Source organism: Mytilus trossulus, chromosome 11 (genome assembly GCF_036588685.1).
Source record: "Mytilus trossulus isolate FHL-02 chromosome 11, PNRI_Mtr1.1.1.hap1, whole genome shotgun sequence".
NCBI classification, from domain to species: domain Eukaryota; kingdom Metazoa; phylum Mollusca; class Bivalvia; order Mytilida; family Mytilidae; genus Mytilus; species Mytilus trossulus.
Genome location: NC_086383.1, coordinates 747465 through 808412, shown reverse-complemented (window position 1 = coordinate 808412; position 60948 = coordinate 747465). Strand labels below are relative to the sequence as shown.

The 60948-nt window shown below is 32.2% G+C and overlaps 2 protein-coding genes across 2 annotated transcripts; one reads left to right on the top strand and one right to left on the bottom strand.

The window, feature by feature from the left end:
- Positions 1 to 11067: 11067 nt before the first annotated feature.
- On the bottom strand, positions 11068 to 16831 carry LOC134690609 (nematocyst expressed protein 6-like). The gene is made up of 9 exons (XM_063550576.1): positions 16653 to 16831; positions 15818 to 15884; positions 15321 to 15444; positions 14927 to 15105; positions 14186 to 14401; positions 13877 to 13906; positions 12817 to 12954; positions 11825 to 12069; positions 11068 to 11352 (listed from the first exon to the last, which is right to left on the bottom strand). Exons 1-9 carry the CDS (start codon positions 16698 to 16700, stop codon positions 11263 to 11265), a joined length of 1137 nt encoding a protein of 378 aa, XP_063406646.1. The 5' UTR covers positions 16701 to 16831; the 3' UTR covers positions 11068 to 11262.
- Positions 16832 to 22168: 5337 nt separating this feature from the next.
- Positions 22169 to 27678, top strand: LOC134690608 (astacin-like metalloendopeptidase). The gene is made up of 9 exons (XM_063550574.1): positions 22169 to 22307; positions 22866 to 22935; positions 24120 to 24255; positions 24404 to 24588; positions 25003 to 25218; positions 25892 to 25927; positions 26209 to 26346; positions 26783 to 27027; positions 27433 to 27678. The coding sequence occupies exons 1-9, from the start codon at positions 22242 to 22244 to the stop codon at positions 27520 to 27522; spliced, it is 1182 nt and encodes a 393-aa protein (XP_063406644.1). The 5' UTR covers positions 22169 to 22241; the 3' UTR covers positions 27523 to 27678.
- Positions 27679 to 60948: the final 33270 nt, after the last annotated feature.

The window sequence follows — 60948 nt, the reverse complement described above, 5'->3', positions numbered from 1 at the left end:
TAAATGCAACAGGGAGAGAGTGTGCATAATGAGGACATATAAAACCTTTCAATTAGTTTAATTGAGGTCTGGAGCTGGCGTATGACAGTAACTGCTAGCCTTGTGTATAGTAGTCCTTTGTTATTTTATTATCATTGTCATGTTGATTAGTTTCTTAGTTTGTTTCCTATACTGACATAGGACTTGTATTTCCTATTGAAGTGCGTGTTACTGTTCGTATTACTGTGTGTTTTTCATTCTTTATTGGCTAGAGGTATAGGGGAGGGTTGAGATCTCACGTAACATGTTCATCCCCGCCGCATTTGTGCGCCTGTCCCAATCCAGGAGCCTCTGTCCTTCTAAGTCTTGTATGATTTTGATTTTAGTTCATTGTTATGTTTCGGAGTTTAGTATTACGTCTATAATCGCTGAACCAGTACACTTTTTTGTCTAGGGGCCAGCTGAAATACGCCTAGCACAACTTTTATTGCGACGCTATATTTAAGTATTCCTTCCGTATCATTTCTTGGAACTGAAATACATCATAAAAGGCTATATATTATCATCATGCAATCGATAAACAAGAAAGGAAAACGTTTTAAGTTGTATGCCAGCCCACCGAAGCGCTTTTTCTGGATCTACCTTCATCAGGAACGTCAAAAAGGCGAATAATACTATATGGTTTACTGCGAGTTGGTCATTTTTCACTGATACTTCTAAAAGTTTGGCACTGGGAACACAAAATAGCTTTGAATTATTGATCTCAAACGCTAACCTTATATAAGAGATTTAAATCAACGTAGTTGATTCCGGTTTAAATAGGTTTAATTATATATTTTTTTATAGATGCACAACCTTAAAATTTCAGGATAATGTTATCCCATGTGATGTCTTATATGTTTCATAAAAAAAAAAACCGACTTCTTCTTTTCATTATTTATTTGATGTTATTAAGAATGATTTGATATATTTCATGCTATTTATTTATAACTACGAATAGTTCGTATCAGAGCCGTGTTTACATCAGTGATTACAGGTACCCCTCTTGTCGCCCCTTTATATTTTTGATATTTTAAGCAAACATTTAAAAAATTAAACTTTCAAAAAGTGAAATTATCAAAATTGCAAATTAGGTTTAGTATTTTAAAAGTTTGATCAAGTTTCTAAAATATCAAATTTATAAACGATATTTAGAATTTTGATATTTTAATAATTTGGTTAAAATTTCAAAATTTCAAAACTTTAACACAATTTGAAATTTTGATATTTTAAAACTTTGATCAAAATTCCAAAAATCTAAAATTTCAAAACTTTTTAAAACTTTGAATTGATAAGTGTTACACGGACCGAATTTACACGAATATGTATATCCTCTTCAACAGTGTTTGAAATCTCTATTCTGAATTTCATTTAAACTAAGCTAAATATGTTTTGTGGAAAATTGAATATAAATAAACATTATATGAAGACATCATTTAATTTTTAATTAAACAAATATAAGATCAGGCAAATATATCATGTATCATCATAATTTTAAATTTGAGGAACTTTCAAAACTTGAAATTTAATTTACAAGTTAAGATATATAATCTTGTTTTTATTATTATTATTTTTTATATAAAATAGTTTAAAATATGGTTTTATCATAAGAAGACTTTATTCAAATGGAATAAACATGGAACACTTTCACGGATTCATTTTTCATTGTGTTCATGGTTGCCTATCAATGACACAGGGACTCGGTTAAAAGATTAAAATTTTGTAAATCAATGTTTTTAATTTATTTTTTATTATTTCCTGTCTATTTGCATTACTATATTAACATATTTAAAGTTGCCATCACTATTTCTTTGTTTTCTGGCAATGTGCAGTTTACTATCCATATCCTTATACTGAAAAAACCTAAAGGGATCTAAGTCGCCATCTTGGATTGCCTTCCCTACTTTAGATAAAAAATAATTAAAAATATTAATAAATTACTATATACCTTACAACAGCCCTCATTTTCTTCCGAAATTATTCTTCTATCACATGCATATATTGATTTGTGGATTAACAGAACCCTTACGCAGCTTCAGTTGCATTTGTGTCAGAATATTCAAATTTCCCGGCGAAAGCAACGTATCATTCGGAAACTTCCGGGTTGATGCGTTTACTACAATGATAAATCCTTATAAACAGACGAGTGCTGTCCCCTAACGTCATACCTACGCCACACCAAGATATCCTTCATATAAATTAAATATCAAACAAAAATGGCTTTAAACAGTTAGTGCATGTATTGTTTCAATGTCAGATTATCCTCCTATCCTTCCGCCCAATGAAAATATCAAATGACTGTCCCAAACTATCGTGTTGTATTTCTGACATCGTCCTGATATTTTTCTAATCATAGATTTATGCAGTACAACACTTATATAATCAGAGGAGTATGTATGTATATGGAAAAGGGGCCCTCTGATTGAACTTCATACATACATGTATGATAAGTTGATATACTTTTTCAAAGTATTACTCCAAGTTGGTCTACCAACCAGCCCTCCCCCTTTTTTATATCCTGGTACTGTTAGTTAACCTGATAAATCCCATTGAACATGTCAATATTTTAAGTAACTTCTTCATTTTATTGATGTGTCTACGAAAAGTCAATGATTTCATATGTTACCCCGTTTGAAGAAAGGTTCTATTCGTTAACATGGTTAATTATTTGGGCTCAATATGTAATAATAAATCAGGGGACACCATCGTCTGCTTATAAGGATTTATCGTTGTGGTAAACGCACCAACCCGGAAGTTTCCGAATGATACGTTGCTTTCGCCGGGAAATTTGAATATTCTGACACAAATGCAACTGAAGCTGCGTAAGGGTTCTGTTAATCCACAAATCAATATATGCATGTGATAGAAGAATAATTTCGGAAGAAAATGAGGGCTGTTGTAAGGTATATAATAATTTATTAATATTTTTACTTATTTTTTATCTAAAGTAGGGAAGGCAATCCAAGATGGCGACTTAGATCCCTTTAGGTTTTTTCAGTATAAGGATATGGATAGTAAACTGCACATTGCCAGAAAACAAAGAAATAGTGATGGCAACTTTAAATATGTTAATATAGTAATGCAAATAGACAGGAAATAATAAAAAATAAATTAAAAACATTGATTTACAAAATTTTAATCTGCTAACCGAGTCCCTGTGATCAATGACACCGTTTTTAATGTATGTCTAAAAGATTATTATCCGAAAAAATAATTCACAATAGTATGTTGTTAACTAGGTTGGTCCCCTCCGTACAACATTCAGTATGCCTTCGGAATATACAAAAAGTAAGAATTTCAATAACGACCGGGAAACAGACTAGTTGTTAACCTTCTATGATTATTAAAGAATGACGGATGGTTTTTTTCTCAGTACGTCTAAACACTGCTAAGGAGTCCTTAGTGCACACAGGCCTTGACTATGCTACTTAGGACTAGAAGGAGTGTTGTTATATGTATTATTTTGATATATCATGTTAGAGAATGATATTTAATGCATAAATTTCAAATTTTACAAAAAAAAAATAATCGTAAATAAACGAAATATTCAACATTATTTAGACACGTGCCGGTTTTTCTTTAATATGCCGAAAATCAATGAACTGATTGACACGTGCCAAATAACATAGCAACTGATTAAACAATCACGATCTTTTTATTTTAAGTAATTTAAAACAATTGTATCGAAAATATTTATGCTTCAAATATTTATAATTAAATGTGTTGTTCTTATTTAAAATGATAAAAAAGGACAAATAATTTTGCTGTTCTTTTATTTCTTTCCCAACAAAATTGTTTGTCATAAGAGCACGACTTTGATGTGCGCTAACTTATAAGTAAGAGTGTGGTCAGCTTGTTAAAATGTTTATGTAAGATATACGAAGACAAAAGAAATATATATATTTATAAGTGTTTTGTTTTTATTTTAATTCCGACAAAGATGCGTGCATATACAAATGGTTTAAATAAAAACCGTAAATTCCGAAACAGCTATATATGTTAAGTTTCATGAAATGAATAAGCGGTTCTCAAGTTACAGTGCGACATGTGGACGCCCGGCGGACGGACGTACGCCGTACATTTGTATACTATAATACTTCCCCTCAAAATGTTGACGGGCGTATAAAAAAAACCGCAGTGCGCCCGTATGTCAGAAGGAAATCTGATTTGTATAATTTTTGTCGAGTCTTCGACTTTAGTTGAAAAAGCGTTATTGAATACCAAGAAAGAAAATAAATCCCGTGAAGACGAATTTCTTCCTTTGTTCGAGAACAATCTTATTGAAATAGAAATCTGTGATTTTTTTTTGATTTTTTTTTTAACAACAAATATAGTCTTTATTCTAAAGATATCTTGTTACAATTATACTTCACTGTCCAAGCGCCAGTGGAGTATTCCTGTGAAAAAACTTCTGAGTTGCCAGGAACATACCGATTAGACCGTTGGTTTTCCCGTTTGAATGGTTTTACACTAGTAATTTTGGGGGCGCACTACGTTTGCGCGCATTTGGGGATTAAAATATTTTACGTTTGCGCGCAGCTTTTGATTACATTTGCGCGCATTTATTTTACAGGTAATCTCAGGTAAAAATATAAATACAAATTATATTAAGTTATAAATAACTATTTTTTTTTTGTATTTTCATATTAATCAATTATTAATAATAAAAACAGTGTGTTTATCAGTCAAATTATATCATGACTGTTCAAATTGAATTCTAAAAGCAAGTAAAAACTCCGTTATAGCTTAAGGTCAAGTTACAATATATGAAAGGGCTTTGTAACGGATTTTCTTAAAAATTTGCATACACCTTTGACTTATTGAATTGTGTCTGAAAATCGAAACACAAATCTGCGGTTTTATCTCTTTTATCCCTGCCTTATGAGACTTATACTAAAGGAAGGGGTACTGATACTTGTAAATAATTGAACAAATTATAAGCATTATAACCTGTATTTTCCCTAAAAAATTACTAATTGAATACTTTCAAAATATGTGCCTTATGATAATATTAAGACTGGAAATGGAGAATGTGTCAAAGAGACAACATACTAAGACTAACGGAAGGGGTACTGATACTTATAAATAATTGAACAAATTAATAGACAAATAAGCATTATTACCTGTATTTTACCTGAGTTTACCTGCCAAAAAAATGCGCGCAAATGTAATGGAAAGCTGCGCGCAAACGTAATGATTTTTTCGCGCAAATGTAATGGTAATGCGCGCAAACGTAATGCACCGAATTTTGGGGCCCTTTATAGCTTGTTGTTCGGTGTGAGCCAAGGCTCCGTGTTGAAGGCCGTACTTTAACCTATAATGGTTTAATTTTTAAATTGTTACTTGGATGGAGAGTTGTCTCATTGGCACTCACACCACATCTTCCTATATCTATCAGAATATAATAAATAATATTACATAAACTATTACAATATTTTCAACTTATTATATTAAATCAATTTCTTCATTTATGAAAAATACATTTTGAGAAATTATTTTGCTTTCCTTCATAACCCTTCTTAATTCCTTTATAAACAATTCATACACATCTATATATTTCAATTTTTGCTCTGAAACATAGTATGACTTGAAAATGCAAAAACCTAAAACTGTCAAAAAATAGTTAAAACCATAATAACCTTTATCTGATATTTTGTATCCAAATACTAATTGTTTAACTGATATCTTATTTTTAAAATTGAGTTTTGCAAGAAGATGTTCCACTTTATCCCAAAAGTCTTTTAAAAAAGAACATGTTATAAAGAAATGAAAGTAATCTTCCTCTTCTGTTTGACAAAAATTACATTTACTATTAGTAGAAATTTTCCATTTAAATAGTAATTGCTTTGTGGGAATAATATAATTTAGCAGTTTCCATCTAAACATTTTCATCTTATTCTCTCTTAAAAATTTTAATATAAAATCGTTTACGAATGACATATTTGGCTTGCTATCTAGCTTTAAATTTTTTGTCCAAATATTGATACCAATCGGCTGTGTATACTTTTGATCTACTAGACTATTATATAACATTTTATTAAAGATATCTTGTGCTTGTATTTGTTTATTTCCCCATCTCAAATTATCCTTATTATAATACTAATTTTACTCTTTAAAGAGTTTTCTTTAATTAGAATTTGCTGCCATTCCTTTGGGATGGAAGATTTTAATATTGTAAACTCTGCAATCCAATTAGACTTATTGCTTAATTTTTCTAAAATAAAACCCTCTGATAACTTTCCCGCACGATCATTCAAGTATGTCGTTGATGTAAATCAAACCACTTGCTACCCAGTTTTGAAAGAACAAACTTTTGTTACAATGTTTAACGTATCTATTTCCCCAAATAATCTGTTTTCTTATAATTGAAAAATGATCTTAAAATTTTGTAAAACCTCCCCCTGTTTTCACCCAGCTTGAAATTACTTGCAAATAAAAGTCTGGTATATTTTCAAATTCTTTTAGTGATTTAATGTTATCTAAATGCATGTTAAAGACAAGATAATTTTATCTGTGATTTTAATATGTCCATAACTTCGATGAACCAAAGCAATTTAAATATCGACCTGTATTTAAATCAAATGGTTCTCTTTTTCTTCTTTTGGTATACAATAGTCCATCGATATCCCATGATAACATACTGTTGTCATGCGAGGACTAGTCTATTTACAAAACTTTTAACCCAAATAAAAACATTATGTATGTTTCATTCTTATATGTTCAATGTAAAAATGCCGGTATATAATTTTAAATTGCAACTATCTATAGTACCGTAACTTTCTATCCAGGCGTATAAAGAATGGTCGACAAGTGCGTATATTTTTTTTAATCAATATTTCTTGTGTGTTTCAAACTGTCCTTCACTTTTAACAACGATACGAGTACTTACATTTTCCCATATTTACCCTTGGAAAAAAATGTGTAACAGATTTTTATTTTATCAAATCTTTTTTTTTTTTTTTTTTTAATTATTTAGATTTTTATTTAGTAATATTGACTTGTATATTACTATCGGACACGCAAGAAGACAGAGATGTATATTATACACCCGACAGGAAATCGCTTGAATACATGGACGTGTCACCTCACAATACCTTTGGGAGTAATACCTTTAGCCAGGCAGGTGATCAGACAAGGGAAGGTCCGAATTTATTGAAATAAGTTTATTACATAAAAGAATTATGAACAAATTAGATTTTTGAAAACAATTTTCACGGAACACTTATTTATAGATATAGGAAGATGTGGTGTGAGTGCCAATAAGTTAACTCTCCATCCAAATAACAATTTAAAAAGTAAACCATTATAGGTTAAAGTACGGCCTTCGACACGGAGCCTTGGCTCACACCGAACAACAAGCAATAAAGGGCCCCAAAATTACAAGTGTAAAACCATTCAAACGGGAAAACCAACAAAGATCATTTGTAACTTTAAACTATGACTTTTTAACCAATTCCCATATAAACAGTTAAAAACGACATGCAGATCTTGGTTACTTAAAAAACATTTTCCGTATCAAATTAGTAAGTCGGATAATACAACCGTTCGATTGACAAGATATCCACTCGCAATTACGACTACATTAGGTTACTGTTTTGGTCTTTAGTTGTTCATAGACATATCGTGGCTAAAAACGGAAAAGATAGTCAAAGACGGTCAAATTGGCGGCACGCAGAGAATTGATACTCTAATTTCAAAATTGATGGTGATCTCTTGTCTAGCAGAATAAAATTTAATATCAATGAATTTGAGCATTTTTATACAGAATGAACATAGTATCAATTATTTTTTTTGCGGAGTTTCCCTTTAAGCTAATGGTTAAATCTCGAAAAAATGCATCTTTTCCCGATATTTCACAGTTTGACGTCGCGCAAAATAACATGTACGGCAACAATTTTAAATGTGTCAAAAAGAAAGAATTCTTCAATTATTAAGTAAGAAAATTTCTGTCAAAAATTATAATATAGGAAATTTTTATTAAGGTCATATAATATGTGATAAGACTGATATTAAAATACTAATTCAATGTCATGCAATAAGGTTTTTAGAAGAAAGAGTTTAATGTCTGCTTTTTTTATTTTAATTCTGCGAATTGTTTTTGTCTGTAAAAACACAAAACAGAGAGATAAAGAAAATCACAACTAATTGAATAAAATGGAGGATTGAAATGGAGAATGTGTCAAAGAGACAACAATCCGACCAAAGAGCAGAAAATGGTGCGTCTAAACACGACTAAGGACTCTTAAGTGCACTAATGAGTTATAATATGGTACTGAGGACCACTAAAAGGGTTGCTGTACAATGTAAACACATTTCTTATCTGGATAGATATTGTTATTTAATGCATATATATTCAAATTTAATCAATAAAAGATCACAAAGGATAATAGAACAATGACTGAGCCGGTTTTCGTTAATTTTTCCGAAAATCACTGAACTATAAGACACGTGTCAAATTACATATAACTGATAACACTATTACCTTAAAATATGAAAAAAATAATTATTTGGATAAGAAAATTACCCTGACATTTAGACATATTTACCATAAAATATATTTTAAATTTTTAAAATATCATTTAATATGCATCGGTTTATGATTAAATGAAAAAATATAGAAAATTGTTAAGCTGTTTTTTATTTCAGGAAGGAAAATTATGTTTGCATCGAAATAATTAGCCCCTCCCCTATAAATGATCATTAACCCCAAGTGGGGGCTTAAATTTGGACACCGATCGCGAGGCCTGACTGCCACAAACAACAGATTACGAACAGCAAACAGTGGAGATACACCAATTGATATGTATGAAATACAACGACGGACACAAAATATTGCACTGAAAAATTTCAACTACCATTAAGATCGATTTTTCAAATCTCCTTATCAAATTAGTCCTGCATTTTAAAAAAAACATGGGATATCTATTACCGTTTGGTTTCAAATTTGAATTGAAAATTGCATTTTCCCAAAGAGTTTTAGGTAAAACCCCGAGAATTTCACCACCTAGAAATTCGAAGTGTTAGGATGTTTGGAAATATGTATGAATTTTCTTACATACTTGAAATTGTATATGGAATAAATACAAATTCAATAAGTTTACTGTACAAACAAACCACAGACACCAATTGTGTCAGTTATATTGTTTAATTCATTTTACTGAGAGAAACATTTGATTAATTGATTATTCAGTGGTTGTTTAAACGTCCAGTGGCAAAAGTTTCATGCATATTCAGGACGAAAAGTCGTTTCAGAAGTATATAATGTAGTATTTGGTATAACAAATGTTTAAATTTTCTATTTATTTGGTAAATGTCATTTTCTTAGCTAGTTCTAATTAATTTGTACGAATAAAATTTTCGGACAAAAAAATATCTTTTGCTCTAAATTAACATTTACGATTCTGAAAACAATGGATAATATAAGGAACATTGTAACTTACATAACAAAAAAGAGATTATGATTGTTTAATCAGTTGTTTCGTCAACTTCGCTCGTGCCAGTCGGATCACTGATTTTCGGCAATATCAAGGAAAAACCGACACGTTTTAAATAATCTTCAACTACTCATTTATTGGTGAAATTAACCTGATACATGGCCTGTTGATAAGTATATATGTACAGAACTACAAAAACTTGCAGTGCATGTTAACATAAAAGAATCAAATAATTTCTGCTATGCTTGTAGTGAATACGAAAACAGCTTACTATTTTTTTTATATATACGTATAAACCGTCAAAGTGAAAAATTATATAACATAAAAATACATAGATCATTCATTTATTGAAATCAATTATATAAAACATGTAGTTGAAATAATTTCTAGAACCAGTCAATGTCTATAGACATAATGCGTCGGACATTGTATGCATAAAAATAAAATTTAGATTTTTAACTGTATGAAATAAAATTAGTTTAGGGTTTCGCGGAACACAATGTCTCGCCTTCGTTTGCCGTAAACTTGAACTCTATGGCTGAACTTTAATCAAGACACTATATTTTGATTGTTAGGAGCTTCTGTCTAAGTTCAGAAATATTTCTGGTGCCTATAAAATAGCCGACTTTAATTTAGTTATTTGAATCTGAGCTGGCAAAATAGAATATTATCTATTATCCTGGTATCGGCAAAACAGCCACAAGTATTGCCTTTAATTATAATGCATATCAATTTTAAATACTATTCTAAATATCATAGCTTTGAGAATCGTGTAAAAAGCGTTCGTTATTCATTCCTCAATGAATCATTCAAAGTGCGTGTATCGTGCGTGCGTGTATCGTGCGTGTATCGTGCGTGTATCGTGTATTTATCATTCATCGTGCATCGTGCGTGTATCGTGCGTTCATCATTCATCATTCATTTTGCGTTAATCCTTCGTGTAACGCTCAACGCTCATCGTGCGTGTATCGTGTATCGTGCGTGTACCGTGCGTGTATCGTGCATTCACCGTGCGTGTATCGTGCGTGTGGTCAGTTTGAATTTTAGAAGGTCTGCATGTAACTCTTAAAGTGGTCAACTGACCATTTTGGTCATGTAGACGTTTTTAATCTGACTTTGCTGAACATTATTGCTGTTTACAGTTTATCTCTATCTATAATAATATTCAAGATAATAACATAAAACAGCCAAATGTCCTTAAAATTACCAATTCAGGAGCAGCAAACTAACTACGGAATGTCGGATTCATCTGAAAATTTCAGGGCAGATAGATCTTGACCTTATAAACAATTTTGCCCCCATGTCAAATTTGCTCTTAATGCTTTGTTTTTTGAGTTATTAGCCAAAAACTGCATTTTACCCCTATGTTCTATTTTTAGCCATGGCGGCCATCTTGGTTGGTTGGCCGGGTCACCGGACACATTTGTTTAAACTAGATACCCCATTGATGATTGTGGCCAAGTTTGGTTAAATTTGGCCCAGTAGTTTCAGAGGAGAAGATTTTTGTAACAGTTAACGCAGGACGACGACAGACGACGGACGCCAAGTGATGAGAAAAGCTCACTTTACCCTTTGGGCCAGGTGAGCTAAAAAACTTGAAAACATAAAATAAAACTACAAAATACACAACGTTTTAATGTAAAAACTAATCGTACATTTATAATAACAGATTATTCCCTCGCAAACTGTACAAATGTACACACATCATACAATGTTAGTGTATTTTATCCAGTCTGTTGATCATGAATTTGGAACTAACAGGAAGTTACTGATGAAAGCGACATCTATGTACACAAATAACGACAACTGTTTATACAATACATTTTCCGTTGTATATATAAATATCATCAATAGCTATATCACCGGTGTCTGATCGGCCAACAATAGCTTCGAGAACCAACTGAAAAATAAACAGGAATATGCATTATTTTGTTTATATCATTCGTTGAAATAAAATTCTATGTGTAAAAGTTTGTTCTCTCCTTTAAAACATCGCTATGATGTTGACGTTTTATGTGGTATGTGTTTTGCTCATTGTTGAATGCGGCACGGTTACCTATAGTTTCATAAAAAAAAGTTAAATCACAAACTTACTGTACTGCGAGGAAAATTCAACCAAGTGACACATTGTGCTAAATAATATGAAAACATTCCGGAGAAAAGTACGAGTCTTTGTTCATTGTTGAAGCCGAACGGTGACCAATAATTATTAATTTCTGTGTTATTTTGGTATATTATGGAGAGTTGTCTCATTGGCAATCATACCACATCTTCTTTTTTAAAATTTTTAAGTTGTAAAAAATTAAACATCAGTCTAATCCGTTTGTTTACCTGATGTACAATTACACACATGTAAACTAAACAATACTTACTACTGTTGGTTGAGTAAATGTGAAAGCTTTTGTGTATCTGTGCCATTCGTTTCCTTGGTTGCCTTCCATTTCTTCTAACAAAACATCGTTTCCATTGTTACGGGCCATTATTCTAAGTTTACGTACATTATCACCAAACATATGGTAATAAAATCGTACACAGTATTCGCCTGCAGCAATTGTTTGGCTCAGTAATCGGGCATTTTCCATATTATTAGTTCTTGCTTCAGCTAACAGATAGTATCCTATAAATAGAAATAAAACCATTAGAGTGATATCAGAACTGATTGGATTGTTGATTGTGTTTGCTAAACGTCCAGTCACAAATATGTCGCATATCTTTAGGACGGAAAATGATAAAATTATAAAGGTTTGATCTCGATTTATTCGAAGGCAAGAAAATCGAATTACAAATAAAAAAATGAGGGTCTCGTGAATGAGAGCAGACTTTTATGTTACAACTGACTACATTCAGGTACCTTAAACGGGAATTAAGGTTCGTTAACGTACAGAAAGACCGTTATTTTCTCTTCTTAAAAAATCGAACTTAAGTTCCAAATTCATACAGGATTTGTCTACTAAATTACACCTCCGATAAGGAAGTTTATCTGGATGATAGACCCCCTCCCTCAGGATGATAGACCCCTGCCTCTGGATGATAGACCCCCTCCCGCTCATCTGTTTGAAAATAAAACATTTAATCAAAGACCGAATAAGATACTGTTTTAACATGTTTTGTTATTCTTACTGTTTTCATGAAATCAAAAGTTCAATGTAGGATAAAAAAAAACTTAATTCACATAGTTGTTTCACTGACCCCCACCCCCTCTTACCTTTAAAAATTAATTTACCAATAAGGATATATGTAAAGATTTATTTTAGATACACAAAACTTGTTGAATTTTAACCCACCCCCAAACCATTTGATTTAAGTTTTTGATCCTACATCAATCTTTTGATGTCGTCCCTTAATTTACTGTACATTGCCTTACCAATTCCACTGCTATAATCTGAGTTTGGACCGGTCATAGTTGTTGGTGTTGGTCCTCTCCTTCTCTGGAATTCAAAGTCTGCTGTTGGGTCATTCTGGTAGGTGCAGAGGTCATCCTCAAAGTTGCAGTGACTAAGTCCTGAATATATAAGATTACAGATTATTGTCTTAAACAAATCTAGATTGGCTTCGTAAGATGTTAAAAGAAGGATTAAAGTAAGCTTGTCAACTAGTTTGAATTAAAGTAAGCTTGTCAACTAGTTTGAATTAAAGTAAGCTTGTCAAATAGTTTGAAAAAATATGCCGGTCTGATATGCTTTCAAATAAAGTTACGGTAATGTTATTTAATATTTATTCACTTGAAATTTCTTTTATGATAGTTTTCTTGATTGCAGGATAATATTATTAACCCTTAAGGTGGTACCTAACACTACAGGGAGATAACTCTGTAAAATCAGCTAAACGTTTTAATTAAGTTTCATTGTTAAGAGAATATTAAGCTTCTCAATGATCAAAATTAGTGTTTGTCAAACTGCTATATAACCAGTGTAATTTTTCTGATAAGTTGGTTGGTTCAAATTTAAAGTAAGAGTAAATACTTTGCCAAAATTTTATAAAAATCAAACGAGTCAAATTAATTTTAGTGAAGGTATTGGGTACCACCTTAAGCTGTATGTGAAGCTATATATATATATTGTAACTAAAGAATGTGTTTGTAGTTTGAGGATCTTTCACTGACTGAGTTTCGTATTCATGTATGTCTATTTTCCCTGTTTCAATGCCGGTTCATTGACTCGTCCAGTGGCTTTTAATTTATCTCGTAACACTAAATGTTACTGTGACCAAATCATTGCACATTTAAAATCATTTTTGAAATGATTGTCTTTTAACTCGACATGTACATGTATTATGTGTTCGACATGTACATGTATTATGTGTTCGACATATACATGTATTATGTATTAGCTCTCTTAAATTATTTTGTTAAACGAGATTTGTCTTTGTAGAATATTACAATTTCGCAAAAACTCATTGTATTCCTGAACTTTATACATTCTTACCTTTAAGGAGATCCATTCTGTTATTTGTCTCTGAAATATTCAAGAATAATAGATTTAATATTCAGTATTTTTGTATTTTTTTTTATAAAAATCATGACTCAAAATTTTATGAATTCAAGAGACGTTAATTTGTTGTTTTCCAAAATGTTTCTGTCTGTAATTCTACATCTACAAGTATTTCAATAAGGCAACAAGCAAACAAAATAGAAAAAAACAGTCCTGAAGGTTTTCTTAAATCGTGTTAAACTTTACTAATTGTATTACTTTATTCTTATGTGGTAAATGGGTAAAACGTCATCGTTCTCTTACCTCCACCACATCCGTAGCCTCGTTTTAGGTTGTGTACGTCACTGATTGAGAGGGATACCTTCCATGGGATAGCTTCACCTTCATATTTGGCGGTCAAGGTTGGTTTTGATGCATCCTTAGCGTATGCGTATGGGTAAAAGAAGGTGATGGAGTCGAAGTCGAATCGTGACTGGACGAATGTTGTGTCGTTGGAAATAGCGAAATATTGTTGATATTCTGAAATGACAAAATTGAGTTTGATGAGTATATGCATGTTCATATTTTTATTATAAACAGTACACCATTTATGCTGATAAAACCGATAATTTCAAAACTCTGAGAAAAAAATCGTAAGCATTTAACGGCAAAATATTTGTATAGGAGCATGATAAATGTACATGTATCTCTACTTTCTTATTTACTTTGCAAGTAAACTTCATGCATGATCATAAATTTATCTATATTTACTTTAATTAAAAAGTATAGTTTAAAACGATGGTAATATATAATCCATGAAATACTATGCATTACAAAGGGCCTTTTATAGCTGACTACGCGGTATGGACTTTGCTCAATGTTAAAGGCCGTACGGCGACTTTAGTTGTTAGTTAATTTCTATGGTATTTGGTCTCATTGGTAATCATACCACATCTTCTTTTGAATATGATCAGTCAAGTTTCAATCAGCTTGCTAATATTTCAGATGCAGATCTTAATAATCGTTAGTTCATTTGAAAAAGATAAGTAAATCGAGTAGACCTACCGTCCTTAATGTTGTCGTACATCACATTGACAAAGCTGTCTCTGTCTGGTCGTCTGAATGTATTGTACATTCCTAAGCTGTAAACTAAGAGTTGCATCATATCGGCTTTTTCCAGATTGTCTGCAATTTTAACAAACTGTTTTCCATTGTTTACACCGGGGACTGGGATTTCAGTCAGACTGTAAAAATAAATACAACATATTAAGCTATAGAAGCAAACATTAAACATTGTTAAGGTAAAATAATGTTCTCCCTGCATAATAGTGTTTGACGTGCGCATTATTTTGTAATGGCTTTAGAAAAAACGTTTTTTAACCTTTAATCTTAATTAACATTATAGCCATTTTTAGTTGCGTATGGGTTATATCCAATAGTCACAAGTGAAAATACTAACCCGTTAACTGTTGAAAATTCAACATAGTCGGTCTCGGCTTCCCGTGGAACGAACTGGATGCAGTTGTCTGTGCTGATCTGGATTTCGTTCATTGATGCCAATAGCTTTTCCTTGGCGAAGCCATCTAAAATGCAGAAATATTTGTAAAAAATAAAAAAATGTGGTATGATTGCAAATGCTGATGAGTCTCTCCACAAAAGACCAAATGCCGCATAAATTACCAACTACAGTTTATTAATTGCAGTTATCATTTGTGAACATTTGAGATGTTTTTTTATTCGGCAGACTCCTTGAATTGAAATGGTTTCTATCTCAGATGCATCATTATAACTAAGTACAACAAACGCACGACTGCTTAAAAAGGTTTTTTTTCATAAAACCAGGACAACTTAAATGCTTTCAAAAACAATGTTTATCAAGATAGGTTTCTACCATTTCAGTGAGAATATGATAAAAGCATGAATATGATAATATACAGAATAAAAATATATATTTACCGACGCTATCATCAAAGGCGACTGGAACAACTCCATTAGGCCATGTTTTGATAGCACATTCTGACCTCTACAATAAACAAATAAAAAATAAAATTAAGTTGATGATTGTTGGTTACTTACATCCAGTGGCAAATATTTCAGTCATATTCAGAACGAGAACAAATTACCAATGAATACAATAGTTAGGTTCTGTTATACATGCGTTGTTGAATACTTATTGTAAAGTTAGATGGCATTTTACCCATTTTTACAACTCTAGCAACAACGCACAGTGTTTAATCCACGTGTACTGTTACAAGCCGTACGAAACTTATTATACATATTTTGAACCTGCACGGTAACTCATTTTTTTTCATTTTCTAGAAAATTGATATTTTTGTTGAATACATTTATTTCTTTAATTTATTACAAGTGTTTTCAGATAAGTACTAGTATATTAAGAATATAAAACGCTCGAATGTGAATGCAGTTGTCATAGAATACAAAGCTATCAGGAGATATTGACCAATTAAGTTGTCTCTTTATACATCGATCAACTATTTGAGTTTATAACTTTATAGTAAAACGAGTGATATGCAAATTGTTAAAAGGTATATAAAAATGTAATATTTTCATGCAATTGCTTACATTATAAAATTATTATTATTTTTTTTTTTTTTAAAACGTAACTTAATTTTTAAAGTTATAATAATGCATTTTTTTAAGAAAAAAAAATGTTTTAGTTATTATTCTTTCAAATGCTTATAACTGTTAAATGTATTGTTAATGCATTGCTACAGTAAATGCATTACAAAACTAAACTATACAAATATCTTAAACTATAATACCGGCTTACCTGTACAAAAACAACAGCCAAGGCAGCGAGGAATACGATCGAATTCATTTTGGCAAATGGCTCAGATCAAGAGTCCCCCTGAGATTTTATTTGGAACACCACGTGGTTTGTAACTCTAAAAATTCAATCTACTTGTAAGATAATTTAAATTTTAAACTATTTATCTTGTGAAATTTCTTATCTGGTCTGACCTGAGAGGCGGCCGGTTAGGCCGTACAACATTGAAATTAAACGTGAAATTAAATTTGGGTCGTCCCTTATGAGACGTCAATCAAATTGCATGTTGTTAGGTCAAGACAGTGCTTAGTATCTCTTGTATAGCAATTCTTCTCACAAATATGGAACCTTTAATATGAAACTAGATTTATACATGTATTGTAAAATGTCGATAAACTAACAGTGGTTAATAAGATGAATAATTTGGGTGTACTGATATTCACATCTTTTAAAATCATCTAGACAAATAAAAATCTGGATTTGAAAAAAACAAACAATGAAGGTTTTCGAATGATCTCTAAACGAGGTGGGACCGGGTGCGTTAACGTGGTACGACTCTCCTGCTATGCAAACATCACCCGACATTTTCACTAACTTTCATTCAAATACACTAATTAAAGATCATGTTTATTTTTTTTATTTTTTTTGTATTCAAAGCTGTTTATTGCCGAGGGAAAAGTGTAGCCCCATATATTTACAATGTACCTGAGATAACACTATAAGCAAAAAAGTAGCCTTTTAACTACTGTTCTCCTTTTCAAAGTCACAATTGTTTCTTCATAAAAAGCTATAACACAGGCGCAAAATGATCTCTGGCACTTCTCGCATTAAAATACTGCACTAACGAGAGAAATCGCTTCAGTAGTAATATTAGGCATACATCTTATACATGTACCACCAGTGTTACGCATGGGTTTCTAAATTCAATGATACGCATGGTTTTCTAATGTCAATGATACCACTAGGTTACTGATTTTAATGATGTCTATGTCTTTCTGATTTCAGCAATACGCATTGGCCTATAGCATCAGTGGCACGCGTGTGCTTCTAATTTCATTGATACGCATGAGTTCCTTATGTCAGTAATACGCACTGGCTTCTAATTTCAGTTATGCGCATGTGTTTATTATTTCAGTGATACGGATAGGTTTCTAATTTCGGTGATATGCAGGTTTTTCTGACGTCAGTGATGCATGGTTTTAAATATATTTAATACGCAGGGACATGCAATTTTAGTTATACGCATTGGTTTCTCATGTACGTGATACGCAGACGAATCAAGTATAAGTTAAACTCATGGTTTTCGAATGTCACTGCATGTAACACATTGGTTTCAAACGTTGGCAATAGTTTCTTGTCTTTAGATATATGTGGACGTTTTATTTCCGTGCACATGAAACGTGTATAGAACTATAGTACATGTTAATAAAATATTTTCAATTATGTAGATAAATTACAAATTTTATTAAATTCAAATGTTATTGTCTTTACATGTGTATATATTGTGTTCTGTTCCAAAGACGTATGACAAAGATTCGAAATACATGTAAAACATCGAATGCAATGACAACTACATGTACATTGTGTCTCTGTTCTAAGTCACAATGAAACGTGCAGCAAGTCAAAGGCAATAACCTAACATTTCCCCTAGCCTTTGTGTTTCAAACTAATATAATTTGCGAATTAATAGTTCATGATTTATGCAGTTTTCTGTTGTTTCAAGTGTCCTTTATTTAAGATTATGTCATTTGAATTAATGACGTGCCACTTAAATATCGTAAATTGTGAAATACCTAAAGTTGCTGACTTGCAGAGATTTAAAATACGTGAGCCATTAATTATCAAATAATATTTCAAATCTAACAATAACGCCTATAATTAATATATTGTTATACCCTTATAATATTCCTTTGCATGGATACAGAAAAAGGAAAATTTAACCGCCCATTTTTAACCTTAATAGTTAATGGTTAATGTCGTCAAGACCGATCTAAGTAAATGTTGAGCCAGACAAGCAACTGATATTGGGAAATATAGGGCGTTCTTTTATGTTCCTATATTTAACTGACATTTGTCATTGTAAAAAAAAAGATGTGGTATGATTGCCAATGAGACAACTGTCCACAACAGACCAAAATGACACAGACATTAATAACTATAGGTCACCGTACGGCCTTCAACAATGAGCAACGCCCATACCGCATAGTCAGCTATAAAAGGCCCCGATATGACAATGTAAAACATTTCAAACGAGAAAACTAACGGCCTTATTTGCATAAAAAAATAACGAAGAACAAATATGTAACACAAAAACAAACGACAACCACTGAATTACCGGCTCCTGACTTGGGACAGGCACTTTCATAAATAATGTGTCGGGGTTAAACATGTTAGCCGTATCCCAACCCTCCCCTAACCTGGGACAGTGGTATAACAGTACAACATAAAACCGATTAAATATACATTGGGGGCTATATATTTCATTTTAATTTGTAATTAATACTTATATAATAAGTCTCTTTGTACGTTGGCACTATGTGATAGTATCGTACAGCAATTTCACCCAGAGTGTCAAGCAGAATGTGATTACGATGTTTTTACTATCCCCTTCCGAAACAGATGAGTTTAGTCCCAATTTTTGGTGGGGGTTCATGCCTTTCAAGCTTCACTTCTGTGTAGTGTTTTGTGGACTGTTATTCCTCGATTCCATTCAAGCTTTAATTTGTATTGTAGTTTCATTTGTTGTGATTTTCGACTAAGGATTTTTGCCTACCCTGTTGGTATTTGTTCATTCATTTTTTACACAGTTGTCTTTCTGCTCAAATATTTATTTATGACCAAACCAAAACAAGAATGCAAAAACTGGGATAAGTAATAGTACTATTACTGTTAAATGTGTCCAAGTATATCGTCCTTTGTTTACAAACAAACATTATAATAGTATCCTGATTTGAACTCCTTTTACTATTTACTATCAGTACTTGGTGAACTAAACTGAAATTATGAACCTCGGACATAACAACAAACCGCAAGAAACGTCACAATGGCAATTGTACTTGATAACACACAATGTTGTCAAGATATCATCATGGAACAAAACATGCAGAGTCCAACTGCGCAGAATCCCGCTTTTAAACTCGGTTACTATGTTTGTGTACTACTCGTTTGCGGTTTTTATCCAAGTTCAAAAGTATCCATAGAATACTAGTCATTTGTATGACTCATATAGCTCTTGAAACAGTATCAAGTGATATGATTCTTTGTACCCTAATACAAATCCTTAGTATAGAAATTGTTTATTTAAACTTTGTTAAAGATGGCGTCACATAAACAAGTGCTGAGATACTCTTGTAGAATTAAGTTAAAAAATCCCCTAAATTATTTGCAACATTAATAATAAAAAATGAGTGCAATGTACTTTTACGTAATTAAGTCAACAAAAAACATTCGAAATTTAACATTACACGTATTAATTGTGTTTGTTTGATAGTAAGTACAGTCAGAGATAGCAAAAGTTGTTTATTTCTACATGTATCATTATTTATTATATTACACTCCTAAACGAGTAAAGATATCATGCAATGGTTGTTTACATTTAATTCGGTTATTTAAATAATAACTTTTGCAACAACAGAAAAGGTGAATTTACAAATCTTAGCATTGAAAACTAAGAAAAATGCATGTTTCGTATATTGTCTGTCACAGTAAAAAAAACAGTCCGCAAAAATGCTTTAGTATCGTTTGATACGAAAGGAATTGTACGATTTTGCACTGGTGTTTATTCTTCGAACTGCAGTTTTGTATGTACAAAGGGTTTTCAATAGAAATCATCCTCTATTTCCGTTACTTTGTCCCTAGAAGACTGTTTTCTTTAACCCGGACAAAAATTAATAAGGTTAAGCATTCGATATGATAATAACAAATTAAAAATTCCTTATTGGCACAAATCAAACAATTCGATCAATTTTCACAAACATTTGTTTATTTTAAATCAGTTATTTACCAAATGACCATTACAATTATGTAACATTTGCTGATAATACTACAATGTGTATCCCCTGTCCCGAGCTCATACCAGTGTCGCTAGGTTAGAATTAGGATTGCTGAGTATGTGTAAGAAATGTGTATCCCCCAGAACTTAAATTATTAACGTAATGTTTGTGTTACTAACAACTTGCAAATTAATTGATTAAAATTGGCGTGAATGAGGTACTATGTCGCACAGCCGACACCAAAGAGTGAATGCGTACTTTTAGTAAAAAAAAATGAAAATCTTTTGAGTTTTGTTTTAACGGTTTACAAATTTCATTGATCAAGAACTAATACAGTAACAGTTTTGATATACTACTGAACTATGGTCTATTTAACATTCTTATTCTTTTTGGTGCTTTATATTTTATATACATGTTCTATCAATGAACACAGTGCAATGTTTTATCTAATTATGGTCTATTTAACACGTTTCTTTATGCACTATATAGGTAACAGAATAAGAAGTATAAGTTCTTAGAAAACATCGCTAATATCAATTCTTTCCTTTAATAAATTTGAAAATGGAAGTGATGAATTTGTCAAAGAGACAACAACCCAACCAAAGACCAGAAAACAGCCGAATTTCATCAACGGGTCATAAAAACAGCGAGAAAATTCTGCACCCAGAGGCGTGCTTCAAAACTTATCATAAAGAATTTTGGTTTTGGTTTTAGCATATTTAAAATAAAAAAAAACTGTATGTTTAAATATCCATTTCCTATCATGGACAAGTAGTAATACAGTAAAAAATAAAGATATTGAACAACAATATGGGTCAAAATTACATTTCTTCTTAAATACACAACATGCACTCCCGATTAAGAGGTATACGTTTAAAAAAATATCGTCAATATTTAAAGTTTCCTACTTATAGTCAGAAGATTTTTTACTTATTCTAAAACTTCATGTAGTAACTAACTTTATCCCGTATTTTACTAATAAACAAACAAAAGTTACTTTGATTTATGTAAATCTGTGAGAGAAGAACGAATAAATATGTTGAGCAACGATACAAATTGACTTGGACGCTTTAAAAAAATCGATCACTGTATTCAACGGGTGCACAAAACAATAACTAACAACCTGGTTTTGCAATAGAAAGCACATTCGGAAAAAGCATACATAACTTAAAAACTGTGTACCCCCCTTTTTTCTACATATTTGTAAACATTTGATAACTGTACATAAAAGAAGAATAATGTGCTCACTAGTTTTATTTTTCATTATGTACATTGCAATTATGCTTAAATTTATAGCGACTCGAGTTGTGATGTATTTTTAATAACTATCATTTAGCATTTAAATGAAACTGTATTTTTAAAATTTGGTGCAAAACATAGTTAAAAAAAATAGGTAAGAAGTTCAAATCTTGTACTAAAATGTTTCTAACAAAGGTAAACACGGTGGGTTGTGCCAGAAAGTTTTGACGAGATAAATGGGTCGGACCTTGATAAGAACTCTTGTTTGATAAATTGTCAAATCTTACTTCAACTAAAATAAGACCACGTGATTAGACCTTTAAAACCATGCGATTACTTTACAACTGAGCCATTTGCCAAAATGATTAGTCTCAGGCTTGCCGCTTCTCTTGCAGTTCTTTTACAGTGTGTCTTCTGTGCACCCCAGGTAAGCAGGTTTTTTATTTTTATTTTTGCTATTTAAGATTTTTTTCTTCTTTTATTTATGTGCATAAAATAGGTGAAGATATATAAAAACAAAAAAATAAAATGAGGTACATTAATTTGCAAAAGCATCATTATCAATACTTTTATTTTTCATATTAGATTATTATATGTATCAAGTGCATGTTAAATTTATTGGAATAAATTAAATTGTTAAACTTCTACAGAAATATCTTTTTTAGATTGAGTTATTAAGTTTTAGATATGGTGCATATTTGTTAAATTATAGCAGAAAATGCTGAAACATGAATGCATTTCGGTAATGCGTGGAAAACCCCCCAATTTACTGTATTGTCATGCATAAAAAGGAATACAATTTAGAATGGAAATTGGGATATGTCAAAGAGACAACAAACCGACCATAGAGCAGAGAACAGCCATAGTAGACCCGTGGAAATATAACACTGCTGGAAAATCCCCCATCCGGAGGCGGGCTTCAGCTGGGTCCTTAAGACAATATGTAATAATTCGAAACTTGATTAGAAAATTTCTTTCTATTTAGGGTCGCAGTGGTGACAATGTAGAGCTCTGGCCATTCGGAAGAATTCCAATCACTTTCACAAACTCTGTCAGTAAGTAGGATTTTATTATTGAGTAACTATACTTGTCATATGACATAAAACTTAATAACATGAATTTCACATTTCATACATGTAGAATGTTCAATTACCGCTGAATGTATGCATCCGAGTTAAAAATTGTGTCCTGAAGCAGATAAGGAAGATTAATGTATGAGCAGACATAACTAAACAAAGGGCTTTTCAAAAGCTAAGAAAATTTGTAATTCAAGTTTGAAATGCTAAGTTGTTAGAGCAGACGTCCGTCCGTCCGTCCCATTTTTTTTCTTTCTATTAGGAACTTTTAATTAGAGCTGAACAAATTTTTGTATCAAGATCCATGTAACGTGTTAGTATGCAATAGTGTTTTATGCATTTTTAGATTCATCACTCATCTGCTTTACGTTAACCGAATTCTTTTTTTCCTATATATCCATGCAATAGCCATGTAAACTTTAATAACCATTTAAACTTAGATTGCGATTTATTATGAACTTCAAATCATACTGCAATGTGGTAGGAGGCTTTATGTTATTATGCTACATGTATTCTATGTGATGCATTTTAGAAATTAATTGTTCATCCAATCCTGTTTACCAAATACACATTTGTTGATATAATCCTGCAATTATATTCCTCAATACAGTTTAAACGATATCGACTTCTGCACGTAGCAAATATACTTGACTAACATGTTTAACCCCGCCACATTCTTTATGTGTGTGCCTGTCCCAAGTCAAGAGCCTATTAATTCAGTGGTTGTCGTTTGTTTATGTGTTGCATATTTGTTTTTCGTTCATTTTTTTTACATAAATAAGGCCGTTTGTTTTCTCGTTTGAATTGTTTTACCTTCTCTTATCGGGGCCATTTATAGCTGACTATGCGGTATGGGTTTTGCTCATTGTTGAATGCCGTATGGTAACCTAAAAGTGTCAATGTCTGTGTCGTTTTGGTCTTTCGTGGATAGCTGTCTCATTAACAATCATACCACATCTTCTTTTTAATATTGAACTTGTTAATTTTAAAAAGCTTCCTTGTTACTGTAAGACGCTGAACAGCAGTTCATGCGTTGTTCCATTTCTTTTCGTTTTCATTGCATATGGGGATATTGTGCTACAATACACCTTTTCCCTCTTTTGTATAATCTTATGTCAATCAGAGCATTATACTAATAGACAATTGGTATCTGTTTATTTTAGATGGCTTCACAAGGGAAAGAGTTTTGGCTTCCATCCAGGAAATCCAATTCGACACATACAGCGGCGGACGGGAGTGCATTACATACATCCCACGTAAAAATGAAGTTGACTTCGTCGAATTCTCAACAGAATCTCAGTAAGTATAATGACTTGTTTTAATTGATCAATGATACAACACATAAAGATGAACATGTTTGTCAATTGGTCTCTGGTGGACAGTTATTTCATTTATTTTTATTTATTTTTATTTTATTTATTCACAAAACGTGCCTTTTCCTTTTCAGGGACAGCTTCGGCAGAGTGGCAAAGCCTGGACGTATCGGCGGTAGGCAGGTTGTCAAGGTAACAGACAGCATGGCCAAGGCCGATATCATGCAGTTGTTGATGTACACCATGGGATCTTATAATGCATTCAGACGCCCAGACAGAGATAACTTCGTACAGGTCAACTATGACAACATCCCAACTGGTAAGCATAATAAGTATGGGTTTTGTTCATTATTGAAGGTCATACCACATCTTCTTTTTATAAGTATTGTGACTTAGATGGAAAGTTGTCTCATTGGCACTCGTTTCGCATCTTCTAATATCTGTAGAACTATGGGAACTATTGGTATCAATCATGAGAAAAATGAAAGTTTGCGTATGACAGGGTTGTAGCCTTGTTTAACCTTTTTGTTCTCTTGTTTGTTTGTTAAAAAAGTTTGTTTCCTGATTGAACATGAATTTATTTACAACTCGAAACAATCGTTTTTGGTTGTGTAATATGATGTTTTTCATTTACTTTAACATAGCAATTCAATATGTTTGTAATAGCATGCATTTCTTACTTTAAACATGGAAATTAGTTTTGTAACATTATGCATTTCTTTTTTAATTCTAGCTTTCCAGACATTCTTTGCCAAAGTTAACGATACCACATTTTTTAAATCCCCCTTCGATTACAACTCAGTCACATTTTTCTACCCATTCGCCTACGCTAAGGACCCATCCAGACCAACTATGCAAGCCAAATACGAGGGAGAAGTTTTCCCATGGTCAGTTTCCCTCAGTGATTTCGATATTGAAAATGTCAGAGCCGGATACGGATGCGGAAGAGGTTTGTTTTATTATTTATATTTAGTCTTCATTGGTTTGTTTTTTAATTTAATTATGCTATTTCTTTAGCTCGTTATCAATTCAATGCTCTTAAAGTATTATAAGAACATTTTATATTTTTTGAAATTTCATCATTTTAATGTGTTCTCGTCCTGTTAACATGCATGCACTTTTTGCGACTGAACGTTTACTTGAGTAACAAACAGTCATCATTAATAAGAACTTACTGGTACCACAGATACTGCTTATATCATGCAGTTGTTTTGTGTTCGAGTGGTGCAGGTCATTAGTTACAACTTTAATAATTATGCTATTTGCAGTTAGTGCATAGTGTACTCCTGTAATAAACTTATAGCGGATTCCATTGAGTGTGTAGCAAAAGGTAATATAGTTGATTAGCTTGCTTTTTAGCTGAACCGTGAAGTCATTATTAGGTCAGGTATACTACCCTCCTTTCGAAGTAGTATAGTCCAACAGACATATAGACTGGTTTTCTGTTGAACTAGTCTATTCTTAAAGTAGTGTAGTTTACCTAAGCTAGCAATGACTTCACGGTTCAGCTAACCAGCAAGCTAACTACATATATTACCTTTGGTTACAAACTCAATGGAATCCGCTGTAATGTTATTGTTGCCTTCTTCATTATTTTATTTGTGCTTTATTTTTATTTTCAGTTGGAGATGTGATCCATAGACAGAATCTCTTGGCAGGTTTGTTATTTTCGTTATTTTTGTTATTTACGCTTTAAATTTATGAATTAACTTAATTCTTTCGTATTTACGCTTTGAATTTATGAATTAACTTAATTCTTTCGTATTTACGCTTTGAATTTATGAATTGACTTAATACTTTCGTAAAGTGTACATGACTTTTTAATTTACTGGATACTTTTGTAAAGGGTAGTCAACTGAAATTTGTTTATCGAATCATGTATTTTATCAAAATTAATTTAATTTTGGCCCTTAAAACAGATTTATTTATGTATTTGCAGGAGCCGTCAAATGTTCTTTTGAAAACGATATATGCAAATGGAGTCAAGATTCTTTGAATGACTTTGACTTTGTCCGAAACAATGGACCAACAAAATCAAATGGAACAGGACCAGCATTCGATTACAGCAACGGAATTGGTAATGTTCTTTCAAGAAAAAAGTTTTGTATTTAGTCCAAGTTTAGAAAAGATTTTCTGTACAGTCAAATCTCTGTAGTGATAAGTTGTACTGTTTGGGAAAAATTATCGGTGCTTTCCACTGTATTATCTTACCCTTTTTCGTTTTTTTATAGAAAAGGCCATAAATGTCAAATATATTTACAACTTTAACATTTAGAAATCACTATACGACCTTCAACAATGAAAATAAATCCAAACCGTTTAATCTGCCATAAAAGGCTGCGACGTAAAAATGTGAAAACTGTTTGTTTGGTTTTCTTTATTGTATGTTCGTTTGTTTGTTTGTTTTATAGTGTTTTGTTTTAAAGAGGTTTGCTTTCGAAGTAATTTCTTAGTTTCGAGATTATCTAAGTTTTGTTTTAGTTTGGAGATTATAAACGTCGTGTATTTTGCAGGTTATTATGCATTAGCAGAAGCACATGGTCACCACAACCAAAAAGCAAGATTAGTCAGCCCACAATTAGCTGCTGGAACATATTGTCTTAGATTTTATTATTACATGTCTGGAAAAGACGTTAATAGAGCCACCGTAAATATCAGAGTTGGATCTGTAACAAAAGAATTTAAAGCCCTCGAGGGTGAACAAGCCAACCAATGGAACGTATTTAATGATGAATTTACAGTAGGACAAAATTTCCAGGTGAGTTTAATTAACAGTTATCAATTTAGTTGGTCATTAGGCTTTTTTCCAAGTGAGCCAACTTATCGAACCTTAACATGAAACATGTGGTTACTGAACGGACGAATTGAATATTAAACATTGGAAATTATAATGCGAAAAGAGTATAATTAAACTGAAAGGCACATACACTATTACGATGTATTTATAAAACACATGATGACTTTAAACATGTTAAAATTTGAACAATTAATTCTTGGGAATACGCTGAAGTCGATGCATCATTCACGATCACGTTTCCTACAATATAATTGATGCTCGCTAAAACAAAATTCAAACTAGTTATAATACGTTCCATACTCATTTATACGAATTCTTGTTTTTCTTTTTTTTAACAAAATTATATTCTTTGTTTCTATCTTTCAGGTTGTATTAGAAGCAGCTATGGGACAATCCGATTTAGGAGATATTGCCCTAGATGATGTTTATTATTACAGAGGAAGATGTATTGTTTAAACATTATCAACAAAAACAAACTTTTAAAATAGTGATAGTGACAGTGGGACCGTTCTGGGTTCTGTTTGTGCTATTTGACATTGTTACAGACCCTGTTATCTTGTCAGCCTGTATATTGAATGAACATTTTGTACATTAAACACATAAAAAATATTACTTATTTATTTTTATTTATTTTTTACTTTATATACGATACCAGTATATTTACACAAAAAACTTTTTTTAAATTGCGAATGAAAACGGGGAATATGTCAATAGACAACAACAACAATCTAACCAACGAGCGGAAAATAGCATTACTTATTATTCAGTAATGGTATATTTACACACACAGTAAATCCGGCTAGCTGTTGAGGGGTTTTGTGTTGCTCAGTCATTGTTTTTATTGTGTTTTTTTTAGTTTTTGATAGTAGTTTGTCATGTCATTTTCTGCTTGTTTTTATTATTACATAAGTTTGAATATCCCCTTTTTTTCCTCTTCTTTTACATATTCCATATACAATCATGGTTTATTGGTGAAGACAGTTTTTGTTGATACACACATGGTTTGTTTGTTTGTTTCGTATTCTTTCTTGAAGTTCATTCGTACATAAATACAAATGGTTTCTTTGTTTATTTCGTTGTCTAACTTCAGTTGTCCGTAAATGTACACACGTGTAAAAACAAATTGCGAAGAATTAATAGTGTTTGGCCAATGTAGAAGAGACGAGTTTACAACAAATTTACCACAGTTGCGAGATTACACTTTAAAATGTATATCTCATGATCTTGGGATCGATGGCATTTGTTCAACGATATCACTAGTCTGTCATTACTGTGGTTGTGAGTTCAAATTCCGCACGTTACATACATGTTTATATTCGAGTTTAATCTTACAATACGAAATGCTTCGGATTGCAAGTTTTCATGTCGAATGTCCATGGTTCTCTCCGGCTTCTTGTACCCAAACAAAAATAAAAACTTCGCTTTACCACATGGACAATAGTTTCAAAATTTGCGTTTCAGAAAAACACGACGAATCAACCAACTATTTCGAATCGTTACAGCCATTTCGTCACATTTGTAAATCGTCCTTTACTAAAAGACGTATCTATTGAAATTGTGCATTTAAAAAAAACATTTCCAAAAAATAAAGAACCAAAATAAACTCTCAGTTTCTCACTAGAACGAGTTGCATGGAGTACAATACTAGACCTCATAAATAAGAAGATGTGGCATGAGTGTCAATGAGACAACTTTCCTACCAAGTCGCAACATATAAAATGTACCAATTAAAGGGCGTAGTACGGCCCACAACATAGCGCCTAAGCTCAAACCGAACAACAAGCTATACATTTATAGTTTTACTCCGATAATTCAACGCTGAATTTATACTGAGTAGAAATATTGAAAAGTGTTATTTCGTAACATAAACACACTTAAGACTCAACCCTTTAGTAGGATTTTTATTCAAAAATTATGAATGTTTGTCTATTTAACTTGATGATTGGCTCGCGCTAGTTCAAAACGCTCATATTGCGCTTGAATTAATTATTAATTGGTTTTTATTAGTGTGTTACATTTGTACAATGCAACTGTAATTTTAAATATTAGGTAACAAATAATAATGGTATTGATAATGTCATTCCAAAAGAATTCCTACTAAACAAAACAAGAAGTTTTAACCAAAGCTGTTTGACTTTCAGTAAGAACAAATAAGATTGCTAGCGTCAGCATAAGAGTTTACTCTGTGTATCCTATGCATTATATTGTAGACATATCCTACTTTTAACACGAGTTATATTGGGGCACATGCAGTGCACAGCTAAACTACTGTATAGTAAAGTTTTCGAGTAGTGAATCAAATAAAACATTCTTATGGAAGACATCATTAATACAGCAATACAACGACACAAAACAAAACATAACGAGAGAGCAACAAACAATACTCACCAATTATAGACTAGTGTCTCTACAGTTTGCAACGCAATGTAAAATATTGAATAGAAACTGTTAATAAATAATGAAAAAAATAATATCCACCAGAGGCTATTGGACAATGGTGTGCACACTAATGGTCACCGTACAGCCTTTACTACATATATTTGATATGCTGTTTGCAAACAACCATGCACACATTAAAATTGAAAGGACTGAACACATAACAATAATAAAAACTTGACGATAGACAAATAATTTCGACAATATATGGTAATATATTTGTACAAACTAGATATCAAAACTAAAATCCGATGAATCTATTCGGAATGCGTTCTTCGTCGAATCCAGCAGAAAACGTGACGAATTACATGAAATGGGATAATTATCTCTCAGCTATGACAATTAAAAAAATAAAATTAAAAAAATGTTATACCAATACATAATGACTTCCTATTCTACGTTATAAATGTACTAGATTTGTTTTCATAATGTTGCAAATATCAATTTAATGCTGGTAAATTTCTGAAATCGTCGACGAGAACCTTTTCAAAACGTTGTTGAAATACCTTTCAAAATATTTTTTTTATCACGCTATGTACATGTACATTTACTCTTTGATACTTGTAAGATAAAGAATGAGACGTAAAAAAATGAAGCGCTTAACTTTTTTTAATGCAGACTTCGCGAGCTTTCGCTAATGGGCTAGCTTGCTTGATATTCTGACTCATAAATTGAGTACAAAATACAAAACAAAACCTTTATTCTTTACATAATTTATTTTACCTAATTTTCCAAATATATATTTTGTTCACAATATTTAAATAAATTTCAACATACTCTGTGAACTTAGTTTAAGTAACAAACTTCATTGACTTATTGTTAGTGTGAATATTGGTACCTACATGAACATGTATTAAAACGGTCAAACCCGCTGCATTTGTTTGCACCTGCCCTAAACCTGATGTTCAGTGGTTGTCGCTTATTGATTTGGTTCATTAAGTGTTACTTGTTTTCGTTTTTTATATAGATTAGAGCGTTGGTTTCCCGTTTGAATGGTTTACGCTGTCATGGTTGGGGCCGTTTATAGTTTACTGTTCGATGTAAGCCAAGGTTCCGTGTTGAAAAGAAAATTTAATCAACATGACTGTTTACATGTATACACAATCCAGCATTGGTTTTGAAACTAAAAAGTCAAATATAATCCGGATCAAAGGATAAAAATGTGCAGGGAATTTCGAGATTAATATTTCTAAAATATAGACTTCAGATATACCTTAGTGTAACAGTGTAACACAAGGAGATATATTGTTTTTACTTAGGTTGACTAGGTTGAACAAAGATTTTAATCAAATTTTAGTTAAAAAATACAGTGGGGCCATACCTGAATCTTGTTTGATAAACGTCCAGCGACATATAGTTCAGGTACAAATGTATATTTAGGAGAAGAATATAATCAACAATGAATAAGATATTTTGTTTTGTAAGATTTGCAGTTGACAAGATTGGAATGCGAAAAACGTGGTTTTGTCACAAATAAACAGAATGCTTGTAAAAAACAAAAATGTTGCTAAACAACAAGTAACATGCATAATTCTTAAAAAAAAATATTAGCAGCTAATTTTTTGTATGTGCTTAGGCAGTGAATTTCTGCAAACATAAGGCACTGGATTTAGCAACAACATTCCGAAAGGGTTCCGTTACACACATCCCAAACTGTCAAACAGACGCCATTCGCCATCTCAGATATACCTGTAACTATTGCGCATAAAAGTCTTGGTACTCATTTGTCTGCGCTACGAGCAAAATAAAATTACTTGCATTCGCTTCGATTAAAACGTATAATCAAAATACATTAATTTCTTGTAATGTACACTTCAAATAGATTTATTAGTTCGGTATTATAACATCGGATTCGGACTTCTCTCAAAATGAATTCTAATGTGCGTATTGTTATGCGTTTACTTTTCTACATTGGCTAGATGTATAGGAGGAGGGTTGAGATCTCAGAAACATGTTTATCCCCGCCGCAATTTTGCGCCTGTCCCAAGTCAGAAGCCTCAGGCCTTTGTTAGCCTTGTATAATTTTTAATTTTAGTTTCTAGTATATAATTCGGAGTTTAGAATGACGTCCATTATCACTGTATTAGTATACATATTTTCAAGAGGCCAGCTGAGGGACGCCTTCGGGTGCGGGAGTTTCTCGCTACATTGAAGACACATTGTTAGACTTCGGCTGTTGTCTGCTCTATGGTCGGGTTGTTATCGCTTTGACTCATTCACCATTTTCTGTCACAATTTTACAATATAGTATGCATGTAAAATTAAGTGCATTTCATAATTTAAAGTCGTGTATTTCTTTGGCGAACTTCTGCCATTTTTTTCGCCGTCAAGTTAAATGCACCAATAAAACTTACGAAGTACTTTGTCATACCACAAGATTATCAAATTGGACTCTATTTACTAACAATGTTCAATCGTTTAATAATCACCTTTTTGACTTTTTGACCTATTTCGCATCATATACACTTAATTTGAAGATATTTCATATCATTTTTTTCCTTTAATGTTTATTTTGATGTCCAATTGATAATACTCCAGATAGTTCGAGAGCTTTTCAAATGTAACAACTGTCCGTTATCTAAGGGTTCAGAAATGTGTCTTCTCTCATATGCCCGATTTCAACCACCACAAAGAACTAATAAGTTATTGAGGACACTAGTGAAGTAGTATTATCTATATTGTACTACTTTATATCATTCTAAATCACTACATGCCGATTGTAAGTTGGAGAATGTTATCTATAAGACCTAAATGAACAAAATGTCACGGTCTTTATGTGCCAGACAGTTATCATAACCTTCATGTCTCAAAAGTTGGAAAAGTTCGTAAGTTATAAAGTACTTTACGCAAATGTTATCCAACATTGAGAAACATCTGTACATGATTAAGGGGACAATTTAAAGGGGCATATGCATGAAATTCAAATCCACGTGTTGAAAATTACCCATATGTACATGTTGCAAGCCAGGTCTTTGTAGTCTAGGGTTGTTGCTGTTTGTTGTTTGCTTTATTTGTTTTTGTTTAACGATTTAATCGTTTACTTTTACAACTTGTGACTTGGATGGAGAGTTGTCTTGTTGGCACTCATACTACATCTTCTGATATTTAAAAATTAGGATGAAGAGACAACCCTGTAAACACTATTTAAAAATACTATCTAACCAATGCAATTGTATGGAGAAGTCTGAATCATTTTGTTTAGTTTTTTTTCTCGCCATGGCGTAGTCTTCGAATAATATGTTTAATATTCATTTGGGATCTACAGCCTCTGTTTTTAGGACTATCTTGCAGCCATTTCCGATATATTTTAAAGACAATTGATAAAATAAATAATTGTCTCCTTTAAAAACGTCATAATTGAAGTTACGGTGTTAAACAATTTAGTGAGCGCTCAACCTTTCCCTGACTTGGGACAGTGGCAATACAATGACAAATTCAAATAATCGGTAGGAAATTATAATTGAAATACAAATTGTGACGGGGTTAAACTTTTAGTGCGCGCTACACCCGTCTTTAACTTTGAACAGTTGTACTACAATACAATATAATGACAAATTGAAAAGATTGACGTAAGAAGGTTACCCGAATCACATTGCGACGAAACACAAAAATAACTTACATAATATAAGATCTAAGAGTACTATTATTACAATATGTACATGTAGTATGTTTAAACAATTTCAATTGCAGCCAAACGATGTAACAGTTGTACGATAATTTACACATAGCATTGTTGATATTGAGACACAGTAAACCTATACTATAGTTTTATTAACTGGCTGGTTAAGTACTGACCCAGTCACAGATTCTAGGTTAGCAGTATTAATTTTAGCCACGAGAGACTCGTAGAATCGAGAGAAAAAACAAACAACTGTAAACAAACAGCTGATCGAGACTATGCAGCAGGGAAAATATGTATATAGAAGCACCCAGTTCATAACAACCTTATCAAATGATTTCCATTATTCGATGAAGCCTTTGGATTTGTCTTCTCTCAGTTACGATGCATAATGCCATTCATGATTTCTCGACCAATTACATATTTTTGTATAAATTAAGTAGCTAGTAATAATAATTCAGACATTTAACTTATTCTAACTGATGAATCATATTTGTTCTGATCAATTAAATAATGATAGGAAGTTTTTCTCGAAAAGGTTGTTTAAAATCGTAACAAATCAAGGAACATGTATTTATTTAAACTTTTTGTTTTATAAGACAAGACAAGACAAGACAAGTTTATTTTAAAATACACTCTGGCACATATTGTGTGCAACAAGAGCAACATAATGTAGTATACAAAATAATAAATTGGTCAATAAATATTACAAAAACAGTTATAATAAGGAACTTTAACTTCCGTTTTTTTTTAAAACCGTATTAGTCCCTGGGATTCATTTTTTAACTCCTTACTTTCCTTTGAACGTATCGATATGCATCCGATAAATTTTCTTGTAACATAATTTTTAAATAGCATTAAAAGAAATGCTTTTTTTTTGCAACCTTGCATTGTATTGTTGTGGTTAAACAATCGGTTTACTCCTGGTTTGCCCACTTTTAATCCTACCAATTATCTGTTAGTAAAGAAAACAAAAAAGGCAAAAGGTTTAATAAGCATAAGTTTGTATAGTCTGTTCCAACTTAGGCATATAGATTGTAAGTCATTTCTATATATTCAGGTTGTTTTTTTGTTTAGAAAAATTATTCAAAGAATCAAATATTTTTTCTCAATAATTTAATATAAATTCATTCAATTCATTCAACATACCTACATGCACACAACAAATAACAAATAAATGATATTCAGTTACAAAAATGTCTTTATAGTTCTGAATGATTTTCATGATATAAAGACATTAAAACAAGATCTCTTTTATTGCAACATAATTTAATAAATTAATCAATTTTTAAATGCATTGCATAAGGAAATATGTAAAATGAGGAGAAATACAATCTTTTATATATACATCAAAAGTCACAAAACATTATATTTACAAAGTCACAATTTACAATAGTTCACTTCATTGTTCAGTTCTAATGGAGAAGATGGGATGCTGCGTCAGAGTAATATACCACGTTGACGAGTCTTTGTTGAAATCGGTCATTCAGTAGTTTGAGTCTGATGTCTATTACTCTGTATCGTGGTTTTTTTGGTCGGCGTGCTCCTGCTGCATACTGGGTTATGTTGCATTTTGTTAGTGCCTGTGTCTTCCTTCAGTAGCTCAATGATCTTGTAGATGATTTGGTGGGCATGTTTGAGTCTCTTCTTAAGTTTGTTGTGCCATCCTTCCAGGTGATTTATGGTGCGGGGTTCTTCTGTGTAATAGTGATTCCATAGAAAGCAGTAGCTATCAATCCAGAACTATGTCATGTATTCTGTAAATGAAGTTGTAGCGGGTATGTTTTCAGCTTCTCCAATGTTTGCTTAAGCCAATCATCCTCAACAAGGTGGGGTGGAACAACAGGTAGTACTGCGGCCCCTTGTATCAGTTGAGTAATGTCTTCATATTTTGGTCCATATTTCTGTGCCTATTGCCAAATACACTGGGTGAAGTGGAAGAAGCAGCCTTTCACATTTACCCCTGGTCACACTATTCGTGCTGCGTTGTTGGTTGCTGTCTCATAGTCAATAAATAGTCGTCATGGTTGAAGTTCTTACTGGTGTTGTTAGCAATCATGATTATTAAGTGAAAGATATTTAATTGGTTTTTTTTTTATAAAAGAAAATGCTATCTTGGTTGCAGATTACAGTTCAAATTGTGCCATATTTATAGCTTGGCTACTGAACAGTTGCCTTTATATTCTAGTTGTTAAAATTAATTTGATTATTTTTTATATTAAATTTCAGAACAGTGTATTTTATTAAGATTTAAAAAAAAAGTTAAGTTGATTAACGTCAAAGATATTCAAATGAGATTTATTCTAATAAATCTTTAATTTCATTCTTTAATTTTTTTCAGAATGTACCAAAAATTAAAACTATTTATTGATAAATTGGAATACAAATTCATTTTCAGTGCACATTTTTCCTATTTATTTTATAAATAAAAATACATTTTCCTGCTAAAGATATATAAAATATAGAAAAGTTTAGCACATTTTCCTTAATTTAATAGCAGAATATATTACAGGTAAAAAAAAAGGTAAAAATCATGACTATCATTCAGAAATAAACTATAATTGTTAAAACAACAATTCCCTCTCTGTTTACATATACATGTAATTAAAAGTGGGCAAACCAGGATCACACCAAAAAATCAGTGTTCCTATTTATTTTCTGTGGTTAATTGTTGCATATTCCTTATACATGTACGTTCATTAAGTTCCGTTTGTTTAGATTTCGTATATGTATTCGTGTTATCTCCCTTTTCCATTTAAAAAAGAACTTTGTGTTTGTAATATCCTTGTAAAAAATCTGGTTTGCACTTCATATCAGTTGTAAATTGCTTCACTATAAATTATACCAACATGTATGTTTGCATGTCATATATGTATTGCGCGAGTGTTTGTTTTAATGTGCTCAATGCTTTAAGTTGTCGTTGTCATATACTATACAACCTGATAGTGTTAAGAAAACCCATTTTGGATGGAAACAGTAGTCCTCTAGTACTATCGCAGTTTTTTAATTTATAGTGAATAAACAGCTAAACCTGAAAGCAAACTCTCATATCAAATGTACCTTTCAGGTGAAAATCTTTATTAGTGAGTGGGAGTTGATACCTGGCTTATTTGGTCATCAGAACATATGATTAATGATATTTTGAGAAAGGTAATACAAGATTTGTATTTGAGTCCATTCTTAGTGTAGGTTTCTGCGTACCCTTCCAGAGCGCCTAAGATCATGCAACCCTAGTTTTTGGTGGGGTTCGTGTTGTTTTCTATGTTGTGTCGTGTGTACTATTGTTTGTCTGTTTGACCTTTTCATTTTAGCCATGGCGTTGTCAGTTTAATTTCGATTTATGAGTTTGACTGTCCCACTGGTATCTTGCGTCCCTCTTTTCAATCCTTCCTGAATTTGGGACAGTGGTGTTAGAGTACACTATTTGATCGTTTAAAAATGTTTTTCAAATCACATTGCAAAGAACGACAAACTATCTTACATTGTTTTTGTACATGAACTTACATATAAAAGAAATAATGTACCGATCCACACTTATTAGCATATTTGACAAATGAACGAAAATTAAAACATAGCATTGTTGATATTGATCCTCAGTTTAACTATAATAACAATTATTGAAAACTACGATTCAAACACCTACAGGCAAAGTTGACGGTAGTGAGCCATTCGTTTTAGGTCAATATTACTTCTTGTAATTTCAGGTCTTACATGTCTTTGACTTTTAAGTTCTAGTTTTAATGACGAAGGCTTAATCAAATATTGTTTTTATTTTATCTGTAAATGGGTGACTTATAGATAAATAACATCGCTAAGCATGTTCACTTTAGTTAACTGAGTTGGATGCAAAAAAAATTAATATACTTCACGACATTTACCAATGAGAAAATTAAAACCCATACCGTATAGTAAGATATAAAATGCTAAGACATGACAAATTGCAAAACGCAACTATTCCACTGCCTAATAAAAGCACTCAATATTCACCTCATCTGAGACAGTAGTGTTACAGCACAGCGTAAGAACCAATTGGGTAAACATTTTCAATTAATTTTCCATAGGCGGTCATGGTAACGTTTTCCTCTGTTGCTCAGTCCATATCGTTTACTTGAACATGAATGATGGCAAGTGAGATGACTTTTTTTCGCAAATTGATGGACCCCGGAAGATTGTGAAAAATGTCACTCTTCTCATGAAATAATCCTAAAATTCTGATCATCAAATTCAATAAAAAAATTGACCTTTCTAATAATTTATTTAAGGTCAAATCTACTTATTTCTTTTCTCATCACATCAGCTCTATAAAACAGTTGTTACTGTTCATGTATGTTCATTTTTTTAAATGACAGCATCCACAATTGTATGGTGGACTTTTTTTTTTAATTACGTCATCTGAGTTTCTCATCTCAAGTTCTATTAGTGATCCTGACCCAATTGTATATACACATGGTAATCACTCATTCTATAAATCATGACGAGCATATATCTGTGCATGTCATATATATATATATATATATATATTGTACAAGTGTTTGTCTTAATGTGCTCAATGGGTTAGGTTATCGTTATCATATACTATACAGTCTAATTGTATAAAGCTAACTCATTTTGTAAATGGAATCAGTAGTTCTCTAGTACTCTTCTAGTATTTTAATTTATGGTTAATAAACATTCAAACATGAAAGTAAATAGATATAACATACTGCGCAGTCCCATATCAAATGTTCCTTTCAAGTGAAAATATTTATTATTGAGTGGGAGTTGATTATTAGTTTATTGTGTCATCTGTTAAATGATTTATAATAATTTGAGAATGGTAAATGATAGATTTGTCTTCTAGTTTATTGTAGTGGCAGGTTGTTGATGGTTCTGAACAAAAGCATCAAAGACCTGACATTATATACAGTATCATTATATTACTACCATTTCAATAATGGTGTTTATTAATGAGTGGGAGTAGATTATTTGCTTACTTCACATCACGTTAAATTATCTATGGTATTAACAACAAATAAATTGAAAGAGTTGTATCTTTTGTTAGTGTTTAGTGAGAATAGATACTGAACAAAAGCACCAAAATCCTCGCTAGTTTTATTATTATCAATAGGAATGGGTGGTACTGTTTGCTCAGGATAATTAAACATAATATAGAATTGATAAAAGAGAGACGAAAGATACCAGGGGGGCAGTCAAACTCATAAATCTAAAACAAACTGACAACGCCATGGCTAAAAATGAAAAAGACAAACAGACAAACAAAAGTACACATGACACAACATAGAAAACTAAAGAAAAACAAACACGAACCCCACCAAAAACTAGGGGTGATATCAGGTATTCCGGAAGGGTAAGCAGATTTTGCTCCACATGTGGCACACGTCGTGTTGCTTATGTGATAAATGACGACAGAGACACTTTAAAATATCTAATTTTAATACAACACACTCATTGCTCTAGAAAACATGTTATAGAATAAACAATATCAATCGCAAATTCTTTAGAAAAGGGAGATTTGGTGTTTTTATTATTTTTCTTTTTAAGATTCTGAAAACTATTATGGCATGCAAAGTCGATACAATTTTTTTTACCGAAAAGCAGATTCTAGCAAAAAGTAAAATCATAAAATACTGAACTCCGAGGAAAATGCAAAACGAAAGTCCCTAATCAAATGTTAAAATCAATAATAAGCTCAAACATATCAAACGAATGAATGACATCTGACATATTCCTGACTTGTTACAGGCATTTTTTTTTAATGTAGAAAATACTGAATTGAACCTGGTTTTATAGCTAGCCAAACCTCACAGTTGTATGCCAATCGTACAATATTGTATTGACCATGTTGACAACGATGTGTGAACATTACAAAGGTAAAGATTAGAAAATAAAACAAACACAATATATATCAATTATATTAGTAGAATAATTACAGTGCGTTCTAGCGAATTTCGGTAGATAGTTAGATTATCAATTTTCATTTCAGTTAGTGAACAAACTTTTTGTAAAAATAACATAAACTGATGAAATAAATATCATCTGACATGTTATAGTTGCATTGAATGTTACAAAGGTTACAAATATGTAACCACTACGATTATGGTTTTTATGATTCGTACTACGTATTTCATTGTTGCTACATGTAAGTCTTTAGTTTTATGTATTTTGTATTGTGTACTGTCGTTTTTCTTTTCGGATTTTTTTGTGTTTTTGTTTTGCAAATCATTTTATCTCGCTTTCTCCTAAGTTTAACAGTTACTTTTAGATATTGAACATGACTTTGTGCATAATGCAATATGCAACACTTTGAATAATACAATGATTTGTACCCTGGGTAAAGTATGATTTTTTTTAAGGTATTGATCACAATTATATCAGTGTTTGCTCTATTTACAAGGGTTTTCAGTTTAAAAAGTTGTAAACATTATCAGAAAAATATAGTTATTCCAGGCTAGGTATTGCTGTAAAAATGTACAAAATGTAATCTAGAGTTTGGAATTATATATTGGATGTACACAGTTGCATACATATTAGTGAAGATATTGGTGTACCGCCATCCTTATCGAGTTCACTTAGTGTCAGTAACAACTATTTGCTATTTTTAAAAAGGAAAGAAAATGGACGCCAAATGCTTTTTCTGTAGCCTATAACTGCAACTTGATTATCTATTTTCCTGGTATTGTTTCGATAGAAAAACATAATGCATTTGCATTCAAAATAACAAATAATTAATAAATCACGACTGTTGATTACAGTAAATTTTAAATACTTTTGCAAGTAAAACAAAACATAGAACAAATTAAGAGGTTATAATCCTGCTCTAATTGTTGTGTATAACTCATTGATATTTAGTGCTCTCAGTTTCATTAAATGAACACGTTAAATAAGGGTCAGAATTTTCCAGAAGGAGAAAGTCATAAAACGTCTTTTATTTTGCTTGGGCCATTCCAAGTAACAGGACTAAAACATCTTAGTTGTTATGTCAGCAGCGCCTGTATACGGGGTATATGTCTCCCAATTGATACGATATTCCCGTGCTTGCATTTCCTTTTGTGATTTTCTTGATAGAGGTTTGCTTGAAATCATTCCTTCGTAAATTTTACGGACGCCATCACGAGTTGGTTGACCGTTATGGAATAACCGTTTCACAAATGATATCGGATATGTTCGCCTGGCGTATATAGTACAAAATTTAGTCCTGGTATCTATAATGAGTTTATTCCTTTAGTCGTAACTACAATCCGCTTCCCTTTCATGAATGTGACCTACCGAATTAGACTATTTACCGGATTTGTTATCACATAAGCAACCCGATGGGTGCCACATGTGGAGCAGGATCTGCTTACCCTTCCGGAGTACTCAAGATCACCCCCAGTTTTTTGTGGGGCGTAATCTTTAGTTTTCTATGTTATGTCATGTGTTTTATTGTTTGTCTGTCTGTCTTTTTTATATTTAGCCATGATGTTGTCAGTTTATTTTTGATTTACTAGTTTGACTGCCCCTCTGATATCTTGATATGTGTTCTCTCGACATGTACTGAGAGTGTTGAAAATCAATTTTAAACCTTTAGTAGAATATATTCTTTTACATATTGAATTAAAGACAGCTTTGAAAACATTTATCACTTCTTCAACACTGTTGACACTTCAAACGAATAGAACATTATTTATATTATGTGTATGCATCTGGATTTGATGATAAGGTTTTTCTCAAAATGAAGATTTTGTATATTTTCACTTTGTTTATGATTGATGCCTCTACGCTTTTTTCATCATGTCCTTAGATGTTATTTTATTTTTTCTATTTTATGTTTTTTTTTATAATATTAACATGATTGACTGATTGTCCTGATTGTTAGAATATGTATACTGATTTTCATTTATATAAAGGTACATTTTTTTTATACCGATCAATGGTCAACATTTAAATGAGCCATCATAAATCAAGCTCTTGTATCAGTTTTATTTTCAATTGCAAACACTTAAAAATAAGTGGGGATACATTACTATTGTTTGTTTCGTAAGGAGACAATTCACAATTTAGAGATGATAAGTAAAATATTGAAAATAAATTAGACCGAACTAAATATCGCTATCAGTATGTTGAGGTCAATGCAACTAAACAAAACAATATACGACTTCAACTTTATTGCATGCAATCCATTAAAGGAACTAATCTACTAAATGCTAACAGTGTAGATAAGAAACATCATATACCATGATCCATGATAGCTTCCCTTTCACAATAATACATACCATAAGAATCTAAGGACCGAACAACTCTAATTCAACCATTAACATGGGATGATATTAGGTTCTTTGCAAGGGTAAACAGATCCTAAGTGTTAAGTTGAGAATGAAGAATACTTCAGTTAAGAGCATAGAAGTAAAACGTGAAGAAAATAATTGCCCTTGAGGTAGACCACTGGTTTAGCTACATTTGAGAAATTGAAGAAAGATGAATCACACGCACGGATCTGTGTTGCTCTTTCTGTGAGAAACAAAATTGCCCTAGACAATATTTGTCTATGAAGAAATCACAAGTGTTCTTTCTTTTCCTTTGAAACCATAGCTCAGCCTTTAGACACTAGAACATATTAACTCCTTCTTCTTTTTCACATGTTAGCCTTTGCTTCACATAATTCAAGACTGAATTAATTGAAAGTTTCATCTGGTTTACCCTTGAATAATTCCTTTGAAAGCGGTTTTTGTAATAATACTAAAAGTTGAAAAACCAAGGAACTCAAACATCACATGTATTTCTCTCGTGAATAGCTCTATTTCATATTTCCTGTTATGACAAAAGTGTGTCAGAAATCATATTTGATATTCTTCCTCAGTCATAATAACCTTCCATCATTACCGAACTGAACAAAGAAATTACACGACATGTGTCGTATACGGTGCAGGAAATGCTTACCCTTCCGAAGCACCTGATTTTACTTCCGGGTTTTTAGTAGAGTTCGTGCTGTTCCCTAATTATTATCTATAACTGTTGATGTAAATGTCCTTTGGTGTTGTGAGTCTTTGTTTACACATTGGTTTTGATTGTTATTGTCTCTTCCTTCTCCGGTTCTGTCTTTACTTTTTAGTTTTCTAGTTTTCTAGTTTTCAATTGCGGTCCCGATCTTGTGTTTGTATTAAATTTAAGACTTTCAATCATTTTTGCTTTCAAACGGAAGTGATTGTAAATATGAGCATCTGGTCATTAATTGTTTTACGATTGATTTTGTTTACAGCATCATTAAGACGTTTCATATCGTTGACTTTTGTGAATTGTTTGATAGACGAATTGTATTACAGGTACCTTTCTATAAAAGCATAGAGAAAGTGTCAGTGTTGATGTATGTAACGTTCTTGTTTTACAGATAAACTTTGTTTTCATCGAAATTTTTTGTCTTAGATATAGGAAGATGTGGTGTGAGTGCCAATGAGACAACTCTCCATCCAAATAACAATTTAAAAATTAAACCATTATAGGTTAAAGTACGGCATTCAACACGGAGCCTAGGCTCACACCGAACAACAAGCTATAAAGGGCCCCAAAATTACTAGTGTAAAACCATTCAAACAGGAAAACCAACGGTCTAATCTATATAAACAAAACGAGAAACGAGAAACACGTATATATTACATAAACAAACGACAACTACTGTACATCAGATTCCTGACTTAGGACAGGTGCAAACATTCAAACACACTGAGAAATATTTAACCAATCAATGTTCACTTTAGAAAAAAAACCGTTTTTTTATAATCTTGAAGTTTATACAAATGTTGTAAGAATAAGTGAAAAATTGAAGATATTACAAATAATCCAAGCTGGTATACAGAAAAGATCCATATAATTAAAAAATGACAAAAAAGCATTATAAACAGTATCAACAGGTCGAATTAACAAGAAAATACGACTTGAGAGTACTCGCAGTTACTGACAGCTAGTTAAAAGCCAAAACCAATTAATAGTAAAAAATCATGCATCAGAGACTAAAATCGACTAAAACACATCACAGGGATTTAGTATTTTAACGTCATTAATAGTCAAAGAAGACATGACTTGTGCAATGCCAAAAATAAATGTATCGACAGGTAGTAGTATAGTGAAGAGCGACTTCTATAGAAATAAAAGTTAACGTGGCTGTGTCCCCTATAAATCTCGCCTCAAAAGATAATGAAATTTAGTTATGTTTTAATTTGCTAATGACAAAATCAATATTAGTGCCAATGTGAACTATGTTCAGAGATCTAATTACAATATTGGTACGATAACCCTTACTTATAAGTTTAAAGGTTCGATGAGTTTACAAGGATCACATAGTGATTTCCTCGCTTTAAGTACAATATTACCATAAAATTTAGGATGAGAAATACCATTAATATGCACTCCACAGTTGTTAAAAAAGGAGTAAATATCAGAAGGGTCGTTTGTTTTTTTAATTTACCGATCGTGTCGTATTCTACATAAATACGGTTTGTGCGCTTGCATGTTATGTTGCATCACATAGCATAATACGCTTGTAGTGTCTTCGCATCTATAATCAATTTATTTACTGTACTGTTATTCCATCTTTTTTTCCCAGTATTCAAAATGGTCGTACGATATTTTCACATCCATACACTCATTGTTACATCTTTTTATATAAAAAAACTTTTCGAAACGTTTATAAGAAACACACGGATAACATGGTGAAGCATTAGAATTCAATCTAATGCGAGAACCACAATCAGGTTATGGATTCGTGTACTCTATTTTAGACGTAATTCCAATATCTGATCACCTAAATTAGAAATCCGACGGTAGCAGCGCTGTCTGTTGACATAGGCCTTTACTATACTATCTAGAAGAAAATATTGATAAATACATTTTTTTGTCAATAACTCGAAAATCTATAAATTAAAAAAGGATGTGAATGTCTTAGGAGAATGCTTTAAAAAAAGCATTAAACTCGTAAAGTATTATAAATACAAAATGTTAAGGGTTTATCCCTATGTTTGATAATCATACGAATTTTCACCTGTCTCAAGACTATAGTGATTTGCCTTTTATCCAGTGAATTGGGTTAAGATTTCTGATTAATCGTTTAGTTGTTCTTATCTGAAGACCTCTAGTAAGATTTGTTCTATTTATTCCGTTCACCAAGTGCATACAAAGTTCAGTACTGCATTAGTTAATAAACCCTTTATACTGATTTGACTTATATTCACCAAATTTTGGTGCAGTCACCGACTTACATCTTATCTTTTTTGTTGTAAATCGGCCTGCATTTATACATCGCAATATATATGCAATGCAACTTTTTAATGTATTTCTTAATTTGAACTAAACTTTTCGTTCTGTCATGTATCCACATAGGTTGAATAATGCTACAACTATTTTCGCATACGTGTTTCTGAATTTAGTTTTGTTAAGTATCGTTAATAACTCATGAGAATAAAACGCCTAAGCTGGGCATGGTTTGTATTACCAGCCTAGTCGTTAGTATGTTGTTACTTGAATTATAATACGGGTATTGTCTGATTAACATTTGCTGTTCAACATTTCAAAACATCTTTAAATTAAGATTATCTCGATCAGGCTAAGTTATTGTTATTCAACTAGGTTGTTTGGGTGTACTTTTATCCTCTTTGTTTTGTTAAAAGTAAAATAACGGAAAATCGATCTTTTGGAAAAATTCAAATCAGAAAGTCACTTACGAAATGAAAAAAAAATCAAAAGGGCAAACATATTAACCGAATGGACACAAACTGTCACATTACTGACGTGGAACAGGTACTTCCATGTGAAAAAAATGAAAAACTAAACCTGGATATATAGCTATATTTTGTACCTAAACCTCTCACATGTATCACATGATTAAAAAAGCTGTTATATACATTTTGGACTATTAATTTTATTAGTATCGTCGATGAGACATGCATGCATTATCGAAATGCTCATCTGGTACAATGACAATGTTACCGTATCGCTAGAATGTGATTAAATAGACAAAGAAATGGAGGACAAAAGGAAATAAAAACAAAGAAGAAACACCAAACCTTCGATCAAAGATGACAACAACACCATGATGGTATTAACAAATGACGGAATATATATTAAAAAATTCGCCTATAAAACATTACACAGAAAAACCTATAATATTTGAAAACGAAAAGCCCTAAAACAAAACAAACAGGGGATTATATGCACGTGCTTCATGAGTTTCAGCAATTCTGCTACATTATCAAATCAGTTTTCTTTGAAAAAAAGCTTTCAATATTTAAAAAAAGTTACTTTCATAAAAATCATAAAAAAGATTTAAGTCATCCTTATGGACAGTACATCTTTCTAGGAATTTCGTCTTCAGAGTTAACTAACTGCAGTTCAACATTTTTTTTGCATATACTTCCAATCACGTACGGCGGAAGGCGTTCATACTAACACCCAGTATAAATGTAGTTTAATTAAACCATTTGGAACAGGTTTCGTTCATCACATTTGCTTAAGATATTAGATATCAAAGTACACAATTATTGAAATTATATTAACGAAACGGGGATTTCTTGTGTAATAAACTGTCATCAGATGATTTAAGCATTGTTTTGGATGAAAAGCGGAGTGTGAAAATTGTCGCTAAATGTCAACAACTCAGATCTTTTATTGCAAAAAACTAAATCACCAATGGGTTTACACAAATCAAAAAACATTTTTACCTCCACGCTGTTCTTGTTGATAAAGACACCGTTCTAACAAGTGTATACATCAGACGTGTGTTTCGACTTATTAAGACAAACAGGTGATCGCATTAAAATAAATGAAATGCTTAACTAAGGTCGAAGTTTAGGTTGGTTTTTTGTCTTGCTATGTTGTAATTTGTAACACCATTTGTATATAGACAGTTTTAACTGTCTTCCTACAAAAGACAATAGTGTGACCTTATTTAGTTTGTAACAACTTAGCATATGTAAAAGAAAACATATTTTCTTTAGTCAGCAAATTGCGTTGCACTAAATTCACTATGTGAAGATGTTGTGGCGTTGATTTAACATTGTACATTTTTTGACATCGTTGAATTGCTTGCTAAACAACGGCTATGAAACGTATTCTTGAAATCAAACGTCTATAGTATATTCATATCAAAAATTAATATAAAAAACTTATACCTACATAGGGAAAACGTCAATAAGTCAACTTCTCAATGACACAAGGTGACCAAAAGTGAGCACCTTGAGATTATCATGTAATCTGTAACTATGAGTGGGCGTAGTGATTTCTAAAATAGTTCAAGGTTAACTTGACGTTCAGACAGTGTACTTGATAATACAAGTTCAATGACTTCACATATCTGATGGCTTAGTAAGATATATATTTTATGTGTGGACACATCTCATAGTGGATAATATATTTCGATATTTTATAGTCTTTTCGAACACAAAGAATTCACTGTTAACAGTGACAGCCAAAAGTACCAGAGACTGAAAATAGCAGTGCCTTTTATTTCATAATGAGTTCAAAACTGTCATAGAGGAGACACTACTTTAAATTAGTGCCAACCGTTCATTGATTTTTTAGCTAGACATTGCTTTAAATATCAAATCTACATATTGGCCAACGTTAAAGAGGGTCGAAAGATACCAAAGGGATAATGGAACTCATAAATCGAAAATAAACTGACAAACTCATGGCTTAAAAAAGTAAAAGACAAACAGACAAATAATAATACACAATAAACAATATAGAAAACCAAAGACTAAGCAAAATGATTGTTTCGTGTATGTAAAACAAATACATGCATGTACACATGTGTACATTCCTGTATATAACTTGTGTGCATGTGCAACGCTACATTGAGTTGATATTTTAAATCTTTTTTGAGAGCTCTAATTTGTTTCTTTATTAAAAAGACAGCAATAACATGAGATCAAAACGAACGACAAAAAAATCGCTTTTTTCTTTTTGATATTCACATTTATTGAAAATTTCATTTGCAATGTATTATTTACAAAATTTCAAATGGAATGCTACACGCGACTAAAGTGAAAATATTGTATCAAATTACCTCCTTAACACGTATAGGTAAAAAGTTGAAAAAGAAAACGTAGAAAATGAATATATTTAATACTATATATTAAGTGGATGTCTTTTGGATCGAATACACGGTCAGTAGGCATGGTTCATTTTAGAAAGATGGTTGGTATTTAGTTAAGTTGCCTTCAACTCTCCATCTGTACTTTACAATGTGATTGGCCTTTTTAACTTTTTTTTATTCGAGCATCACGTATGAGTCTTTTGTAGACAAAACATGCAAATAATAAAATTCAATTCGGTATCTATGACGAGTTTCTTATTAGACATAAAATGACTTTCAGATGCTGATTTTCGCATTGTAAATAATCGAACGTTCTACCTTATATTGTGTGAAATTTGTGGTCAATAACATAACGATAGTCGGTAAGATAAATTCGGTACACACTGTACTAGTAATCTAATAAGATATATGCGGGGTCATCGGATTCCAGTTAGGGCTCGAACATTGGTCCCTATATAGAGATTACAGACCCCGTATATATATATATCGTACTATGTCACTAGCACGCTGTGTAACCTATAATACCACAAAACTACTCGGTACTCTCAGTATTAGAATACTTACACTTACAATATGAACAAAGCACATTATTGTTACACATACGACATGTCATGAGTATTAAACAAACAAAAATAGCAAACGCAATAGCAATAAATGTGGTTTACTGTCATTTGTATAGCTTTGGTTTACACGCTGTTATGTGCAAAACAAAATGAACAAGTATAAATAATAGTCAGGAAAAGCTACTATGAAATAACCTCACTTTATTAATTGCAAAGATATGTAGGTAAACAAGAAATTATGTTAACAAGATCTTAAGTGCCCAGATAAGTAAATAAAACAGTTTGCTTTGACTTCCCATTTGTCAAAGATATTAAAGATAAATGTCTATTAAATTATCAATGTTCACGTACTACTAACTTGAGAGGTATCATAATGGTATATAATATCTAAACTTAACTTTTGAAAAAGGAATGCAAATTTGTATATTTAAGATTTAATATTAGTATCATGCATTTAAGTAAGTGTAATTGGATTGGTGCAGCTGTTTGAAGACTGTTATCGAAGTATCATGTCAAAGCATTTTACGGTGCTTTAGTTTACATAACATAAACACATAAATAGTACTGTTGATATTCAACACGTATTTCGGATTCCAAAGTTTCAGTCAATAAACTATGGCATTTGACGTAAACGGAACGCTTCGGACACATGACATCTACAACGCATAGTTTCCCGTTTCTTTTTGCAAATGACAAGGGTCAAATTTTATCAAAGACTATTTTTAATACTGTGATTTTATACTTTATTTTAATTTCATGCTCGAAATCCAAGATATTCAGAAAGGCTTTTTAGAGTGTATTTACCTGAAGCTTAAGTCATGACCATAGTGACATATCATGCTTATTGTAAAAGAAATCAATAAACTCGACATAGATACCAGGACTACATTTTGTATATCAAGACGCGCGTTTCGTCTACAAAAGTATCATCAATGACGCTCGAATCTAAAAAAGTTTAAAAGGGCAAACAAAGTACGAAGTTGACGAGCATTGAGGACCAAAATTCCTAAAAGTTTTGCCAAATACAGCTTAGGTAATCTATGCCTGAGGTAGAAAAGCCTTAGTATTTCAAAAAATTCAAAATTTGGTAAACAGTTAATTTATAAATATAACCATATCCATAATAATTCATGTCAGCACAATAGTGCTGACTACTGGGTTAGTGATACCCTCGGAAAAGAATCTCCACCAGCAGTGACATCAACCCAGTGCTTGAATTTGTGCTTGCGCTATGTGGTTGTCATACTAAAACTAAAACTCATTCACTATATCGTGGTAACGAAACATCTATATGTACTTACAGTAACCACACGTCAATAATATAATACTTCCGTCAAAGTACGTTGACTGCTGTACCACTATTTCTGACATGTTTATCTACGTATTATCTATTTGTTTTATTCACACATCGTTGTCAATAAAATGGAATGCGACTTGCATACAAGTGAGAGGTTTGACTAGCTATAAAATTAGGTTTAATACATCATTTTCTACATCAAGTTATTAATGAAAATGAAAGTAGCAATCACAAATAAGATAGTTGTTATACATTCGTTTGTTGTGTGTTAGCTTTTAATTTTGCCATTTGATTAGGGACTTTCCGTTTTGAATTATCCTCGGTGTTCAGTATTTTGTGATTTGGTTTTAAATGTGTAAATTTAGAGATTGCATTATCAATGAAATAATACAGGAGATAAATAGAGAATATCATATGGCTTTTTCAATATCGCATCCGTATCAACCCGAGACACCAATATAATCCCAAGAGCTCTGAGGGTTGATATGGTGTGTGATATTGAAAAAGCCATATCATATACACTTTATTATATACATAAACCTCAAGTAGATTTTTTTATGTAACATGACGTCATACAGACAAGGAGGTTTAAAATGACGTCATACAGATTAGGGATTTGATAAAGCCTTGGCAACAGTGACTGCAATCGATGACGTGACATCATACATAACTAGAACACACCCTCGAAATCGCGGGCATATACAGCTTGTGAACTGTTGTAGGATGATTTTTTTGTAAAAGATATTATGGATGGAGAATTACATAAAAGGTATCTCCCTTTTTCCAAAGTCCGATATTTGTTTCCTTTCTGTTAAATTCAATTATATTCGTGTTCCTGGCCTACGACCACAATTCTACTCCTTTGCAACAATGCTTCTTTTGGTAAAAGTCAAATCAAATTAAAAATTTGCACAGTTTCAAACATTAAATAAATGTAACTGCTTATATATATATACCCTTATTAGTCTAAAAGATATGCTTCTATGACAATCTATCAGTACTTTTATTTTGAGAGCCTTATTAACATGCCAATGGTAAGATTTGAATCATGTATACATGACTCATACCGACTAAGGCTAATTTGAAGGGTTGTCGATCGGAGGGGCCCTGATCCCGAAATCCCGGGCTTAAAACCATGAAATCCCGAGATGCAGAATTTAAAGAAATTAATATCCCGAAATCGAAAAATATATTCCCGGATCTCGTTAGGATCAATCACCAAATCCCGAGCTTAAAAACACCCGATCCCGACGCCCCGAAAAAAGGTCCTGCCTCCCGCTTTTCAGTCTACCTTACTTTCATTTTTGCCAAATCACTATTTTCCCTTTTAACAATAAATTTGTATGCCCCAATTATGGGCATTATTTTTTCTGGTCTGTGCATCCCTTCGTTCGTTTTCGTTTGTTTTGTTCGGTCGTCCGTCCGTCCGTCTCGTCCGTCTGTCCTACTTCAGGTAAAAGTTTTTGGTCGATGTAGTTTAAGATGAAGTTGAGCATGTTTTATTTATTTTAATATATATGCAAGTGTGACCCCTTGAATAGTAAACATTACAAAGAAAACAGTAAACAGAATCAGGGACTTTCTATACTAACATAGAAATTCCCTGACAGAATACAGAGGGTCTCTATATATTAAAGTAGTATAATCGTAGTTTACATGTAGATAAACGCGAAAAATATTTGTCCTCTCTAAGGAAGTATAATAGTTGTGATTTTTGCGATCTAAACACCATGATATGGAGAACGCTCTACGATTGGTTGTACTTGTGTTACATGTTTTACTTTTTTTAATATAAATGCAACTGGTATGACTCCTTAAATAGTAATCATTACAAAAATAGTGGACAGAATACAGAGTCTCTATGTACTCTCTAAGGAGGTATAATAGTTGTTGTTCTTGCGATCTAAACACCATGATATGGAGAACGCTATGATTGGCTTGTCTATTTTTCATTTTTGTTATCTATCATACGATTGGTTGTATTTGTGCATGTTTCAAACAGGAGGTCTTATCTATGACTAAAAGTCAGTCTGATGACGGAATCATATCCGGACTCCTTTTTTTGTCGTTTTTCCCCCAAAATAACTCAATCTGAATAATCACAAGAATAGATGACAAATGCGACTATGCATGTTACCTATAGGACACAGAGGCATGATGATTGATTTATTGTGGAAGGGAGAGAAGCGACACCCAAAATGAGGTCTTCTCGTTTAATAGTATAGATAAAGGTGTGATAAAGCTTTTGCAACCGTTCTGATATCGATATCATCACGGTGGCTGATACAGCAAGCTTGCCAATTACTGTATTACACATACCATTTATCTGTATTTACTACTAAGTATATAATAAATGTGTATATCTTGTAATAGTTATAACATTATTGCGACTGAATCTTACATGGTACTGAGCAGCGGTATACTAATGTTGCCTTTGTTTATGTTTACAAGCGTAAATGTTTTGTCTATCATTAATTTTATCAATATACACAACAACATTAACAACAACTAAATATGCATACCCTATTGAAAGACAGTGTAGGTAAAGTTTTCAACTTTCGTTGTTGTTAAGGCTGAGTCAAAAGACAGGAGTCGTTATAGCACTCTAAAAATGTAAATAAACAGACAGGAGTCGTTTTATGACTCTAAACATGTAAATAAACAGACCGGAGTCGTTATATGACTCTAAAAATGTAAATAAACAGACAGGAGTCGTTATATGACTCTAAAAATGTAAATAAACAGACAGGAGTCGTTATATGACTCTAAAAATGTAAATAAACAGAGAGGAGTCGTTATATGACTTTAAAAATGTAATAAACAGACAGGAGTCGTTATATGACTTTAAAAATGTAATAAACAGACAGGAGTCGTTATAGGACTCTAAAAATGTAAATAAACAGACAGGAGTCGTTAAAGCACTCTAAAAATGTAATAAACAGACAGGAGTCGTTATATGACTTTAAAAATGTAATAAACAGACAGGAGTCGTTATATGACTTTAAAAATGTAATAAACAGACAGGAGTCGTTATCGGACTCTAAAAATGTAAATAAACAGACAGGAGTCGTTAAAGCACTCTAAAAATGTAAATAAACAGACAGGAGTCGTTATGGTACACTAAAAAGTAAAATGAAGTACAATAAAGATGTCAAACTGAATTAATACATCGTGAAAAAAAAAAGATTGAAATATTAAAGTACAACTGCCAAAATATGTCTGAACAAGAAACCTTAAAAAAAAACCCATACACATATTCAGAAAAAAACCTCAATTGTATGTGCTTACGTAAGACTTATGTTTTTTCCCTTAACGCTGTTTTAGTCATTAACACTATTGGAAAGTACGAAAAATAAACAAGTGCGAGAGGTCGGGAAATTGAATGACTAATGTTGTCCAGAAGGTCTGTTACATTTACTGCAACATACGTCATTTAATTGGGTTACAAAATCACAATACTGAATTCGACAATGGTTATCTGATAGAAGTACACAAAGAATTACAAATGAGAATCATTTAACATTTTGTTTCTTTTATTTCTTAAATCTTTATGTTTGTTTTTACATAAAATGTCTACAATTTTAAACAAATAGTGTTATCAATAGTACATTTTATCGATTTAATCGAATATAAATGACCATATTCATATTGATAAATAAACAATAGTTTTCTTTTTTCGGACTTCGTGGGGAAGTTTATATATCTTGACACAAACAAAAAAGTTCTAATTATAGCACTAAAGTGTTATAACATATTTTCCCATATGGTAAAACATACAAGGTTATTATTCATTAGACGTAAATCAATGTTTCATTTGACCTGCCCAAAATTAATTGCACATTTAAGAGATAACTGTATTGTATTTGAAGCTTTAAGGACGTCCATCTGTAGTTTTACTGTTGCAAATTTAGTTTACCTGGCGACGCAGAGCGGAGACAGGTAAACAGGTATTTGCGACAGTAAAACTACCGATGGACGTCCGAAAAGCTTCAAATACAATACAGTTATCTCTATTCCAATGCAAAACAAGTTTATAATTCAATTTCAATCATTATTTTAGTGTAAAATCTTCATAAAAGAAAACTCCGCGAAAAGATGTTATCTTCTTTGGTCCCTACACTAGGTGACGTCATAGGAATGCTTCCGGCGTCAAAAATAAACACCGGGCGTTTTTTGCTTCTGTGCCGATTCAGAATGTAATAAAATTTGATAAAAAGAGGATTTTTAGGCGCAACAAGTGAGTTTTTTGTTTATTATTGTAGAAATAACATGTCAATATATTTCGAAATTCAAAATGTCGGCTTCCTTAGTTACCGACAAGGAGATAGAGAATTTTACGCTTGCTGTCATCCAATCAGAACAATTGTTACAAAATAATTGCATTAGAATTGACATTGATACTGTCGACAGTTTGGAGATATTACTAGGTCATACATGTTGCATAAGCTGTTCAGCATTATCAACACGTCTTGCTTTATTTAAGTTCAATACGGCCGCTATCCTATTTGTGTTCCTTGCTATGATAATCAAGTTTAGACAAAGAACAGAAAACAGCCTTAGACCACCAATGACAGCCTAAGACCACCAATGGGTCCTCAAAAAATCTATTTCAGCTAATGCGGCGTGTTCTGTGAACCAATGATGTCAAAGCAATTAGTTAACTTTTGTGACCGTCTGCTCTATGGTCAGGTTGTTATCTCTTTGACACATTTCCCATTTCCATTGTCAATTTTATTACATGCCATGTTTGTTTATTAAAACATAAAACAACTAAACTAACCACAATAAGATTAAACTTTGTTTTAATTATTTTATACCTCCATTTTTAATATTTTTTTGATATTTTGATGACAGTTAAAGTGTACTACTAGGTCTCATTTGTATATTCTTTTAGGTTATTGTGTGGTTTTATTGACTTTTGAAAAACTGATATTCACTGAGGCCAACGGCCGAAGTAAATATCAGTTTTTCAAAAGTCAATAAAACCACATATTTACCGAAACAAAAGACAGAAAATGTTTTATTCCATATTCCAAAAGAAATGAATGTAATAGAAAATATTTACCAAAAGCAATTGTAAATCAAACGTTTTTTTTACCAAAATTGTACACGAAAAAGCACGCGACGTTTTGCGCGGTGAATATCCTTTTTCCGCAGGTGAATATGTTTATTTATTCAAAATCCAATTCTTATAGAAAAACCTACTAAAAGTTTATAAATATGGAATATAAAATTGAGAATGGAAATGGGGAATGTGCCAAAGAGACAACAACCCGACCAAATAAAACAACAAATAACATGCTTTATTGCGCATTTAAAAGTTTTTCTTTATACATGTCGGTGAATATCTGTTCTATATAGCTTACCTTATCTCTTATGACGCTTATTATATATGACAACTTTGTTTTTGGAGGGTTTCTTTGAAATGCAGCGTACGGTGACCTATAGTTGTTAATTTCTGTGTCATTTTGGTCTCTTGTGGAGAGTTGTTTCATTGGCAATCATACCACATCTTCTTTTTTTATATATAGCAACAGCAACATTTGTAAAGTTTTAGTCTGCAATATACGACTTTGACATAGATATTTCGAGAACAATTTAAGTGCAAAGTATGACGTCCTCGAAATGGTCTTGAAAGTGAATTTGACTGATGTTATCTTTGCGTTGATAATAGTCTGCACATAAGACATGTCTCAAGGGGACTATACTATTTCATTGATCATTTAAATAGGTGAAGGTTTCCGTAAATCTTCTAGATGTCATACTTCGAGCAAACACTGTACTTGTTCATATCTCGTTTACTAAGGACTCAAAGTCGTAGTTACATTTGTCAAATAATTTGTCTATTTGAGTTTGTTTCTCATACAAAATATTTTAAAAGTTTAAAAGTCGTTTAAAAGTTGAGGTATATCTTTATTTATATCCATATAATATTAGCCAACAACTCGTTAAACTGGCGTTCTTTGCAAAGCGATGATTATTTGAATTGAAACTAAACATCCAGCGGACAACCTTTCAGGAACGATGACCAAGTTGTTTCAGTAGTTTATAAGTAGTCTATTAGTAGTGTATCCCTGAGCTTATGAGTTCGAACCATCTACGTGGTACATGTATATGTGTTTGACTACTATCGTAATTTACTAGGATTGTCTGTTTTCCGACCGAAGTTCGGTGATTTATCCGTATTCCTCCACCTAAAAAAATGGCTTCAACGAAATAGTCAATAATGTTAAATTTGCATTTCGAAACACCAACTATCAAAAATCAATCAAAACATGACAACAAATAAATGTACGCTTTTAATAAGACAGACGCGATTAGCAATATTTTCAATGGAATATACCTTGTAGCAAGGAAGACATTTCATATATCAACTTGACATCTCAACGGTACATACTAGTATTCTCACCCAGTCTTTACTCTCTTTCTAAGATGCAATACGCGTCGGTCATGAAAAACATAATACCAATTTCAAAAGTCAAAAGTAGAACCGTATGTAAATCAAACAAACGGTTGCTGAATTCTATGCAACTGAACAGGTGTACTTAAAAATATACACCAGGAATCTGATGTACAGTAGTTGTCGTTTGTTTATGTAATATATACAGTGAAGATCACTTCTAACCTCTCATTAGAACTGTCAGAATAATCTGTCATAGAACTGTTCTAACCAGTCCTAGAACAGTTCTAGCTAGAACTGTTCTACTCTAGAACTGTTCTAGGTAGAACTCACTAAATCAGTTCTAGGTAGAACTGTCAGGATCAGTTCTAGGGTAGAACTGTCCAAATCAGTTCTAGGTAGAACTGTCCAAATCAGTTCTAACCGTAGAACTGTCAGCAGAATTGACTAAATCAGTCAGGACTGTAGAACAGTTCTAAATGACGTCACTACAGTAAGGGCACTTAAGAATTTAGAAGAAATAAATCACTTCCAATTACTTTGCTATTTAATAGCAGATTTTCTATATTTATTACTAATCAAACGTTACATGTACACATATCGAAGTGAATTGAAGCAACTCATCGGAGAAACATTTTTATAAGATTGCACAGAAAACATCATTGTTTACGTTTCTTCGTTCCCCGTCTTTAACAGTCTCTTCATAAAACTCTGCATTTGATTCATGGAAGTTTAATCTTAATTTACCTTGTTTACCTTGGATTTACATTCATGATTTAAGATTCTGTTTTGACAAATGTTCAAACGAAAATTGTACAGTGGATGAATTATGGGATATTTTAACGAAAAAGTGTTGTTGAAGTAAAAAAAACTATGCTTCTTCTGCTTCTGCCAGATAATGGCCACAATCAACGAACTGATTATACTGCCATGGTTTGGTGCGCATATTAGACCACCCCCCTCCCCCCAAAAATTTTGAAATTTAATTCAGCTTTGTCATCGAGGCTTTGAAGGCCTCGACTGACGGAGCTGATACGACCCCAGGGGGAAGAGCGTTCCAATCCCGGATGGTTCTTGGGAAGAATGAATGTTTTCTATAGTCACAGGATGCTGCTGGTACTTGGAAGGATTTGTCATGCATGTTTCGTGACAGTCTTTTCGGTGGTATTAGACGACCTTCCTTTGATATGGCCACTTTGTTGTTTTCTATTTTGAATAGCATTGTGAGTCTCGCTTCTTTCCTTCTTTGATCAAGTGATGTCCATTTGAGATGTTGTAGCATCAGATTAACGCTGGAGTGGTTATGATGTTTGTTGGATACGTAGCGAGCTCCTCTTCTTTGTACCATTTCAAGTCTGTCAGTCTCTGTCTTAAGATATGGATCCCATACCGGACTGGCATATTCTACAATTGGACGTACTAATGTTTTATATGCATTCTCCTTCACTGTAGTTGATCCTATATTTAAGTTTCTTTTTAGGAAACCAATTGTTCGATTTGCCTTGTTACATATGTTATTAACATGATCATTCCATCTGAGATCGGATGTAAATGTGCAGCCTAGGTATTTTGCACTACTGACTGACTCAAGAATTTGACCATGTAGGCTGTATGATGTTGCAATTGTTTTCTTTTTCCTGCTGATGGTAAGTACATTGCATTTGTCAGGGTGGAATGACATTTTCCATTTTGATTCCCATATTCCGAGTTTATCCAGATCTAGCTGTAAATCGTGTGCATCTTTGTCTGATGATATCGTGAGGTATGCTATTGTGTCATCTGCGAATAGTCGGACTGTAGATTTAATTCCATCTGGCATGTCGTTAATGTAGAACAGGAATAGTGAAGGCCCAAGTACTGATCCTTGGGGTACTCCTGACTCTACATCAATATGAGATGAACTTTCTCCATCCACAACTACTGCTTGGGTTCGATTAGACAGGAAGCTAGCAATCCACTTATTCACATTTCCTCGGATACCATAGTGTTCCAGCTTATGCATCAGGAGACTGTGACCAACCTTATCAAAAGCTTTTGAAAAGTCCATAATGAGTACATCTGTTTGCTTATCTGCGCTCATGTTGTTGGTGATATCATCCACAAATTCAATCAGCTGGGTTTCGCATGATCTTTTGCTACGAAATCCGTGTTGTAATGGATATAGAATGTTGTGGAGATCTGCATGTTTCATAATATGACTAGTTATTATGTGTTCCATGAGTTTACAGCAGATGCATGTCAGAGATATTGGTCGATAATTCTCTGCCTTGTATCTCTCTCCTTTCTTGAAGACTGGACTTGCGTTGGCGTTCTTCCAGTCAGATGGTACTTCCCCAGTATTAAGTGATGTTGTAAAGATGATAGTTAGAATTGGGGCTATCTCAGTTGCAAGTTCTTTTAGTATTCTTGGTTTTAGATTGTCTGGTCCTGAAGCTTTATTTGGATTTATTTTTGTAAGTAGTTTCAGTACTCCATTTTCTGTAATAATTAGATCCTCAGCAATGAAAATCCCTATGTAGGCTACATTTGGATTATCTCGTAAATAATCTGGGAGTGTGGAAGTTGGAACGTCAGAAAAATATACTCAATGGGAACATGAATGAAACATTTGCCACTGGACTTTAGGCTACAACCAAAACCAATCATTTTCCTCCTTCAAATTATTCCAAGAAGAGAACTTCTCATACATGTACTTTTCATTTTAAAATAAAGTATATGAATCAGTCATGTAGTGTTGGATGATGCCGTTAAATAGTTTTGTTTAAAAAAAAAACCATCATGAACTACACTGACTTAAAAAGTCACTTTTGTGACGATTCATTATTTAATAATCTAATTTTGGATGTAACGGGTCACTGATTGGCTGATGTTATTTTGTTATCAGCCCATAGATAAAAGTTAGTCATGTGACCGTATCGTCATCAACGTTTTTTCATTGTTTGCCAAGGTTTAAATTGGAAGTTAGAATTAAATTATAAGAAATGACTAATATTTTTTTCTGTCTATTTGAAATAACATAAAAAATGTGGTGCATGCACACTGTTAAAAAAACCTGCTACCCGCGTTATTCAGTGTGCACCAAATTTTTTATGTTATTTCTTCATAGACAGAAAAAATATTACAGTCATTTCTTAATAAATAATAATATTATCAATACAAAAAGGAAATACAATGAAATAAGGGCTCGCTAAATCGATTTTGAAATTTGGTATTGTCTTTATCATGCAGTATCTATCCTGACATAGAAATATTCTTGGTTTACAATGAGGCCATACATGTATTTATTTACAGTATCCATCGTGATCAGTTGTTGTCTGCTCTTTGGTCGGGTTGTTGTCGCTTTGACACCTTTCGCCATTTCCTTTCTCAATTTTATAAGTGATTTACTATGCAGCTATATAATTATCTAATAAAGTGTAAATATGGTCAGTTTTAGTTGCTGCAGACACATAATTTTGTTATACCAGTCTGTCTTCGGTATGAAAACTACTGAAATTTGTTTATGATGCTATATTTTGATTAAAAAGAGGACACGCTGACACTGTTAATTGATGCAAAAGAAATAAGGTGTTCCAATATTTCTATCATTTGTATTATACAATCAATTCTTACATAACAATATAACAGATTTACTGTGCAACTAAAAGAGTTAACGGTACATAAAAAAGAGCAAATATGGTCAGTTTTGGCTGATGTAGTCATATATGGTCAGTTTTGGTTGATGCTGTCAAATATGGTCAGGTTTGATTGATGCAGACAAATAATTTCAGATATGAAATCTAACGATGTTTGTTTCTGATGCGATATTTTGAATAAAAGTAGGAAATGCACTCTCAATCAATGATTTTTTTTTTGTGGTCTTTAATATCCAATATTGCAGTTATTTATATACTACAATCCCTCTTGACCTAAAATTATAACTGACGTACTGTGCAGCTATATAGACTTGCATAAAAAAAGCAGATATGGTCAGTTTTAGTTGATGCGGTCAGTAGATTTTATTACACACCTCAGTCTAAAGTATGAAAACTACTGATATTTGTTTACGATTAAATACTTTGAATAAAAGAGGACATGCTGGCACTATAAATTCATGCGAACAAAGTTTTGAGGTCATCATTGGTCATTGTTTTCCAATATTGCTGTAACTTGTATATTCCAGTCCCTCTTGACCTAAAATTATATCTGAAGTACTGTGCAGCTATATAGATTTGCAGAAAAAAAGAGCAAATAAGGTCAGTTTAGATTGATGTGGTCAAAACATTTTATTACATGACTCAGTCTGAAGTATGGAAACTACTGATATTTGTTTACGATTCAACATGTTCAATACTTTGAATAAAAAGAGGACATGCTGGCACTATAAATTCATGCGAACAAAGTTTTGAGGTCATCATTGGTTATTGTTTTCCACTATTGCTGTAACTTGTATATTACAGTCCCTCTTGACCTAAAGTTAAAACTGAATTACTGTGCAGCTATATAGCTTTGCAGAAAGAAAGAGCAAATAAGGTCAGTTTATATATAAAAAAGAAGATGTGGTATGATTGTCAATGAGACAACTATCCACAAAAGACCAAAATGACACAAACATTAACAACTATAGGTCACTGTACGGCCTTAAACAATGAGCAGAGCCCATACCGCATAGTCAGCTTAGATTGATGCGGTCAAAAGATTTTATAACCCGACTCAGTCTGAAGTATGAAAACTACTGATATTTGTTAACGATTCAATACTTTGAATAAAAAGAGGACATGCTGGCACTTTAAATTCATGCGAACAAAATTTTGAGGTCATTGTTTTCCAATATTGCTGTAACTTGTACATGTATATTACAGTCCCTCTTGACCTAAAATTATAACTGAATTATATATAATTACTGTGCAGCTATATAGATTTGAAGGAAGAAAAACAAATAAGGTCAGTTTAGATTGATGCGGTCAAAAGATTTTATTACACGACTCAGTCTGAAGTATAAAAACTACTGATATTTGTTTAAGATTCAATACTTTGAATAAAAAGAGGACATGCTGGCACTTTAAATTTATGCGAACAAAAATTTGAAGTCATTTTTTTCCGATATTGCTATAACTTGTATATTACAGTCCCTCTTGACCTAAAGTTAAAACTGAATTACTGTGCAGCTATATAGATTTGCAGATAGAAAGAGCAAATAAGGTCAGTTTAGATTGATGCGGTCAAAAGATTTTTGTATAACAGGTCCATCCGAGGTAAGAAAACTACTCGTAAACAGATATCACATTTGTTTAAGATTCAATATTTTAAATTAAAAGAGGACATGTTAGTGTTACAAATTGATTGCAAATAAAATTTTGAAATCATTAATGTTTGCCAATATAATTGGTATCCTTGCCTTAAAATAAACTGGATTCCTGCAATGTGCTAAAAGTATATAGATTTATATGAAGAAATCAAATATGGTCAGTTTAAGTTTATAGTGGATCGATGGCAGATCCAGAGGGGTGACCCCTTTTTTGGACG

Bases quoted from the DNA above. Each gene is read 5' to 3' on its own strand.
- LOC134690609 (XM_063550576.1), bottom strand. From the start codon at position 16,700: ATGAATTCGATCGTATTCCTCGCTGCCTTGGCTGTTGTTTTTGTACAG. The intron at 12,955-13,876 runs GTAAGAATGTAT...TTATATATTCAG, and splicing joins CAGAATGGATCTCCTTAAAG to GACTTAGTCACTGCAACTTT. The intron at 11,353-11,824 runs GTAAGTATTGTT...TTTATTTTTCAG, and splicing joins CATTTACTCAACCAACAGTA to TTGGTTCTCGAAGCTATTGT.
- LOC134690608 (XM_063550574.1), top strand. From the start codon at position 22,242: ATGATTAGTCTCAGGCTTGCCGCTTCTCTTGCAGTTCTTTTACAGTGT. The intron at 25,928-26,208 runs GTTTGTTATTTT...ATGTATTTGCAG, and splicing joins TAGACAGAATCTCTTGGCAG to GAGCCGTCAAATGTTCTTTT. The intron at 27,028-27,432 runs GTGAGTTTAATT...TCTATCTTTCAG, and splicing joins CAGTAGGACAAAATTTCCAG to GTTGTATTAGAAGCAGCTAT.